Below are 72,089 nucleotides of genomic sequence, written 5' to 3'. Positions count from 1 at the left end.
TTCGCTTAACCAAAGCTAAAATATATACGTCCAAATATTAAAGAAAACCGAAATGTAAAGCAAAAACAAAATTATTATACTTTTTCTATTACTGGATGAAACATCCTTTGGTAGTAGAAATACATCCGTGGGCCAAAGCCAAGTTTGAACTGTTTACAAACCAGCAAAAATTTTGTGGGTAAAACTCCGGAAAAATACATGCAAGCGGCAAGCAAATAGTTCCCCCAAGAGGTTCGACCAAACTGTGGGTGGCTTTGCCATTTAAAAATATGACCTTTGGTACATTCTGTAGTAACACACAAACAAGAGCCAATAACTCTACGTTTAATGTCTATGACAGGGCTATTATGGCAAATTTGACAGATTCTGAAGAGAGTCAAGAGACATGATGAGAAAACAATAAATTTATCCTCCAGATGGGGCTCAAGTCTAGATGGAAAAGTCTCCCTACAAATAAAAAGGATTGTTAAAAACCAAATCAAGTCAATAATAATTAACACATACTCGTCTGATTCAAATTCCTCGCTTTCTGGGCTAACAATAGTTTCACTACTAGGTTCGTATGTGACATCACTAGGGTGGTCCTCGCTTTTAGCTGATTCAGTTTCATGACTCAAATTAATTGCCTTTGGTGTTGGCTCTTCCACCGAATCTTCATACTCAGATTCAGAATCTGTGTCATAAGACGTTGTTCCACTTGCAACAATTGGGGAAGAAAACATCAATGGAGCAGCGAAAGGCTCTTTAATTCCTAGATCTATAATGCAATTTTATAAATAGTTTTAAAATTTACATACACTGTATTTTTTACTCTTACCAACAGTCGCACAAGAGTTCCTTTAGATTTTATTTTACTTAGTGAAACAGAGGTTTGTACACTCTTGGATGAAATACTTCTCTAAAATAATTAAGCTTTTTTAATCCTTAACTTTTGAATAGGAGTAAAAAAAATTATCTAACTCTAGATGCATAAGAATGAAATGTCAAAGCTTGGGCTGAATCCACAGGCTTGCAAGAACTGGTGTCCCTAGCTTCGTGAGAACGGGTGTCCCCAGCTTCGTGAGAACAGGTGTCCCCAGCTTCGTGAGAACGGGTGTTCCCAGCTTTGTGAGAGCTGATGTCCCCAGCTTCGTGAGAACAGGTGTCCCCAGCTTCGTGAGAAGAGGTGTCTGAAACTGATGTTGCTAATGGCGGAAGGGCAGAAACAGTAGCAACGCTTGTTTCTCCAGAATCGACACTGGGCCCACTTAATCTTAATCTTTTAGGTTGAGTTGAATCAAATACATTAGGTGCTACTCCAGATTTAAGATGTTGTTTTACACCGTTGCTATCGCAGTTATAACAATTATCAGAGAAATGATTGGAGCATACAGCTAAACTAGAGGTCGGTATCCAGTCTTCCGATCGTCCAAGAATTCTTATCCATTTGATTCTAAGTTTAGGATCCTTCGGGAAGTAATGGAATTTAATGTCTTTCCCTTTTGTATTTTGGCGAGTATTATCACAGTTGAAAGCTGCACATTTACAACCTCCAGGCATCTTTCTTAACCTAAAATAAACATTATTATATTTTTATCAAAGATAATTTACGATTATTTCAAATATTCTTACCGAAATATTTCCAAAAACAATCAAAACTACACCTTAGTACTGACCAGGTGTTTAGAGATTTTAGAGAATACTGATAGTCCTCACGAAATGGCTGGGTTTATTATTATAAGATATATTTAACCACTCACGAAATTGTTAGTATATTTATAAAATAAAAGCGAATAAAAATGCTTGAAAATCTCCTACAATATATTAAATAATACAAACAACGAACTAGGAACGACCGAGGCTTAGCGAGCTCAAGAATCGATTGATTTTTTCCCGGAAGCTTCGCGCGATTACGTGCAAAAAGAGATAAATCATTGGATGTTGGATTAAAGGGTGCTCCTCGCTTTGATTGGTCGGGGACCTTATTTCAGACCACGCGTCGGATGCGCGGCAAATACAGTTGAGAGGCCATCGGAAGCGCCAAGGCCCGATTTTCTCGAAGTTAAAAATTAATTTAAATTTAATTTCAAACCATTTTTTAAGGTGAGTATGATTTTTGTACAAGTTTTAGGTATGCGAATCGATAAAAAATAGGCTGGTTCGGCTTTGCATTATCCCTTTAAAATTATAAACCAAAAAGCAAACGGTCGTTATAATACCCTCTGTAGATATTTCTTTCATTAAAATTTGCTTTGTATTATATTCAACTGATCGGAGGCCGTGAATTTCACTTCTAATATGACCTGAAGTAACAAATAAGTGTGACACTTATCGGAGTAATACGCGATGCTTACAACGTATGACCTGATGTAACAAATAAGTGTAGTAATACGCGATCCTTACAACGTATGACCGAAAGTAACAAATAAGTGGAGTGATACGCGATGCTTACAACGTATGACCTGAAGAAACAAATAAGTGTGACACTTATCGAAGGCCGTTCTAATATGACCGCAAGTAACAAATAAGTGGAGTAATACGCGATGCTTACAACGTATGACCTGAAGTAACAAATAAGTGTGACACTTATCGGAGGCCGTTCTAATATGACCGAAAGTAACCAATAACTGGAGTAATACGCGATGCTTACAACGAATGACCTGAAGTAACAAATAAGTGTGACACTTATCACAGGCCGTTCTAAAATGACCGAAAGTAACAAATAAGTGGAGAAATACGCGATGCTTACAACGTACGGACTGAAGTAACAAATAAGTGTGACACTTATCGGAGGCCGTTCTAATATGACCGAAAGTAACAAATAGATGGAGTAATACGCGTTGCTTACAACGTATGACCTGAAGTAACAAATAAGTGTGACACTTATCGGAGGCCATTCTGATATGACCGAAAGTAAACAATTAGTGTGACACTTATTGGAGTAATACACGATGCTTACAACGTATGACCAAAAGTAACAAATAAGTGTTACACTTATGGGAGTAATACGCGATGCTTACAGCGTATGACCTGAAGTAACAAATAAGTGTGACACTTATCGGAGTAATACGCGATGCTTACAACGTATTACCTGAAGTAACAAATAAGTGTTTTTGATAACGTACATCATCCCTTTTGCCGAATGGAAATTCGTAAGTTCAAAGTCAAGCTCTGAAGTATTCTTTGTGTTATGAGTATAATTGTGATTCTATACAATATGACCTGTTTGAAGCTTCCAATTCTTAATTTTATCTTGTAAAGTATCATTAACACTATATAGAAGTTTCGTTGGTTCTCTTCTTTAGGCTTAACGAATTTAACACTTCGATTTGTCAGTCATTTCGGAACCTCTTTCAACGCGATCTAGGAGGATTTATACTCGATACAAGAGCAGGCCTTAGACTTCGCCTTTCCCCTCCCCCCTTCTCTCCTTTAAAGGCATAATCCAATGGTTAAATAACCTACTCTCTATCGAAATGTAGATGGAAATTAAGTACAAAAATTTTATTTACCTAATTTTATTGATTAAAACCAAGTTTTAATTTAATAAAATCATCGTGTAGAACTTGCCAAAAGCATACGAAATTGTTCTTCGCGGCTTGGGCGTGGGGATTACACAGCCTGGGCTTCTGGCATTCAGAAGGTCGCGGGCATTAATTTAAAAACATTCTATAGTAAAAACAAAACGTTGATACTATATTAGAGTGTTGTGAAATAAATTTAAAATAAACCAATTTAGCACTGTTAAACTTGATATCATAGGTCGGGGGGGGGGGCTCTGGGCTTCAAAGATCGCCAATGCCGTAGGTAAGGCTGGGGCTTGCAAGCGCAGTCGCTCTCTTTTGTATATTATAGAATGCCGATCTCTGCTTGATTGAGAGCCGGGCAACGAAATAATATTATCGCCTTCTTGGCGAACTTGTTTCTTACCCAAATGTCCAGGGTGATTCAGCACGGCATTGTAATGAATTTTTTCTTGCAATTGAATGGTCCGATAAAACCATGATTTTTTGCACAGGGTGAATGTATATAACATTCCATATACCATTCGATTTGAAATTGAAAGGTTTATAACATTAACCAATTAAAAAAAGAGCTTTACCGAGCCATTGTGGAGCAATAGTCGAATAATAGGCGGTTTTATTAATTGCGCAGTAGTTTTAAAATGTTTTTCAATAGATGGCGCTGTTGCACTATAACACGCCATACCATTCGACAGTAAATGGCTTGATGTACAACTCTGATTTTAATCATAAAAATTATATCACCAACCGCTGAAGATTAATTCTGAGAAACACGAAAACAGACAAAATAGCGGCCATTTTTACACACTATAAACTCATCCTATCGCGGAAAACCTTTTCCCTCAAAATTAGGACTTAATTGGCTACGCACTTCCGCTGAAAGTTACTTATCGCAAATTATGTCCGAGACAAATGCTATTTTGACAGTACTAATTTTACATTTTTTTCCAAAATCAAATAGGAATAAAATTATTTATAAAGCCAATTATCTAATCCATAAACCTAAAGATAAAATACCGTAATATTTGTATAAAATTTAATTTTTCAATCAAATAGTAATTAAATTATTTATAAAAACAATTATCTGTTCGATAAGCGAAGTGGCAAATTTTTGCGATAAAAAAAAACACATTATATGCTTAACGATTATTTTTCCAAATTTAATTGTATTGAATTTTTTTTAAACAAGCATTTGTTCTTTAAACAAACGGTAAATATTGGGATAAAAACCGCGTAATATCTTTAAAAATTATTTTTTTTCAATTAAATTCTAATGAAATTAGTTTCTAAAACAATTATCTTTTCTCCAAACGAAACGGTTAATATTTCATTAAAAAAAACGAATAATATCTTTAACGATTATCTTTTGTAATCAAATTGTAATGAAATTATTTATAAAAAAATAACCATTCCATTAGCATTACGATAAAAATACGGTTGAAACTAAAATATTTGGCGATTAACTACAAATATCCGCAAATTTAACGGATAACGGTCGAAAAATGCCGAGCACTACCTTTGATAAGATAGTGATTATGGGTAGCATAGCATGATTTGTGAAGAGCTTTTAATCGTTTTCCAACTCTGCTGAGCTTTGAAATAAAAAACCAACCACGTGTAATTTATATTAAAAAACTAAAAACAAATTATACGCGCGTAGTGTAAGTAAGCACATTTATCAACAGTACTTTAATGGTGGATCTCCAGTCCTGTTCTGGCTGTACTACCTTACAACGGTATGGCTCGTACACTACTGATCCCCAAATAACAATAATTTCAGTGTACTCACTCTTTAAGATTTTGAATAATTAAGACGCCTTTACATAGAGGATTAAGTTTGAATGCCCAAAACGTTTATTGTTATGAAAAATTATTCAAATATTTACCACACTACATTACTGTAATTAAAATTCCCAAAATTATTCACATAATGCTAGATGGATACACCTAAATGAAAATAAAATTATTAAAGTATTTTTTAACTCTGTAAAAAATCAGCTGGGTAAAAAAACTTATGGAAGAGATAAAACAAAATTAACTTTAAACTAAATTTCACTTTCCACAAAATTATTTCTGGTACTACTAAATACGTTATTTTTAACCTAGAATATATGATCGGGTTCAACGGGCTAATTTTCCCTACGAAGCAAAGGCTTAACGGTTAAATGTTAATTACTATTCAACTGTAAGTAAATTAATTACGATACTGATATTTTTTACTTAAAAAAAAGTACCCCCGCCTTTTTTTAACACACAGGCCCGGTCTGAATTAAAGACCCCCCCCCCCTATCTATATATTTTAATTTTGAAATATACGATTTTAAACAATTTTCTTGACTTTAGTTAAAATTTTAAAATTATGACACTAATATGTTAATTTAAACATTTTCTTAGGAAATATAAAATTTTCTGCCCTCGCAATTTAATCAAAGAATGATACTCTTCGATTAGAGCTTTTACCAAATTCGTCAACTACTAAATTAGGGTTTTCTTTTAAACAATTCGACAAATCCCGATTAATGGACAACGTAGCCAGATTTGAAAGTCTAAATTATCCCATAGTTGTTCGAAGACGTGTTTCTATTCTTTTCAGGGAACTGAAACTTCTTTCTGAGATGGTGTTTGCGACAGGAATTCATTGAACAACCTTGTAGTACTTAACAAGGTCAGGGAAGCCATCTTCCATGGGCATTAAATAGTGGAAGCGGTCACTTACGCTGTTAAATTTTTTGTGGATAATTAGATTTCTCGCAATATTAATTTGACTTTTTAAGGAATCAAGGTCGAAATGAAACCTATCGTATGTGTTACAATGTGTTAGGATATCGATTTCGTTTAGGAAGTTCTCAGAGTTAGGTTCAGACGCCATGATACCATTATATAGACCCGAGTTTTCTAATAGCCGGATTTTCATTTCAGAAATAAATTTGTCTATTAATTCAAAATAGGTGGACCTCATCTGGTCTATTAGGGTTTTTGCTTCAGTTTCCCTGGTCCCCGTTGTAATTGTTACCACACTATGTTTTAATCTCCTGTTAGGGATAATTTTACGTTTACGTAAAGCTAATCGATTCCGCGATTTTAGTAGCTTCTTCCCAAATAGAATCAAAGCGTTCAGAGTTACTACAATCTTCTAAGGTCTTGACAGTAGCTTGGCAAATGGCAACGGCTTCCGTAAAAATAACTTTGGAACTTTGTAAATATTCCGACAGGGAATTTGTTACACCTAATACTTCGTCTAATGCAACGACTTATATTAAGTTGTTAAAGTTATGCAATTGGGATATATACCCACGACACTCAGCAGCCTCGTCGGGTTTTCCGTTTTCAATCAGATTCTCTAAAGTTAAAACTGCGGAATCGAGTCTATTTCTAAAATAGTGAATCCCTTTTTTTTTGCTCCACCATCGAGTGTCGCAACTTTGTGGCATATTCAGTATGTCGTACCCTAGATCTTTTTGAGAGTTTTCAAAATATTCACTTCTAATAACCAAATTGCTTTGAAAGTTGTAAATGGCTTGAACCAAACCAAGTAATTCCCTAACTGTCGATATTTTGGAGCAACAGTCAACTAAAACGAAATTTAAGCGGTGGGCGTAGTAATGAACGTACGGACAATGGCCACCTACTGCTTCTTCTACTTTAACCCTTACTCCTTTTACGTGTCCACTCATTACACTAGCTCCATCATAAGTCTGTGCAACACAATTCTCCAGTTTGAAACCACCCTTTTTTAAAAGATTTATAATTGCCAAGCTGATACTCTGTGAACCCTATAAATCGTTCTACGACACCTATTTCTGCTTTAGTATATCGAATACAAAGACTTAACTGCTCTACTCCCGCGTTGTCTCGTGTCTCGTCAGCTATTACAGAGTAGAATCTACCGGATTCGTTGGCCTCTTGGACAATAATTTTTCTCACTAAACTTGCACAAATGCCAATTATTTCGTTTTGTATGGTGCTGTGCAAATATTTGGCATTATTCGAAAGGTATGGATGATAGTGAGGCGGAAAATAAGCAAAGCCTCTGCGATAAAGTAATTGACCTTTTTAAAAACAAATTGAATGCTGAAATAACAGTTAAACCAAATCAGGTGTATAGAAAAGGTCAATTCAATCAAGGAAAGAATAGACATATAATTTTTAAAGCCGAACGTATGAGGATAAAATGAAAACTTTAAAAAAATAGTATAAATCTAAAAGGCACAAACATCTACATGAAGCACGATTTTACGCCTATGCAATCGGAGGCCAGGTATAACCTTAGATTGTTTGCGAAAAGCAAAGCACCGGAAAAATTTAAATTTGTAGCCACCAACCAAATTCAATTCGGAAATGAATATTTTAAATACAATTTTGAAACTGCGAAAGTGGTTAAAATGTAATAGTTTCTTTTGTAAATATAAACGTTTTTTCTTCTGGTAAACTCCCTATTTTTAATGTTAAAGATTTTATCCCACAATATCAGAAGTGCTAACTGCAACTTACCAACATTAATCTCACATATATCAGCTAAAGTAGATAATACTATCAATGTCCTTGCATTGGTAGAAACGTGGTTTTATGACAATCAATTTATGTATGTTGACGGGTACAATTTTTTCGGTCAAGGGCGTTCTGGAGGTACGGGTTTTTACGTCGATAAGAAAATTTCGGAAGTAGAAATTATAGATAAATTAATTAGCAAAGAAGAGGAATTTAGCTCATATGGTATAAAAATAAATGACATCTTTTTTTGGCTTTAGTCCCATTCGACCGAAATCCCATTCGACCACAGGCGGTTTTTGAGGTGTCCCATTCGACCGAATTCCGCCGAAACGTGCGGTTTTTATGTGTCGCATTCGACCGAACGCTTTTATGTGTCCCATTCGACCGAACGCTGCTATATAAATTGGCTTTTGCTATGTTTTCAATTTTGTTACTGAAGTCGTTTGCAATGGAGCGGACAGCTAATAAAGGAGGGTATTTATACATCAATAATAATGATTTATTCCGTCTTAATAAAAAGAATGATACAAATTGCTATTTTTCTTTATAGTACATACCTTATAAATAAAATACCAAATCACCCCGTCAATTGGGCTACATTTTAAAATTCTTTCGGTCGAATGGGAATAAACGCTTTTTTGTGTTATATATCGGCCACCCGGCCCAATTGGGAACTTTTTTCAGCATTTAGAAAATTGTCTTATTAATATGGGATCATTGAACTCTATTAAAATTATTCTGGGCGATATAAATATAGACTTTATGTGCCAAAACTCAGACACTGATAACCTGAACGATGTTTTAAACGTATATAACCTAATAAACTCTGTCTGTGGTCCAACTCGTATCTCAAACAAATCCCTAGATGTATGCTTCACTAACATAGAGACAAAAACAGAAATATTTTCCGATTGGGATATTACGGACCACTACCCGATAAGTATTCACCTTGAAAATACGATACCAAATTCAGATAAAATTAAAATTATAAATATGTCGAAAGTAAATGTACAGCGGTTTAAAAATCTCTGTTCAAATTTTAACTGGGCTAGACTTTACGAATTTGATGATATTAATCTGGCTTTTGACTTTTTTATTGAAAAACTTACAAATTGTTATAATAATTGTTTCCCCTTTACTAATGTGTTTAATAAAAACTCCCACTACTGGATCACTACAGACATAAAAAAATGTATAAAAGAAAAACATAAACTACAAAAATTGTCGAAAAAAACCCGTCGGAAGAAACTTTGGCTAACTTCAAAAAATACCGTAATAGTCTAAATAATAAAATAAGAAATGCTAGAAATTTATACTTTAAAAACCTACTCTCCCATAGTATAGATCCTAAAAAAAGATGGAACATAATAAATAATATCTTGGGTAGGAAAAAACAGAATTCAACTCGTACATCAACAGACCCAAATGTATTTAATACTTTTTTTAATTCTTTTGCCAATCAGGGTAATTTAAGCTCGGAAAGTGAGGACTCTTATAAATGGGTCAAAAGAATCCCTAATACAATGGGGCTAGTTGACACTAATGAGAATGAAATCCTACAAATCATTGGGAATTTATCGAGCGACGCGGCGCCAGGTATCGACGGTTTTTCTCCCCGTATATTAAAACAAATCGCTATACACGTCGTATCCCCGCTCACCTTTTTGATTAACCTAACTTTTATTTCGGGCTATTATCCAGAAGCTCTGAAAACGGCGATTATAATACCAGTACTGAAAGGGGGTAACATAGACGACCCTGGCAACTATAGACCAATCTCACTGCTGTCCGTTTTTTCGAAAATATTTGAAAAATGTTACTATATTCGCTTAAACAGCTTCTGTACAAAATATAAGATTGTTACGAACAAACAATACGGTTTTCGAGAGAATACGGGAGTTGAGTTTGCGGTTGTCAGGGTCCAAAAAGAATCCTCGATTTTATGGAGCGCGGGTTCTTTGTGGCTGCGATTTTTTTTTGACCTGAGGAAGGCGTTTGACTTTGTGTCGCATGAACGCCTCCTGTATAAACTTTCGCTTATGGGAATTAGGGGAATGAGCCTTCAATGGCTTAAGTCATATCTTAGCGGGAGGAAAACAAAAACCAAAATTGACACAAAATTTTCAGATACTGCTATGGTTCAGTCGGGGGTCCCTCAAGGGTCGATTTTGTCGCCGCTTCTTTTTTTTACTATTTATAAATGACCTCGTGAATTTAGACGAACAAGACTTATTAACTTTATACGCGGATGATACAGTACAGCTGGAGGGAGATAAAGACTTAAATATATTAACTATTAAAGCTAATGCTAAATTAAGGTACATAAATGGATGGCTCAAAGAAAATGAGCTTCAATTAAATAAAGAAAAAACTGTCTATATGATAATAACATCTAGGAATAAAAAATACGATGACTGAATAGAATTATATATAGAGGGAACAAAGCTAAAGAGAGTTACAGAATATAAATATTTGGGTCTGTGGTTGGACGAGAAATTAACTTTCACTAAACATGTTAATGTCATGGCGAAAAAAATATCGTATTATATATACCTAATAGCGCGCAATAAAGGATGTTTTAACACGAGAGTCATGCTAAACTTATACTATAGCTTTATATATTCTTCTCTGTCATATTGTATAATTATCTGGGGAAACACTTCCCAGCAAAACATCCAAAGACTATTTAAACTACAAAAACGAATTATAAGAATTATAGATCATAAGCCATACCTAGAACCAACGCAGCCTATATTTAAAAAATTAGATATACTCCCGGTCTCTCAGATATTTATTTACTGCTGTCTAAACTTTATTTACAAATCTGTTAACGGTACATTAGCGCTCAATGAATTTCCCTATAAAAAAAAAACCGGAATACGATATGAGAAATAAAAACCTATTAGATATTCCAAAGTCGCGTCTTAACTTGAGATTAAATTCTATTTTTTGTAAGGGAGCTAATCTTTATAATGCTTTAAAATCAAATGGGGTTAAGAGTTACGCGGCCTTTAAAAAAATAAGTAAAGAATATGCTAAAACCGCCAAAAGGCTTGTTATTTTATAAAACGAATGACTCCTTTGTATATATGTATATATATTATTTTTTTTCATTTGTTTTCTATTTTTTTTTATTTACCATTGTATTTTCTGTTTTTTTTTAGTTTTATTTACTTATTTATTTAATTGTTTATTTATCTCTATTCTTTTCTATGCTTACTATTTTTAATATTGACCTAATTTTGTTTTGATTAGAGTTCAGCCTAAAAATAATATTATTTAAATGTATGAAAACATAGCGAGGACTTAAAAGTCAGGAAATGACTTCGCCCTTAAAACCAAACTGTAGAGAACGCCTCCTTTGTTTCGATTAATAAATTAATTATTTTTATAATTATTATTATTATCGCACTTGGCTTTTAAATTATGACATTTTCTTTTTAAAAGATCTAATATTGCAATAAAGTTTTCCCATTTCAAATTATAGTCGGCGGATGTGTAAGTGTTCCCCTGAAGTGCTAAATCTTGTTGGGCACATAAAATAATCACTTCCACGTCTGTAGATAGGACCTCTCTGTTTCTAATAACGTCTAGTCTATGCACGCTTATAAAAAAGGGTTTGATTGTGTACCCTTAAGGGTTTAAAAAAAAATCTTCAAATCAAAACCCTTTAAAACCCTTTAACGGCATTTTTTAAACCTTTTTAAAACCTCTAAGGAGTAGTAAATAAACCCTAATGGTGCAGGAACTTTCCGATTTAGGAGTTATATTTTAAACCTTTTTATAGCCTTTTCCAGACCTTATACAAACCATACTGAGACCAATTTTAATCCTTTTTTATACTTTAGGATGTGATAAAAGCTTCCATATTGAGATCTTATTCAAACCCTATTTACACCCTTTTCGAACCATATTTATACTATTGTAGGTAAAAAAATCGTCCCTAATAGGTTTAAAATTTAACCCTTAAGATGTAAAAACTATCATTTTAAGGGTTTAATTTTGATCGAATTTAAACCCCTTTTACACCTTTGTAGTACGAATTTCAGTCCTTATGCGTCGAAAATACCATACTTTAAAGGTTTTAATATATCTTTTATTATTTTTGTGTTGATCGGTTGATTTACATTTTAAAATTCTACTGAAACATTTTTTTTACATTTTCTACTCTTTTGCCAATTTTGGTAAATTCCAATTCTAGAAAACAATTTTCCACGAAAGATAACGTCTTAAAAACATTTTTAGAGTATTTTACGTTAAACAACCAAAATAAAGAGAAAAATGTTGTAAAAGCGGTGATTGGATCTTCCACAGTGCAAATATGAGTTTTGTCCAGATACAACTTGAATTCGTCACTTTCAAATATGCTATTTTTATTATACTGAATTATTGGCTCTGCATCATCTTCAAGGCTTGATGTTGAACAAAATATTTTCTTATATGTTTCTCGAAATAGTGTTGGGATCAAAAGAACTGTTCCCAGTAAGCGTAGCTCTGGAGGATTACAAAGCAACAAGATATTTTTTAGTTAGACAGATAATTTTTAGTTAAATTCCTATATATAACTATTTCGAACATACTATTTTTTTTCTCTGGGTCGTTTTCCAATCTCATTTTTTGAAGAATTTCGCTTCTGAGCGTCTGAGTGGTTTTCACTACAACAACTTTCCAGACAGTGTCGGCTTTCAAAGTCAACATTGAAATAAATTTTTCACTTAAATGAACTTTAGTCAAAGATTTGAATTCCAAAAGAATCTGAAAATTGAATTTTTAAATATTAAAAACTAGCTAGTTGTTTTATCATTTATCTCAGATTTCTTCGAAGATACCAGTTAAATGATGTTATCATAAGTAACATAACACCATAAATATGACAGTGTTTGTTGAAGTGCAAAATTTCTCATGAAACTGATTTTCAACACTAAAAAGTCAGTAAGCTCTTTAAGTATATTTGTTTGTTTCTTTCCTCTTTTCCAATTGGTCAGTTAAATACAAATTTTTATTTATTTTTTGGTAAAACTGTAAACTTGGAACCAAACGCAATTAGATCTAAAATATGTTTATTAGCATATGTAACATAATTAGTAATTATTAGCACACTTATGAGTAATTATTAATTACTCATAAGTGTGCCAGAAATAACTTTTTCTCAAGGAGACCTTGTTGCAAGGATATGACGTAATTTACGTCACTTTCCAATCGATGACGTAATTGACGTCATCAAAACTAGTTCTTGCGGGGAGGGAAGGAAGTTAAAACCAGTTTTACGCGACGTTAGTCCGTATTTTCTTTGGTGGCTGTGAAACAAGGTCTCATTTAAATTTTTAATTTAGAGGTGTTGAACAGAGGCACACTTATGAGTAATTATGTTACATATGTTATTAGTAATAAAAGATTTTAAGTTCAAATTAAATAATTTATCATTATGTCGCCAAAGAAAGACCTACTTTTCAATTTTAATTAACAGTCTAGGCCTTGGCCTAAAATTAAAACCAGCTTCCTTGATTATAACATTTGCGTAAATAAAATTCATGAAGTCAATACTGAGTTGTGCTCTATCGAAGTTTTTTAAATAATTGGGAAAATCAATACTATATAAAGGTTACCTAATTGTAATACTTATGGTTGTTTTGCTTCTTATGGTATTATTATCAACTATTTATTAAAATTTACCTGTTGTGGATCACGTAATGCAGGATACTCCTCAAGAACTGTTCCCAAATTTTCAGATCTAATTAAGTTGGTCCTATCAATTAGAGTTTTTTCCATTCTTGACTTAATTATCCTCCAGTCAGGATCGTTTTTTTTTAATTCTTCCTTAATTTTTTTCTTATGATGTTCTATTGAAATATCATCTTCAAAATTGTCGGCTTCGTCCTAATAACAAAATTAGTCATATTTTTAATGTCATGATCGTAAATATATAAAAAAGCTATATGCAAGACCAATTTTCTTTAAGATTACAGCTTTTGAAATTAACTTATATGTAGAAAGAAATATAATTAATATTTTTTCAATTTTTGTAACTGCGTTAAATCTGACACTTTGGTTAGAATATAAAACCGGTAAATAAAAAGCTTAAGTGATTACTGGAATTTCGAAGCGCATAACAGTAGTTTCTGTTTCCAGCTGCTCTGTGGGAAGCTTTTTCCAGGTCCCTTTTCCAAATTGTATTTTCTTTTTCTTAACGGTCAGATCATTAGGTAACTTCTGCCTAAAGTTTTTGAATTGGCCCCTAAGTTTACTTCTCCAACCTTCCTAAAAATTTATTTAGATTGGTATTTTGTTAATACTTCAAATGGTCATTTAATAGATTAAACCTACGTATCCGTATCCTGCGCCTGGTTCATCACCCAAATGTGGATATTCTCGTACAATTTTTTTAGCAATAACAACCCATGAAGGTGGATACCTTAAAGTTAAAGGAAATTAATTTAGAGTAAAATAATACTCATAACTTTCTAAAAATGCATTCAACAAGGCGAAATATATAAAATATAATAAGTTAAAAAGATCAACTTAAGATTTGTTATTTAAAAACATGGTCTTTCAACAATTAAATAACACTATGCAATTAGTATTAATGAGCAGTAGAAAATTAAAATAAAAAGAATCCAAGCCAAGCTGAAATAAATGTTTTATTATAATCATTTACTTACAAGGAGTATTGGTGCATCAGATTGTTAGCAATAACCTGGAGAACCTCTTTGTTTAATAATTCTCTTTTGTCATCAGATAAAGCTAAATATTTATCACGATTACTTGCTTCCTCAGGAAGTTTTGGAACTTGATATTCATAACCAAAACTAAATTTGCACGGATTGGGAATGCTTTCTTTTTCATTATTAATAATCCTATTAAAAAAAACAATAAATTTTAAGTAATCAATCATTTGAATCTCTAAAAAAGAACAAATTTGGCTGGCTCTCTATTAATTCAAACTCATTCATTCTCTTACATTTGGTGACTATTGGTATAAAACTATGTTAGACAGGTTAATATCAAAAATTATTTAAAATATGATTATATATTAAATATAAATTTAATAGTGAATAGTAGCTTAAGTGAGTGAACTTGTAAATTATTATTAAATTTAACAATATTTTATCATACGGGCAAAAGATTTTAAAATATAAAAAAAAAATTTTTAGTTCTAGACTAAAAATAATTCATCAAAGTGTAAAGATTTTCAAAAAATGACAAAAATAGGAAAAAAATATTTCGCTACAAAAATTAATTGACGCCACCCAATTTACCACTGGGTACCAATTTTTTTTTAATTTTATGACAGAAAGTGACATTGTAATTAGTTTTTGAAACAAAATATTAATTATAGTAATTGCAAGTTTTTGGTAGGAAAATGTCTATTAAGTTCATTTTAATTTTAAATTATAGTATTGAATTAATTTTCTCTATCATTATTTTTAATTTGATTTTACAATACGATAAACGACCTAATATAATACATACGATTTGAATAATTAACAACATACAAGTACCAAAAATAACCAATAGTAAAATAAATTGGGTTGAAAATTTTCAATCAGATACATCATTGCTTTTTAGTATAAAGTTAATGGAATCGGTAATACTTGATTTTTAGAAAGCATTATTTTTAAATGAGTGCGAAATAAGTCTATTGAGAACCTGAGGGTCCTTTAACGCCAAAAATAGAAATAGCGCAATTTAATATAGTAGTAAAGGGCATTTATCGAAGTGGCTCATTTTAAAAATTCGAAGTGAAATTTGAACAAAATTTTTAGATTTGTGTTATCTTCAGGTTTGGTTTCATCTTGACATGGTTCATTTGATTTGTTAGTCTCAGGAGTGTCGGAATTGTTTTCAGAAGTAGTACTGCTTATATCAAACAAATCTTTAGAACTTGAATCTGAGTAGCTATTTGTTCTGCGTTTTTTGGCTGTTTCACCCTGAAATTAAAATTGGAAAACTTTATATAGATTAATCTCATATTTACATTCTATAAATTTTTATAAAAAAATGAATAATCATGTTATATTATATTATATTAAAATAAATATTTTTCTCACCGCCAATTTAACATTAATAATCGTTTTGTCTTTAATCACTGACAAATCGTCTATCTCAACATCAGTGTTAAATAATTCATCTGGTATCTTAAATGGAAAGTTTTGGAGTACATGAAAAATATCATAAACAAATTAATAAACTAAAATAAAATGATGAAATAATTACCAAATAATGAACTTACTAAGTATAATAAATCAGGTCCTTTAAATCCATTTAAAGACTTGTCAATTTCTAATTTAGTCTTTAATCCGTCCAGTGTAGGCTCGTTTAAAACGATTTTTCTTTTCCTCTCCCCAAATGATAACAAACACGTAACCGGGTTTAACGTACTTGACCCGGACATGTTTGCTAGTTTCAATACATGCAGATTTAATATTTTAGACCCAAAATACCACAACACTAACACGAGTAAAGAGTTTCAAATACTTTAGGCAAAAAATCCCACAACACTATAACACGAGTAAAAAGTTTCGTGCGCAGTGGCCGCGTCTTCCGTGAATTTCGTCGACTCGTCGTTGGGTTTTTTCCATTCGCAATACAAAAAAGCTATATCACCCCCCCCCCCCCCCGCTCTTAGTAGCTCTTCTTTCCGATGCTTGCCTGCTACGCACTGTACCGTTCTATTCATCTCGGGGGCCGTCTCTCACCAATTATCGTCTTATCTCTAGCTAGTTCTTTAGCGTCAACTGCACTACTGTATGGAAATAACTTGTCGGGAAATATACAACAAACTATATGGAGTTTTAAACATGATTTATGGTTAAAAAAAATTAGTAACTAGTTTAAATGTACAAATTTAGATTTATTTAAATTTACGCGCAGTTCTCCACACTTACCGCATTTCATTATATTGTGCAATATGGATCTTCCTGGAACAAAACTATACCGCTGTCCTAAATGCGTTGCGTATACTAGAACGTTTGCACGTCTTTTGACTCACATGCGATACAAGCACGAAAATGATGCCAACTTTAATGTAATTTGTGGATTTGAAGGATGTGGGACGGTCATTTAAAAAAGTGGAATCATTTAGAAAACACGTCAACTTGAAACATGAAAACGCGTTTTTAGTTGGAGAGCGACCGAATGTTGCAGATCCAAATATTGATATGCCAAATCAAATGGAGGTAGATGATGCTCTAAATGACGGGTTGGTACCACCAGAAGTTGAAATATTGGAAAATCCAGATGACCTTGACCAATTAGCCGAAAATGAAAATCAAATTAAAACTATTGATATTCAAAATTTTATATTGAAGATGCTATTGAAATATCGCGAAAAACATCGACTCCCAGTTACCGTTATCGAAAATCTATGTAACGACCTCTTGGACTTTTCAATTCAGATTTTAAACGTCCTTTTCGAAAAGGCAAAGACCGTGTTTAAAAATAAAAACGTTGATCTAAACGTATCGGATTTAGAGTGTGTGATTCACGATGTTCAGGACGCTTTCGAAAGTGTAGGTTCAAGTTATAAAATAAAAATGCTGTGCAAAAACAAGTTGGCTATGGTAGAACCGGTTCAGTTCACTTTCACTGAGACCCAATATCAAGGAGCTAACTCACATTTTCATTATGTGCCAGTTCCAAAAGTTTTGGAAAAAATTTATGCGACATCAGACGAACACCTGAAACACGAGGAATTTAATCAAAACTCAAACGTTATATCCCATTTTTTACAGTCGGAAATATCTCATATGGTGAATAGCCAAAAACGATTATCGCCGTGGACCTTACAGCTTCAGATTTATATGGACGAGTTCGAGCTTTGCAATCCCTTGGGGTCAAAAAGGGGACAAAACAAAATATTAGGCTGCTATTTTTCAATCCTAAACAGAAAATCTAAACACAAATCGAAATATAGCGATATACATCTCGTGTTTTTAGCGAAATCCAAAGATATTGATAAATACGGATTACAGGAAGTGATGGAGCCTTTAATTTACGACTTAAATTTAATGCAAGAAAATGGAGTGTTTTTAAAATGCCTAAATTTAAATGTTAAAGTGTTTGCTTCAATATTCTCGGGGGATAATTTAGGTTTACACAAACTAGCTGGCCTAATAGCGAGTTTCAGTAGCGGTCGTATTTGCAGATTTTGCATGATTGACTACACAGAAATCGCGACAAAAACAAATGAAAAAGACGTTACTCTACGTACACTTCCCAGGCATAAATACCATTTGAGAAATATAGCTTTAGACGATAGAGATTGCTCAACGTATGGTGTTAAAAATGAAAGCCCACTTATGAAAATTCGAGGCTTCGATTTAACTAAACAGTTAACTCCAGACCCAATGCATGATTTAAAAGAAGGAGTTATTCCTTCAGTAATTAAAGAGGTGATTAAAAGCTGGATTTCTTCAAAGAAACTTACAGTTGAAATTTTCAACGAAAAAATTCAAAGCTTTAAATTTGGTAAAACTGAAGTAAATAGGCCTCAAACTCAGACTCGACCAGCTGTTGTAGGAGATAATAAATTTAAAGGATCGGCCAGTGAAATGTATTGTCTCTTTAGGTTTCTGCCATTAATTTTTTATGATTACGTCCCGGCAAATGACGACGGAACATGGAAGGTTTACCTTAAATTGCGAGAAATATGTGACTATATATACGCCCCCTCATTACCCAAAGTCGTCATTCCCCAACTTGTTTCCAAAATTGAAGGTTTTTTAATTCATTCGAGTAAAATATTTGGTCCAAAAAAATTAACGCCCAAATATCATTACTTAATTCATTATGCTAGAAGCATATCCTTGTACGGTCCACTTAGTCACGTATCTTGTATGAGATTTGAAAGTAAACACTACTATTTTAAAACTTTATCTCTCGCTTCACACAACTTTATCAACATTACTAAAACTTTAAGTGAAAGACACCAATTCTATCAATGTTACAATACATTATCAGAAAATTCTGAAGGAATTCAGGAAACATCATCTAGTCAATTAGTTGAAAAGATTAGCTTTCCAATAAGCTTTCAAACCCTTTTAAGTGAATTCCCCGATCGAATTTGCCTTGTTAAACGCGTGATTTACGAAAATGTAATGTATAGGAGTGGATGCTATTAATTACGAGAATAACAAAGTAACCAAATTTTTTAAAATTCAGTATATTATTTCTATAAACGGAGATGTATTTCTTGGTGGTTTGGTTAGAAATGTTCTTCTGTTTAACAATAAATTACACGCGTACGAATTAAAAATGAACGAATCGGACGAGTGGGCCATTCTGAGAGCCGGTACTGAAAAATACTACGAATTGCACGATGATTATATAATAAACCAAAAAGTTTACGTGGTTGTTAAATGTATTTTTTTTAATATGTAGTATAATAAAAATTACAAAAAAAAATATTTTTCCTTCTATGAAAGTTAAAGCTTTTCTATAGATAAAAAATAAATTGTGCCTTGGGTATTAGCTTATATAAATTTTTGATAAAATTATATAATTGCTTTAGAATATTATAAGTTTTTAAATGTATAAAGAATTTTAAGTATGTTACTGAAATTAATTTTAAATAGCTATTATTCATTGAAAACTTATATTAACTGATGATATTTAATTACTAAATTTAATTACCAAATTATTTAATTCTTTGATTCTAGTTTAGAATGATTTCTTGTAAAATATATTATTTCCGGGTAAGAATTTGCTTTGAGAAACGCTCAGCCGTGACTCATTGTGTTCGAAACCGAGAGTATTGCGCATTTGCGCTGATAAGTTGGGGTGAAACGCGTAGCTTCTCCTTATAGTAAATAGTACAATACAGTTAGCGAGGAAAGGCCATAAACAGAGGGAAATAGTTGTTCGATGTACACTCTTTTTCGCGGTCTTTTCAACCCCTCTTTTTAGATACCCACTAGTAGGCCAATACTTGGAAAAACCGGGGGGTCTAGGCTTGGGTCTTTGGTCCCATGTTATGGAGAATTCGTGTTAAGGGGGTAAACTCAATATTAACGCCCCCAGCAAAATCCCCCTAAATAAGTGTACCAAGAACTATAACAGCAATTGGAAGAACCTTTCGTGGTGAAATTCCTTCTCAATAGAATTTACCCTCCTGTCTCCCCTTCCCGACTTCCAGTAGATTCACGAAATGAAAGGGGCCGGGGGAAGGAGTTAGAAAATTGTCCCCGTGGTCTAAAGTCCACTGAGAAGTTCGGAAAGAAAACCTTCGGGTGACAGGTGGGGAGATACGGAAAATAGAGAAGAATGTTTTTTTTTGTTTTGGGATAATTTTCTGCGCAATCTCCGAATGCGCACCCCCCCCCCCCTCGAAAGTGGTCAACTTATATATTTACAAGATAATTTTTCGATCATCGTATTTATGCATTTTTAAAAAAATATTAATGAAGGTGGGGCTGCCCATAACGTATAGTCATTTGCAAATTCAAACAAACAAACGAGCATCTCTTCAAAACAATGCGGTTCTTTACCAGCTTTTAATTATGCTTTGTATAAAATAAAACAACGACGCAACCCTCGGAAGATTAAATCCGATTTAATCGTGATATTTGTGATTAAATTCGATTATATTGATTAAATCACGTCTAGTCGTGATTAGAATGTTTAAATCTGATTTCATAATGATTAAATGATTAGATCTTGATTAAAATGATTCAATCTGATTAGAATGAATGAATCCCGATTAGAAACGGTTAGAACGATAATTCTATTAGACAAATAATTAAATTATTAATTCTCGTTTAAATCGTGGTTACATTGATTAAATCGTGATTAGATTTTTTAATCTTGATAACCATGATTTAATCATTTTACTTCAATTAAAACGCACCCAAAATAGAATTGACTTGCGGAAGAGCTAAATGTTTTGAATGTTATGTTATTATTATGGAAGATAATTTTTGTTTAGTCAGCATTGACAAAACTAATATAAGTTTTAAAAAAATATATAATTATAAAAAGCATGTATGTTGAAATAAATAATTAAGTAAAATAAAATAAAATTAAATAAAATCCTTATTAACCGTATTAACACAATCATAAATGACTTAAACAAAATCAAGAAATAAAGATATTAGGCCACTCTACTTGCGATATCGCAAATTTAATGCTTTTATGCGTCTAAAACCATGGTAACTTCTATTCTCGAGTAGTGACACCTGTTATCTAAAATCATATTAATTTTAAAATAGTCGGACAAAAAAATATTATTCAAATTTAACCTCGTCTGATTTATTACAAATTAATTATAATTAATTTAATGATATTTCATAATTTAATTATATTCTAATTTTTTCGTAGATGGAGCGAAATAATTTTAAACTTCAAGGGTTTAAAAACGCAAAAAAATATTACCTTTTTCTAGAGATGGTATTAAATCGGACACTAAAGGGTTTTCAAAGTAGCATCAAGGGTTTGCGTTAAATATGTAAACCTTTTTGAAACCATTCAGTATGTCTACAATCAACTGTAAGGGTTTAAAATAACGGCTTAAACCATTTTAAAACCATTTTCAATCCATATCAAACCCCTAAGAAACCCTTTTTTCTAACCGTGTGGTGATCGTTAACCTGATAAACTATTGATCCACGGGATTTGGATTCCATGTAGTCTAAGTACATTTTGTAGGCTAGTTGGTGAGAAGATTTGTTGGAAGTGAAGTGTTCTTCGAATTGTCTCCCCATGTTTTTCCAATCCGAAAATCCCTTTAGAATTGCAGTGTTTCTACTGCCTAAAAAATGACGGCAACAAAAACAATACACTGCATCCTTTGTAACTGAATATTCAATCATTTGATATTTGTCATACCAAGAAGAATTGCAACCTCGATTTTTACCGCCAATTAATCTTTTAGGAAAAGGATTTAGTTTAGGCTGAACTGGAAGGCAATCTTTGCGCCGACGATTTCAAAAAACGTTCCATTGCACCTTTCTGACTACTAACGAAACTATCTTCCCTTTTCCGTTTTTCTCGTTTTTGGGACCCAGATAAAAATTTTCTGGTACTCATATTTCAAAATGCTACTATTATTTACTAAAAGCGAAATAACCTTAAAAAGGTTTATGAAAATAAAGCTTAGTTAAAGCTATGCAGTCTTCAAACAGACTTTTTAATAATACCAGCTATATCAAAGCCCTGAAAAAAGCTGATTGCATATTTTTTTTAGAATAGCTAATTAGCCTTGAAAATGGCTTTTTGAATAATTTAGCTAAGAAAGCTAATTAGCCTTGAAAAAGGCTTTTTGAATAATTTAGCTAGAATAGCTAATTAGCCTTGAAAAAGGCTTTTTGAATAATTTAGCTAGAATAGCTAATTAGCCTTGAAAAGGCTTTTTGAATAATTTCGCTAGAATAGCTAATTAGCCTTGAAAAGGCTGTTTAAAAATTAGCTTAAAACAGCTAAATAGCCTGCTGCCTTTAAAAAGGCTGTTTGGCAAAGTTAGTCTCTGAAGAGACTTTGGAAAAATGAGACTGGGAGAGAATCGAAATTGAGAACTACCTGTTTGTTCAGGAGCAGAAAACGAAATGAAGAAACGCGCGTTTTCTGGGACAAGTCCGACCACCGAAGGTCTAGGTCCTTTCTCTACGATCAGTGGTCACTGATATCACGTGATTTTGGGGACAAAGTGTAAAAAAGAAAAAACCCTAATCCCCAGGACGCTCTCTATTCAAAGTAGTGACTGGTACGACGCTTTACTCTTCGACTTCAGCTCCGCGGGGATTTCCCTTCGTTTAAGCGTTGCAAAGGTTTAAGTCGTATTAAAGAAATCCAGTTTCTCACTTTATGCCCCCTTTTGTAGAATTCCTAGAAACTAAGCTTATGTTTATTGTGTTGGTTGGAGCTAAGTTATCACTGAGGCGAACAGGTGGTTTTTTTTTGCTGCTTTCCTTGATGACCAATTTTTAAAAATAAATTAAATTTTAAAATCACATTTGGAGGCCCCAGAGGCAATTTTTTTAAACATTTAGAGGCCCCTAAAATAGGCCTAAAATTTTTGAACTGCTGGCGGGGCACAGAAAAAATACTTAATTACCTGTAGCCTTTTTAGACGTTCCTTTTTAAAATCGTTGCCCGATTTAAGATTTCGATTTAACATATTTATTTCTACGCGCTGGTTCACGAAGCAATGCGAAGAGGCAAGCACGTAGATATAGAAAGTCTAAGGGGGGGGGGACGAGTTATTACACAACCAGATGAAATTGCGAGAGTAGCGAGAGCGAAATTTTTCGTTAGCAATAAGTTCAATAACGCATATTTAAAGTACTGGCTAGACTTTGGGACGAGTGACAATGGCATTTCCGCATGTGTATCAAACGAAGTTTTTTAATACATTTGCGAGAAAATTATAATATTAATGATCCTAAATAAAGAACAGAGAACCACTGTTGTACAATAAACTTTAAAACTTAATTAAAAAGCTATGCTACGGCCGTTTCGGCGCTAAAACTGGCGACGTCGTCAGGCAAAACTAATGGCCGAGAGTTATTGAGAGAAACAGAGTAAACACGGTTCGAGTGTAGGCACAAGAATAACAACAATACATTTTATACCAAAGCAATATTCCCCTGGTTAAGTAACTGTACATAGTGCATAGCAATCTCCTGCGCGGGGACATCAATGTTGTTAATAAGTCGATTAGCAATTTTTAATTTCACAATTTCTATAGACTCTCTAATGTTCAATTTTATTGGGTTGTTTTCTTTGGAGATTAGTTTTGCATTATTGGTGTCTATGGTGTGTGAAACCCCCCGAACATGTTCAACAATGGCTTTGGGCCTTTTTAGTCTAAGATCCGCATTGTGTTCCTTTAATCTGGCTGATAGGCAACGTTTCGTTTGGCCTACGTAGCCCATTGAGCAACTGCATGATAGTAAATAGATTCCACTCTGGTCAGCCTTATCTACTGTGTCTTTTCTAGTTGGCAAATAATTTCCAATCTTGTTAAGGGGTTTGAAAATCGGTTTAACGTGATTATTTTTACACAGGTGGCCTATTTTTTCTGTGAGTTTGCTATAGGGTAATATTCTGAAGTTGTCCTTCTTATCAAACGGTTTGAGCTTGGTGTGGTTCAAGGTTTCGGCTTTATTTTGTACAAAATAAATGATCTTATTGACGAAATTTAAATCAAAACCCCTATTAAGTGCTACCATTCTAATGAAATTAATTTCGTGGTTATATTCCAATTTTTCGCTACAAATGTTAAACGCTCTTTCAACGTATGAGAGAAACGCAGATTTTTTCTGAGAGAAGGGATGTGTTTATTTGTAGTGTGGTGGTGCTACTATTGCAAAAGGTTTTCTAAAGACGGTCGTGGTAAACGATGTGTCGTTCTTCTGAATTAGGGTATCTAAGAATGGAATTTTACCCCCTAACTCCACTTCTACTGTGAATTTTATATTAAGGTTTTGTGAGTTTAAGTAGTCGAGGAATATAGTGTAAATCGCTTACACTATGTTTCCATTTAGCTAGAACCCGATTTCTTTAGATCTTGTATAAGTTCTTCAGAATTTTTTACAGTATATTTATGTTTATTTACTAAATATCCGAAGCATTTGACGATGCATTTTGCGATGCGTTCCGATGAACAGTTGATGTTCGGGACAATCGGTTTAAACTTTAGTACTTCTTTGTGTATTTTTGGCGATAGGTAGAATCTGGGGGCTATAAACTTGGAGGGTATTAGCGCTTCCTGTTCCTTATTGTTTAGGTGTAGGCAACTTTTCACCGTACTCTTAACTTTGTTGTGAAAACTATTTATAGGGTTGCTCTTTAGCTTGCTATACGTATCGTCATTTAGAGTTTCGTCAACCGCTTTTTCATATTCACCTTTATCCAAAATGACTGTACACCCTCCTTTGTCTGCTTTACAGATTATAATTGACTTATCAGAGACTTGAGAGCTGCAAATTCACCTGGTGTTAAGTTTGGGCTATTTTGGTTCGATCTGTGTTTTTCCAGCTCTCAAGTCTCTGAAAAATGATAAGTCAATTATAATATGTAAAGCAGACAAAGGGGGTTGTACAATCATTTTGGATAAAGGTGAATAGGAAAAAGCGGTTGACGAAACTCTAAATGACGATACGTATAGCAATCTAAAGAGCAACCACAATGCGGATCTTAGACTAAAAAGGCCCAAAGCCATTGTTGAACATGTTCGGGGGGTTTCACACACTATAGACACCAATAATGCAAAACTAATCTCCAAAGAAAACAACCCAATAAAATTGAACATTAGAGAGTCTATAAAAATTGTGAAATTAAAAATTGCTAATCGACTTATTAACAACTGTAACCCTTCAGGTTCACCTTCTCCTCAGACATACCTATTTTTTTTATTTCCTTTTGTTACTAGTGGTATTTACTTACGCTGCATAATTGCTGATATATAAAAATCCCCGCCTTCTAGAAAATTACTGGTTTTGACCATCTTGTTAAAATATTTATGTTAAAAGCCCCCTTTTTTTATAGTAATGGTTAATTAATCAATACGCTCGATACATCAAAAGAACGGAAATCGTCACCCCCAACCGATAAAAATTATCCTAAATTGACTAAATTAATTTACAATTAACATTAAACTTAAAATTAAATAACTTCGGAACGATCTGTTGGAATTAAGTGAAATTTATACGGATCATAGCAAATGATCTACCCTCGCCCTTAAACATAAATTTAAGTCGATCATTTAAATAGTATAGGTCAAATAAATTATAAACTAAATCCCCGCCTTCCACAAGGCTAATATTTAATCCGTCGCCAAGGTGGTGCTAATTAAAAGCTTTCCTCTTCGTGGCTCAGTATTTCCCAACGTACGTAGACTTGCTGGCGCGGACGCAAAAAAGACCTTCAACAATCACGAGGTGCGCCCGGGCAAGGTCTACTTTAACTTCTCAATACCCTCAGCGGACCGCGACTCCATGGAGATATTTCCGAGTGGCTATTCTCCGTTCAGGCTTCCAGGTAACCCTAAAGAGACCAGAGAAGCGAGTTTGGCCTACTCCAAGATAGAAACCGATACCCCCGCTTATATCCGTTGTCAAGGGCCGAATTTCAACCCCGGATGTTTTCTTCAAAAACAAAAGTAATGGAAAGACCTCTGAAACCCCCGCAACCACGTGAAACCAACCAGCCAATGACCACTGGAAAAAGGGAAGTCACCAATTATTTTTATTTGAACTCCGCCCCATATCCGTTAAACAAAACCGAGGAACAAGACCGAAAAAAGACATTGCGAACCGGAATGAAAAAGGAACAAGACGAATAAGCTACCCGGAAGTCCAGCGGGACCCATGATGTACCGCCGCTAGAAGTCCGGAAAGAAAGGGACCCAGATCACCCTCGCCTCACCGGACCAGGCCCTCGCAATTCCATGGCGATAAACCAAATTGCCCATTAAAACCAATCAGCTGATTCCATCCAAAGCCATCCGACATCAAAGATCCTTTCCAACGCCTAGCCGGAAACTCCAGAATCAAAACCCTTAACGTATCTACATCCCCGCCAACGCCCCCGTCTTGAAGTTCGACGTAGAAATCCGGACGTCCTTGCCGTAATCCGGTCCATGTCTTGCCGTAATCCGTGTCCCGTGCCGTAATCGAATCGAACTGTCAAATCCCACGCCCGCGAAACCAAAACCACGTGTGTGAGCATCTTGCGCAATCCGGACCCCAATCGTACCGTAACGAAGTGCTACAACGTCCCACAGAAAAGCAAACTGACGAGCCGAAAATAACCAGTGATGAGTACAATTTTCCGTTCCTTCCCTCCCCCCGTAGATACCTAGGGTCAGAATCTGTAGTAGCCAGTAAGACTGGAAGAATTCCCAAAATACAAAGAAGCAAAAAGGGTTTTTCCCTCGCCATGGTCCGAAGAGGATAAAATCAGGCCCGAGTTTGAGAGCTCATTTTATCCGTAGATTATCCCTTAGGAGGTCCCACTATTTTCACGGTCGTTCCGAATTGTTTTCTGTCCCATATATATGTATAAATCTTTTTTCGTAGTGTGGTGTATTTCATTTTGTTATATAAGTCTTAATTGTAGTGAAGTTAATTGTAGCATTTTTAATTGTAGTTTTATTTAAGAATAGTGTATTTAGTATTTGCATTTCCCTCGCCTAAACAAACCGATGGCTTTCGCCCGAGAAATTGGGACTGATCCCATAAATAATTGTGAGTAATCTAAATATTTAATGTTAAAAATTGTGGTCAGAGCATTTGAATGTCCCGCGCTAATGACAGGAAATCAGAATTAGATTTCCATTTCCCTTTCATTTATTATTTTGTGTTCCGTAGAGTGTATAATATTAACCCACGCCCTAATTTACTGTATTGCATTTTAATTCCCGCGCTATAATATCCTTACAGTCTGATATTTGTTCATTGTATGTATATATATTTTAATACGTAAATAAAGATTTTTGGAATTTAATCGCAGGCAAAGTGTTACCAGACTGAAATCCGAACCTCCCTCTTTTTTCCCCCTTCCCTTATTTTATAATCATTCTCTCGCTCCGATATCTTTCACCCCACCAAAGGCCACGACTTGCAATTACCATCATCTTCCCTTAGCCTTGGAGAAAGTATCGTTGAGATCGTTAATTGGTTAAACAACGAAAACGAGAAGAAGAGGTTATACAACATTGAAGGCCCCGCCCAGGAGATTGCTATGCACTATGTACAGTTACTTAACCAGGGGAATATTGCTTTGGTATAAAATGTATTGTTGTTATTCTTGTGCCTACACTCGAACCGTGTTTACATTGTTTCTCTCAATAACTCTCGGCCAAAAATTGTATCTAGATTAGTTTTGCCTGACGACGTCGCCAGTTTTAGCGCCGAAACGGCCGTAGCATAGCTTTTTAATAAAGTTTTAAAGTTTATTGTACAACAGTGGTTCTCTGTTCTTTATTTAGTTATAACATGTACAAGTTAGTCCTAAAACATATTTAGTTAATGATCCTATTAATATATTTAATGTATTAATATATTTTACTGTGCTGCGTTGCGGATATTTCAATTCATTTTTACGTCTTACTGTTTATTTCTTAATATTGCGCTCGTTTCGTAAGAAAGGAATCGAGTCCTAAGGGGGGTGTTTGAACCCCCTAAACCCCCCCCCCTTATATACGTCCTTGCGAAGAGGGTTCGGCCAAAGATAATATAACTACGTACCCTAGATTCGAAATCTCGGCGTTTCTCGATAGCCTGTTTTCTCGTGAGGCCTTTACTGAGTTCGCGCCGGAAGTCGGAAAAATCAGGCTCCATAGCAGCTGGGTGAGAAATAAGGAATTTCAATAGATAACCCAAAATTATATTACTCACCTTTAGTTTTCTTTCGTTTAGAAACATTTTTAGAGCTACAGGCATGATCCATTATTGTTTTAAAACAATATAACGCACAAATATCTGGTATCTAAAACTTAACGTTTTAACTATATGTCGGTAGCCCTGCCAGCTCCATTGAGGCAGTTTTTTCCGACTTCTGCCGGGAACTCAGTTAGCCTGCGTTACGTGCAAGGAGCTTGATTTCCAAACTAGGGTACGTAGTTATATTATCTTTTGTTCGGCCAAGGATAATATAGATAAAATATATATTATCTTTGGTTCGGCTCGAGTTTCGGCGGGGAAAGCACTCGCTTGCACCTTTTTCGGATAAAGCAGGACACACGAAGAAGAAAAAGTGACTGAACGACACTACAGCAATATTCAAAATCCCATTGGACTACAGTCAGGGACGACATTTCTGGATTTTTCAGGCGGGGCCAGAACTTGATTTAATTACAACTTACAAGAAATTACGTCTTTTATTTTCTTAAACAAAACACTACTTCGACTACAGTCTGCAGCCCTAGGTACTACCTAAAATGCCGCAGTTTTGGTTACAGTTCCTCAGTCCTACTACAAACGAAACAATACGGCGAAAACTTTCCAGCTTAAAATGTAAAAAAATCGATGTTTAGACTATCGCGTGTTAAGTCACTGAAGTTGCATAGTGTAAATGGATATCGCCGAACTACTTAAGAAGGAAATAAATAATAGCATTCAAGCCAAAACATTAAACAAGACCTTTCTAATGTAGTTATATGAAATTTTTTCGTGACCTTTTTGGCTCACAAAAATGGCGGGGGGCAATTCCCCCTGCCCCATTCTAATGACGTCCCTGACTACAGTTCATGCTTAATATGCCGCCGTCATGTATTTTGTTGTAGCAAATATTGTTACGACGTTGTACTAACGAATACTAGTTGTTATTTAGGGCTCGTGTGAACTACATTTAGTAAACTAGCATTGAAACGGTTAAACCGTTTTTAGCAGCTAGTTTATAATGTACTATCGAATCGAAAGCGAGGGGCCGACACTATCAAATTTCGTACACGCCAGTGATTTGAAAATTTCCAAATTTCAAATTTCTGATTAAATTTTAGGAAATCTTTTCAAATTTCTCAAATGTTTTGGCAAATTTTCAAATTTTTATCGATTCCGACAAATTCCTCAAATTTAATAAATCTTATGAAATTTGATGGTTTTCCGCAAATTTTTATGAAATCTTGCAAAAATTTGTAAATTTGAATTGAAATTTTAGCAAATCTTGAGAAAATTCATAAATTTCTACGGGAAATTTAAGAAATATTCAAAATTTACAAATTTACAAAAATCGCAGCGAAATTCTCTTCGCCCTCGCTAAGATATCCGAGCTCGGCTTTATAGGGTGGGACAATGGGGTCGTCCCTCGGATCTACCATTTTGATCTACCTAGTGTTCGTTCACATACTATACATGTATATTTGTAAAACAAATGGGATTTCTACCATCAACTTCGAGCGCTCAACTTAGTCTAGCATAGTTTTTGTATAAATCGTAGTTCTACTTCACCCACCTATACATCGACCTTGAATTTTGGCCCTTTTGTTTTTTGTCTCAGTTGTTCGCTCGTTTTTACACACAATCCTAAGGATTTGTTTGTATTACCCTCCCGTACAGTGTAGCCGATGCCGCCGTGTCACGCATATCTCTTCAACGGTTATGGCTAGAAGAGTCAATGATATCTCGTTCGAATGTACATACATCGCCATTGATCAATTCATAAAGTTTTAAAATCGGAGCCCTAGAAGTTGGGCATTTGCCCAATTTACTATTTTCGGTGGTTTCGCTTTATGTGGTGCCGTTCAGAGTGCGCCGCGCTTGCAGCGTATGACCAGAAGTAACAATTAAGTATGACACTGATCGACCTAGTTTTCGGCGTATGACCAGAAGTAATAAGTGTGACACTCAACGTAATAAATAAGTGTGATCAGAAGTAACAAATAAGTAAGAAACTGATCGAAGGAATCTTCGATGTTTTCAAAGTATGACTAGAAGTAACAAATAAGTGTAAATACAATTATGTGTGACCGTGGATATATATTGCTTGTGATACCGGCGTTGCAGGTTGCTGTGAATAGCTCAAACAAACTTAACACATTAGAAGGATTGTGTGTATTCTGGCCGTCGTACGTCTTGTTGTTTCTCACTCGGTCCAGAATTAAAGATATTTCGTAGAATTTACAAATTTAAAAGTACTGTTACACTCTTGTCTATCGAAAAAAATACTACCTGAATATTACGGTAAACTCCGAGCGGTAAAATCCCGGACATGTTGGTAATCTCGAAATGTTGATATACTACCCTTTAGTCATAATAAACCGAGTAATATACACTTTTAGATTGATTAGTTAAGTAAATTCAATAAAATTGGCCTCTTAACACACCTTTGGAAATTCAAATGCTTAGATATCCCTTAAAGAAATTACTCTGGCTTCGTTGCATTAAAATTATAGAAATTTCAAATTTAAATATCTAACTGCAGTAAGTTTCCTAATTACAATCAAAATTTGCGTTTCTCATAAGCTTTGGTCACACGTTGGAATCGATTTCGAAACGGTTTTGGACTACTTTGGAAGGGCGGTGTTACGTCACGAAAACGATTTCTCAAAGTGTTTAGTGTGAACACGACTTGAGTCGCGTTAACACTAGAGACTTTGACGAAAATGGTTTGAAGCCCCTTGAATCGATATGAGATAATGAGAGAAATGTGAACCGAGCTCGAAAGAGCTATAGATTTTCGAAGACAGTCAAATTAATCAAATATTAAAATGGCGATCATGATCAAATCTCGTGAAAATTTTAAAATGACAATTACGATCAAATCTCATGAAAATTTTAAAATCCCTATCAAATCTCATGAAAATTTCCAAATCCTTATCAAATCTCGTTAAAATTTCCAAATCCCTATCAAATCTCATTGAAATTTGCAAATCACATATAAAATTTGGAAATTCTGCAAATTTTGTAAATTTATGAAATTTCGGTCCAAAGCCATCCGACATCAAAGATCCTTTCCAACGCCTAGCCGGAAACTCCAGAATCAAAACCCTTAACGTATCTACATCCCCGCCAACGCCCCCGTCTTGAAGTTCGACGTAGAAATCCGGACGTCCTTGCCGTAATCCGGTCCATGTCTTGCCGTAATCCGTGTCCCGTGCCGTAATCGAATCGAACTGTCAAATCCCACGCCCGCGAAACCAAAACCACGTGTGTGAGCATCTTGCGCAATCCGGACCCCAATCGTACCGTAACGAAGTGCTACAACGTCCCACAGAAAAGCAAACTGACGAGCCGAAAATAACCAGTGATGAGTACAATTTTCCGTTCCTTCCCTCCCCCCGTAGATACCTAGGGTCAGAATCTGTAGTAGCCAGTAAGACTGGAAGAATTCCCAAAATACAAAGAAGCAAAAAGGGTTTTTCCCTCGCCATGGTCCGAAGAGGATAAAATCAGGCCCGAGTTTGAGAGCTCATTTTATCCGTAGATTATCCCTTAGGAGGTCCCACTATTTTCACGGTCGTTCCGAATTGTTTTCTGTCCCATATATATGTATAAATCTTTTTTCGTAGTGTGGTGTATTTCATTTTGTTATATAAGTCTTAATTGTAGTGAAGTTAATTGTAGCATTTTTAATTGTAGTTTTATTTAAGAATAGTGTATTTAGTATTTGCATTTCCCTCGCCTAAACAAACCGATGGCTTTCGCCCGAGAAATTGGGACTGATCCCATAAATAATTGTGAGTAATCTAAATATTTAATGTTAAAAATTGTGGTCAGAGCATTTGAATGTCCCGCGCTAATGACAGGAAATCAGAATTAGATTTCCATTTCCCTTTCATTTATTATTTTGTGTTCCGTAGAGTGTATAATATTAACCCACGCCCTAATTTACTGTATTGCATTTTAATTCCCGCGCTATAATATCCTTACAGTCTGATATTTGTTCATTGTATGTATATATATTTTAATACGTAAATAAAGATTTTTGGAATTTAATCGCAGGCAAAGTGTTACCAGACTGAAATCCGAACCTCCCTCTTTTTTCCCCCTTCCCTTATTTTATAATCATTCTCTCGCTCCGATATCTTTCACCCCACCAAAGGCCACGACTTGCAATTACCATCATCTTCCCTTAGCCTTGGAGAAAGTATCGTTGAGATCGTTAATTGGTTAAACAACGAAAACGAGAAGAAGAGGTTATACAACATTGAAGGCCCCGCCCAGGAGATTGCTATGCACTATGTACAGTTACTTAACCAGGGGAATATTGCTTTGGTATAAAATGTATTGTTGTTATTCTTGTGCCTACACTCGAACCGTGTTTACATTGTTTCTCTCAATAACTCTCGGCCAAAAATTGTATCTAGATTAGTTTTGCCTGACGACGTCGCCAGTTTTAGCGCCGAAACGGCCGTAGCATAGCTTTTTAATAAAGTTTTAAAGTTTATTGTACAACAGTGGTTCTCTGTTCTTTATTTAGTTATAACATGTACAAGTTAGTCCTAAAACATATTTAGTTAATGATCCTATTAATATATTTAATGTATTAATATATTTTACTGTGCTGCGTTGCGGATATTTCAATTCATTTTTACGTCTTACTGTTTATTTCTTAATATTGCGCTCGTTTCGTAAGAAAGGAATCGAGTCCTAAGGGGGGTGTTTGAACCCCCTAAACCCCCCCCCCCTTATATACGTCCTTGCGAAGAGGGTTCGGCCAAAGATAATATAACTACGTACCCTAGATTCGAAATCTCGGCGTTTCTCGATAGCCTGTTTTCTCGTGAGGCCTTTACTGAGTTCGCGCCGGAAGTCGGAAAAATCAGGCTCCATAGCAGCTGGGTGAGAAATAAGGAATTTCAATAGATAACCCAAAATTATATTACTCACCTTTAGTTTTCTTTCGTTTAGAAACATTTTTAGAGCTACAGGCATGATCCATTATTGTTTTAAAACAATATAACGCACAAATATCTGGTATCTAAAACTTAACGTTTTAACTATATGTCGGTAGCCCTGCCAGCTCCATTGAGGCAGTTTTTTCCGACTTCTGCCGGGAACTCAGTTAGCCTGCGTTACGTGCAAGGAGCTTGATTTCCAAACTAGGGTACGTAGTTATATTATCTTTTGTTCGGCCAAGGATAATATAGATAAAATATATATTATCTTTGGTTCGGCTCGAGTTTCGGCGGGGAAAGCACTCGCTTGCACCTTTTTCGGATAAAGCAGGACACACGAAGAAGAAAAAGTGACTGAACGACACTACAGCAATATTCAAAATCCCATTGGACTACAGTCAGGGACGACATTTCTGGATTTTTCAGGCGGGGCCAGAACTTGATTTAATTACAACTTACAAGAAATTACGTCTTTTATTTTCTTAAACAAAACACTACTTCGACTACAGTCTGCAGCCCTAGGTACTACCTAAAATGCCGCAGTTTTGGTTACAGTTCCTCAGTCCTACTACAAACGAAACAATACGGCGAAAACTTTCCAGCTTAAAATGTAAAAAAATCGATGTTTAGACTATCGCGTGTTAAGTCACTGAAGTTGCATAGTGTAAATGGATATCGCCGAACTACTTAAGAAGGAAATAAATAATAGCATTCAAGCCAAAACATTAAACAAGACCTTTCTAATGTAGTTATATGAAATTTTTTCGTGACCTTTTTGGCTCACAAAAATGGCGGGGGGCAATTCCCCCTGCCCCATTCTAATGACGTCCCTGACTACAGTTCATGCTTAATATGCCGCCGTCATGTATTTTGTTGTAGCAAATATTGTTACGACGTTGTACTAACGAATACTAGTTGTTATTTAGGGCTCGTGTGAACTACATTTAGTAAACTAGCATTGAAACGGTTAAACCGTTTTTAGCAGCTAGTTTATAATGTACTATCGAATCGAAAGCGAGGGGCCGACACTATCAAATTTCGTACACGCCAGTGATTTGAAAATTTCCAAATTTCAAATTTCTGATTAAATTTTAGGAAATCTTTTCAAATTTCTCAAATGTTTTGGCAAATTTTCAAATTTTTATCGATTCCGACAAATTCCTCAAATTTAATAAATCTTATGAAATTTGATGGTTTTCCGCAAATTTTTATGAAATCTTGCAAAAATTTGTAAATTTGAATTGAAATTTTAGCAAATCTTGAGAAAATTCATAAATTTCTACGGGAAATTTAAGAAATATTCAAAATTTACAAATTTACAAAAATCGCAGCGAAATTCTCTTCGCCCTCGCTAAGATATCCGAGCTCGGCTTTATAGGGTGGGACAATGGGGTCGTCCCTCGGATCTACCATTTTGATCTACCTAGTGTTCGTTCACATACTATACATGTATATTTGTAAAACAAATGGGATTTCTACCATCAACTTCGAGCGCTCAACTTAGTCTAGCATAGTTTTTGTATAAATCGTAGTTCTACTTCACCCACCTATACATCGACCTTGAATTTTGGCCCTTTTGTTTTTTGTCTCAGTTGTTCGCTCGTTTTTACACACAATCCTAAGGATTTGTTTGTATTACCCTCCCGTACAGTGTAGCCGATGCCGCCGTGTCACGCATATCTCTTCAACGGTTATGGCTAGAAGAGTCAATGATATCTCGTTCGAATGTACATACATCGCCATTGATCAATTCATAAAGTTTTAAAATCGGAGCCCTAGAAGTTGGGCATTTGCCCAATTTACTATTTTCGGTGGTTTCGCTTTATGTGGTGCCGTTCAGAGTGCGCCGCGCTTGCAGCGTATGACCAGAAGTAACAATTAAGTATGACACTGATCGACCTAGTTTTCGGCGTATGACCAGAAGTAATAAGTGTGACACTCAACGTAATAAATAAGTGTGATCAGAAGTAACAAATAAGTAAGAAACTGATCGAAGGAATCTTCGATGTTTTCAAAGTATGACTAGAAGTAACAAATAAGTGTAAATACAATTATGTGTGACCGTGGATATATATTGCTTGTGATACCGGCGTTGCAGGTTGCTGTGAATAGCTCAAACAAACTTAACACATTAGAAGGATTGTGTGTATTCTGACCGTCGTACGTCTTGTTGTTTCTCACTCGGTCCAGAATTAAAGATATTTCGTAGAATTTACAAATTTAAAAGTACTGTTACACTCTTGTCTATCGAAAAAAATACTACCTGAATATTACGGTAAACTCCGAGCGGTAAAATCCCGGACATGTTGGTAATCTCGAAATGTTGATATACTACCCTTTAGTCATAATAAACCGAGTAATATACACTTTTAGATTGATTAGTTAAGTAAATTCAATAAAATTGGCCTCTTAACACACCTTTGGAAATTCAAATGCTTAGATATCCCTTAAAGAAATTACTCTGGCTTCGTTGCATTAAAATTATAGAAATTTCAAATTTAAATATCTAACTGCAGTAAGTTTCCTAATTACAATCAAAATTTGCGTTTCTCATAAGCTTTGGTCACACGTTGGAATCGATTTCGAAACGGTTTTGGACTACTTTGGAAGGGCGGTGTTACGTCACGAAAACGATTTCTCAAAGTGTTTAGTGTGAACACGACTTGAGTCGCGTTAACACTAGAGACTTTGACGAAAATGGTTTGAAGCCCCTTGAATCGATATGAGATAATGAGAGAAATGTGAACCGAGCTCGAAAGAGCTATAGATTTTCGAAGACAGTCAAATTAATCAAATATTAAAATGGCGATCATGATCAAATCTCGTGAAAATTTTAAAATGACAATTACGATCAAATCTCATGAAAATTTTAAAATCCCTATCAAATCTCATGAAAATTTCCAAATCCTTATCAAATCTCGTTAAAATTTCCAAATCCCTATCAAATCTCATTGAAATTTGCAAATCACATATAAAATTTGGAAATTCTGCAAATTTTGTAAATTTATGAAATTTCGGTCAAATCTTCAAATCTGGACGAAAAGATTTGAAGATTTTCAAATTTCGTACGCATTGTAGACGAGTGTCGGACCCCTCGCTACAGAGTCCCAAAAAAACGTATCCTAGCTCGAAACAACTAATTTCGCGACAATGTCCGTCATTCTCTATTTTCACAAACAGTTTATTAAAATATAAAATAAGTGTCCGAAAACGCCAGGAGTAGTGGCTCACTCCTGTAATCCCAGGCGTCCGGGAGGCAGATTTTGTGGAAGGCCGTGTGAGGACGACCACTAATCCCCCAACGGGTGGTTGTCATACTTCCGCCACGGGTGTCCCAACCCTATCCCCAACTATACCCCCGTTGGCGTGGCCGTAACATATCTTGCACCTGATTAATCAAATGGACGAGCGGACTGTATTGTCCCACCCGTTACAATTAAAAAAAAAAGTGTCCGAAAACGCCTGGTAGATAGAAATCTCTAGTGAATCTAGAATATCACCAAATAACAATTTTTTTTATCATGTTACCGACAACTATACTTTTTTACTTGTATTTTACATTCTTATCTTTTTATCGATTTTCTCTTGTTCTAGTTTAGAATCTCATTTTGGGGCCATTTTAGGAATTTTTGGGCACCTACAATGTTAAGGCTTGCGGATTTTTTTCCCAGATTTTTTGCGCCCTTTCAGCTTTCAGGTCGGGCCATGGCCCACCCTGGCCCTATCGTGCGCACGCCTATGATTTTAATAGACCATTAAATAGTATGAATTTTAGAATTTATGATGTAATTGAAATAAGGTAAATTTAATTTTTAATGCTTCAGAAATAGTCAACTTAAGAAATGAAAGTAATCAATAATTAGTAAACTTAAGAAATTAAAGTGCTGAATAATTAGTAAAATTAAGAAATTTTACTGTTCAACAAATAATAAAATTTGGGATTTTTAATGTTCCGTAACCATTGAAATTTATTAAAAGTGTTCCATTAATGGTAAACTTAAGAAATTATAATTCTGAATAAATTATTAACTTAAGATATTAAAATGTTGATTAAAAAGTAAACTTAAGATATTAAAATGTTCATTAAAAGTAATCTTAAGATATTATAAAGCTGAATTAACAGTTAACTAAAGAAATTATATTGCTCAATAAAAAGTAATTTTAAGATATTATAATGTTCAATAAATAGTAATTTTAAGATATTATAATACTCAATAAATAGTAATTTAAAGATAGTATAATGCTCAATAAACAGTACTTTAAAGATATTATAATGCTCAATAAATAGTAAATATAAGATATTATAATGCTCAATAAATAGTTATTTTAAGATTTTATAATGCCCCATCAATATTAATTTTAAATATAAAACTTAAGCATTTATTATGTTCCGTAAACTTTGAAATTTATTGGTAGTGTTCTTCAAATAGTGAACTTATTTTATAACCTTGCTGAAAAAGTTATCTAAATTTATAACATTCCTTAAATAGTAAACCTAATTTTTAACATTCCCTAAATAGTAAACGAACTTTATAGCATTCCTTAAATAGTAAACGTAATTTATAAAATTCCTTGAAAAGTATACTCAATTTATATTATTACTTAAATAATGAACTTTATTAATAATATTCCTTAAATATTGAACTTTATTTATAAATAGTTTATTCAATTTATAATATTCCTTAAAAAGTTTATTCAATTTATAACATTCCATAAAAAGTCATTTTATTCAAAAATTAAATAAATACCAAACTTTATTTAAAATATTATATAAAAAGTAAACTTTATTTAAAATATTATATAAAAAGTAAACTTTATTTAAAATATTATATAAAAAGTAAACATTATTTAAAATATTATATAAAAAGTAAACTTTATTTAAAATATTATATAAAAAGTAAACTTTATTTAAAATATTATATAAAAAGTAAACTTTATTTAAAACTAGCTGGGAAGCCCGTCCTTTGGCCGGGCCCCATCTAGAACTAAAATCCCGTTGAGACTGAGTCATGGCATAAACAAAACTCTATCCCCCCCCCCCCCCCCAGCGCAGCAACTAAATTGACTGAGGCAAAAAAATATTGGTTGTATAGGTGTATGTAGGTTGCAGGATTAACGGCAACTTTCCAGGGGCAAAAATACATATTTCGACTCGCTTTGTAACATTATTGAATTACTTAACTTAACCCAAATTGGAAATCGATGAAAATAGCGCGCCTCGCTGCCTTTGAGCCATAAGAATAGCTGTGAGAAATTTGGAGGTCCTAGGTTGAACGGCTCGGACGTCTATAGAGAAACAGATGCAAGACAGACAGACAGACAGACAGAAGACACTTAGGAATATAGTATAGATATTTAATAAATGATAAACTTAATTTTTAACATTCCATAAATGGTAAACTTAATTTTTAACATTCCATAAATGGTTAACTTAATTTTCAACTTTCCATAAATGGTAATCTTAATTTTTAACATTCCATAAATGGTTAACTTTATTTTTAACATTCCATAAATGGTAAACTTAATTTTTAACTTTCCATAAATGGTAAACTGAATTTTTAACATTCCATAAATTGGTAAAATTAATTTGTGATGTTCCATTCATTTTAACTCAATTTCTTATATTTCCATAAATATTAAACTAAAAGAGTTTCTTTAATTGGAAAATGTATTCATATATCGTTTGCTATATTATGTTTCAAAACATTGGAAATGCCTAAAAAAAATTACCTGCCCTTTTCTTAAAAAAAATAGTTTTCTCCGGATTTTAATGTGAGTAAAAAAAGATACCCATTTCAATATCTAAATCATAAAACGTAATTTTTTTATTTTTAACTCGTCTGCCGAATTATCAACCTGCGAAAATTGTTTGAAAGACGTCTTTTGGATTATGGCCATAGTGTAGCTGTAGAGCCGTATTCATCAATCCGGTTATTTTTCTCGGTAAAATATAAAGTGTCAGGCTTTAACCGCAGTTTCCACGCGTGACTAACAAAAAAGGAGTGGAAATTTTGTACAATTGCCCATTTGAGAGTAATTTTCGTTACATCGTTTTCACTTAACCATTTATTAACTACCTATAGGGTTTTATTAAAAAAAATTCTAAGAAATATACCAATTTCAGTAGAAAAATAAGGTTCTCTGAAATTATTAATCACGTGTTTAAATAATGCTGTCTCATAGCGTTTTCCTTTGGCCTGGTCCGAGTGATCGCGGACTGCTCGTAATTTCTTTTCGTTTTCCATTGGGTAGAAAAAACCTTCTCCATTGGCGGAATCACTCGCTCGCGGACCACTCAAAACTGGTCTGTCTCGAGCTACAGATCAACTCTATTTTGCTCTCTCAACGATTTCGCGTCGGTCCGAGTAAGAGTCATGACGTCATCGTAAAATTCCGAGCGGTCTCCGAGCGGTCTCCGAGCGATCCCAATGGAAAACGCTATCAGATCTGATTTGGAATCGACGGTTCGTCGTGTCAAGACCTCATCGTTCAAATTAAAATCTATAATGCGTTTTATTTTAATTGGAGCTTCGATAATTTGCCTACTTCAATTTTCCATCGGTGACGCTGCTGATTTGTCGTGCGATGGTTTCGTGAACGTTGAGGATTTTCACAATTACGCCAAACAGAATGTCGAACCTCGGGCTATGCAATATTTCGATGGCACCGCTCTGCTTGGATTCACTAACGAAGAAAATATTAAAGGCTTCAGCAGGTACGTGGAGTTTATTTTACGCAACTCAATCAACCAATTTTAACTGTAGGGGTTAAGGACTGTGACCCTTCTAATAATAGATTAAGCGTGGCACTTCAACCGATAATTCGAGCGACGAACACTTTGTTCGTTAGTCTTGAGGTGAAGGGTCAATCACATCTTTCTGTAGCCCACAAAAATAATATATGCTAATCATCTATCTCAAATACCCATCTTAAATTTTTCTACCCATACACTCGCCTAAAACGTTATTTTGGCATCGTTTTTTAACCTCCAATTTAATTTGAAGCTTCCATTACCACAGTCTCATCTGCTCGTGCATGTAAATCACAAAAAAATACATCTGATCTTCCATTGTTTTGTGAAATATTGTTTTTCATTCAAGAGTATGACCTAGATTGAAAATTCATTTACTAACACGCGCTACTACTTGGTTTAAACTTAAATTGCAGCCACCACCACTACCTTCTGTCAAACCTGTTGGCAGTAATGTGATATTCTTTTATCCTTCATATATATGTAAACCCATTCTTCATTTAACGGTGTATAAAGTAATTTAAAAACTGAGCCTAGAAAAAGTGGCGTCGTTTTTTTTTTAATCTTCATAGGACACTAGGCCTAATCTAAGCTTTTCCGATGATTACACCTACATGTATGCACAGTATTTCGAAAAGCCTATTTCATGGCAAAACGTACATGGTGTTCTGATTCGAAAAACAGTAACGTTTTAAGGTTAAGGAACGGTCTAGGAACGCAAAAATAATCCCCCCCCCCTCCCTTTGCCACCAGGTTAGATTCACAAAAGGAACAGCGGATTTCGATAGCCTTTAGTGACGTTAAGACGTTGGGAAAAATATATTAGTCCGTTACTATAAAACCTGTCTTAAGTTATTTTTAGGATTTTAAATTTGGTCAAACTAGAAAGTAGATTTTTCAAAACAAGTATTTTGATATTCAAGCATCAAAAGAACTAATTTATTCTCCGTTTAACTTATCTGGAAATTAAACGCATTGCGTTAACAAGTGAATCACCAAGTAAGCGATGATTGGTTTCACACCTGACAATTATTTTTTCTGAAAACTCTTATTTGATAAGATAATTGATAATTCTATAAAACAGTTGACTAAAAACGTCTTATTTTTCTTTATAGGCTTCGTATTAAGCCACGTTATCTAAGAGATGTTTCGAACAGGACTTTGGCCACTTCCGTTTTAGGACAAAGTGTCTCCGTTCCTATTGGCATATCTCCTCACGCGGCGCAGTGTGGAGCTCACCCGGAAGGCGAGAAAGCGACCGCCCGAGGTATCCAAAATATTGGGCGGAAACTTTAAGACCATAACCGATAATTTATAGGAATTTGGTTGACCCAGAAAATGTTTAAAAGGGGTCATAAACCATTGGCATTGAATTTTTTTGCCGTGGGGGCTGCCTTCTTTTTACGAAACTTTCGTGGTCGAGATGATTAGTTTGTTGAAAGTTGATGCTTTGAGAACTATTTCGTAATTTTCCTAAGCTGTGGCAGTTAGTTGGAATATTTACGGTAATTGTTAGTGTAGGGAGTGGCTGGCCTGCGTGGAATGAAGGCCTTACCACCATCCTCCTACGCAAATTAACTCGGTCAGCTGAATTTATGGCAATAAAAGTCACTAACTGATTTTATTATTATTATTGTTTATTATTATTATTGTTTATTATTATTATTGTTTATTATTATTATTGTTTATTATTATTATTATTGTTATTATTATTATTGTTTATTATTATTCTTAAGATATGGAAAGAATTGCCATTATACGCCATATAAAACATGATCTTTCTCAGATCGTACCCGACAACAATGAGCTCGTTTTAGGCCTAATGACCTTGTCCGAAACTTGCAACAAACATCAGCACGATATATTTTGTCATTTGTTATTATATATAATCGTCTTTTCTCCTAGAAGCCTGACCTCGGTTCGATTTAGATATGAATACCTAAAAACTAAACCAAGATAATAAAGAACTAAATTTTTTTATTACTTAAAGCTAAGCAATTGCTAATTAAAGATCGAATAATTTAGTTTGTTGTAGTATTAGAGCCCTATTTTGTTTGTAAAAGCTAATTTTATTTACGAACGATTATCATCGTGCCCCCCGGTAGCAAAGATATATCAACTAAAAAGCGTTTAGAAGGTTTAAGCCTAAGTTAGTGCCAGTGGCGCCGATCCCATGGGGGCGGCGGGGCCGAAGCCCCCATTGGGGAAAATCAATGGTGGCTTTGCCCCCATTGGTAAAACCGCCGAAGTTAAAGGCCGTTTACTTTTAAGCATCCGTAGCAAGAAAGTGTTGCCAGCAGCCTCATTCCAAGTTTATTAGTGAGCTTCGGCCCCCATTGCGAAAAAGCAATCGGCGCCACTGGTTAGTGCCAAGGGTATTAGCCTAGCTGACCGAAAAAAGATGGAGAAAACCTATCAAAAGTCAAAATTAAGGCCAGAGATTCCAACAGTAGACCGGTTTCGCCCTTTTGGGGCTCATCAGAACAGTATAGGAACTCTGGATATCCTCGGAAATCTGCCGATATCAGTAAAACTAATAAACATTCAGAGTGACATATATGTGAGAAAACCTTTTAAACGAGGTATTATTATTGCTTTAGTCCCATTCGACCGAAATCCCATTCGACCGAAGGCGGTTTTTGAGGTGTCCCATTCGACCGAATTCCGCCGAAACGTGCGGTTTTTATGTGTCCCATTCGACCGAACGCTGCTATATAAATTGGCTTTTGCTATGTTTTCAATTTAGTTACTGAAGTCGTTTGCAATGGAGCGGATAGCTAATAAAGGAGGGTATTTATACATCAATAATAGTTATTTATTCCGTCTTAATAAAAAGAAAGATACAACCAAAACTGAAATAGTAAACTTAACCTATCCTAACCTAACCTAACCTAAACATGGATCTTCGATAGTACATACCTTATAAATAAAATACCAAATCACCCCGCCAATTGGGCTACATTTTAAAATTCTTTCGGTCGAATGGGATTTCGGTCGAATGGGAATAAACGATTATTATTAGTTTAAAAGGAATAATTTAATTTAAAGGTATCAGAGCGCCACCTTTGAAAAATAATAATTTTTAATAGGCCATTATCTATTGAATGATGTCTGAAACGTAATTTTTAACGGCTTGTTTCCGAGATAAAGTTTTTGGTGTTAGGTGGACGGTGGCCATAAGATGACGTCATAATTTAAATTGCGCAACTTTCTTGCTCATGAGCCGCCAGATTCGTGATCTGCGCCCTCAACAATTTTCGAATTAATGAAAAATCTTTTGTCCTCGACGTAAAGAAAATAACAAAAAATTTAGTGTAAATATCCCGCAAAATGAATCCTGAAAGCTAAATTTTCTTGTATGTTAAACCTAGGAGCAACAAACACAAGGAGAATGCAGCTAGCCTTTTAACACGCTAACGAAGGGTTGTGTACGAATTTCATTGGACGAGCATCACGAGCCTTTACGATGAAAGTTTTACGGGCGGGGGGGGGGGCGATTTCCGAATTTTCCCCTTCCGACGGCAGCAGGCGCTAAAGCGTCTAGCCAATGAAAACTGTACACAAGAAAATCCACGGCTTTTGACGGGTTGCGTTCGCCTTGTGTGGGGTGTTGTGTTTGCCTTGTGTGGGGTGTTGTGTTTGCCTTGTGTGGGGTGTTGTGTTTGCCTTGTGTGGGGTGTTGTGTTTGCCTTGTGTGGGGTGTTGTGTTTGTTGCTCCTAGATTAAACCGACGTGGTCTTTGCCCGAAAAATGGCTGGTTTTCAATGAAGCGAAAATGCAGCGATCATTTACGCAAAAAAAAGTAGTGTGTTTTTAAAATTAAAATCATCCTCAAAGAAAATATTTTAGTCTTAAAAATAAATTCCTAAACCATTTGACTAGTTTGACTTGGGTATGGATTGTAGTTGACTTTTCAATCTAGCCAGGCGAAGAAAGAAATTGATCCACCAAAACATTTGATCGAAAGTTAGCTCTTTGGTTTCGTAAAACGGAGGCTAAAGTGCTTATTTCATTGTGCATAATTGTACTTTAGCCGCGAGAGATTCCGGAGCCATTATGGTACTGAGTACCTACTCAACGATATCAATGGAAAAAGTCGCCGAAGCTGCGCCTGGAGGAATTCGCTGGTTCCAACTGCATTTATTTCCCAACCGAGACCTCACTGTAGACATGGTCAGACGAGCCGAAAGGAACGGATACAAGGCTCTGGTCCTTACCATCGATTTCCCTTTGCAAGGAATTCGCTATTTCCGGGACAGAGATCGTTACAGTTTTCCGGACGGATTTAGGTACATATTTTTACATACCTAAAATTTTAGGATTTAAATACTCTTTTTTTATTGAGATATTGGCTTCATACCTTTTATCATATAGCACCAATTTTTAGGAATAGATAGAATTTGAATTATTTTTAATTAGGATCAGAATTTACGAAATGGATGATCTAGTGTGAAAAGTTATTACAGATAAAAAATTATATCCATTATTTAAGGAAAAGTCCAGTTTGGGTAAAACTTGAGTCAATTTGAAAGATCGTGTTTAAATATACTCAAAAATATCAGTCATAAAATTGTATCTTTTTTAATGACGAGAAATAAATTTTTAAACGAGTGAAATTTACCCGCCAATCGAGCTGCCATTTTCTTTTGCCTTCCCTCCACAGACCGCACGCGGAGCAAGCGCGTGCGGGGAACAGAGCGCTGTAATAGCGCTAACAGCGCGTGATTAAAGTCCTAAAACGTCACCGCGAAACAAAATGGCAGATCACTTTGCGGGTAAATTTGGCTCGTTTAAAAATTAATTTATCGTCCTAAAAAAAGATACAATTTTACGACTGATATTTTGAGTTTATTTAAACATGATCTTTCAAATAGACCCAAGTTTTACCAAACCTGGACCTTTTCTTTAAACAATGATGTATGAACATAAATTATATTTTCTCCCTGAGTATTACAGATTTTTTTAGATCACTTACCAAAATGTTTCGTAAATTATTTAAAGCTAAAATAATTGCCACGACTTCTTATTACTAGATTTTCACATCCCTGACATGTTCAGAATCAATTCTTTTCTGGTTTATCTTTCTCTCCGGAACTGTCTCAATCCTGCTTACCACCTTAACTCTAATGATATATTATTTTACGAAACCATCTTAATCAACTTGGTCTGTTTTTCTCATTTGTTAGTGAGCTAAGTTTTCTTAAAAGGACTAAAAATACTTTACCTAATTTTTTCGTTTTTGCCAACTTGATAATCAGAAGCCAGGGATAACGGGCGCTATAGACGCGTTATGGATTGGTCGTTGCGTTTGTTAGCCAAACCTTTTTATATCTACCATGTACTCTTTAAGAATTAAAAACAATCGACTAGAATTTATTTAGATATATTATAAAACTATTAGGCCTAGATAATAGGCGCTATATTAAAAAGATATATATTTAAATAATATTAAAGCTTTTTAACGTTAATATTGCACATGTTGATGACTTGTTAAATAAGACCCCCTCCGTAAAGCCCAGATTGTTGCCCCATTAATCATTTTTACGTTTTCAGTATCCTTGAGTTTAAATACATAACAGCTGTGGTCTATAATTATATCAAGTCTTCCCTTTTCCTTGATTTGCCTCTACAACGTACTTCAGTTTTAATTTTTAGCAAAAAAAAACGATTTTAGCAATCGTATATCTGGTTAAAAATCTACTTTAGTGGCCCCTTTTATTGATCCAGTTTACGAAATTTCACAACCATCCAAAATTAATTAGCCATAACTGATATATTAAGGTAGCAGTTGGCTTTCAAAGGTTAAAAAAAATCTTTCAGGCTAGTCGAGCGTTAGTTATAAGCCACTCCATCGTTGAGTTGCATTTAAATTGGTTGTCCTTCCATATAAATTAGACCCTTTACCTTACTTCCAAGCCTTAACTTAATTTTAAAATTATTTTTTTTAGCTACGCTAATTTTGATATCTACTTGAATGGAATACACCCGCATATAAAACTGGCCCGCGTCGTTGGTCCGGATGAAAATAGCAACTGGGCCGACATCACGTGGCTCAAATCAGTCACTGCTCTTCCCATTGTCTTGAAAGGAATTCTAACAGGTAAGTGTTTTAGTTGTTTTTATTATCCAAAATGTCATCCATGAGAAGTTTCTTACCACAAGTTAATTTGTTTTTGATACTGAAAATTACGATGGTAATTTCAATAAAACCAGGGCCATGTTCATAACCCTTAAAGTAATCTGGTTTGAGGCACAAAGTGCATTGCTTTACCCACAAATCCTCTAAATACGGACCTGATGAAATTTCTTTAATGTTGAAACGCATTGATGTAATGGCAAATTTGCCGGTAAATTTACGGCAAAACTAACTCTTGGCTAAGGGCCCAGTGATATTAACCTAAATCCACGATCACGCAAGACATAAAAAATAGTTTCAATTGGTTTGATTACCAGTTTTGAACAACGAATTTTCGAGAAACTAGCCATTAATTTATTAGTCAGTGCATGAAGTTTCAATCAGTCTGATTAAAGCTTTATAATAATTTCAAGTTCTTATTACAGATTAGGGTAGGATAACCATTTTATATACATAAGAAATCACCATCGTCTGCGATGGTTAAATGCAAAGATCTCAATATTTAATTTTTTACATTTTGGGAAATCATCTATAAACGCCTCAGAAGACCAGTAGTATAGTCAATAAGAAATATTAATTAAAAGGATTACAAAACAACAAAGCAGGCCTAGTCTACTGTGATATAAAATAACGGTTTATTTGGTTATTTCAAGCTTGAGTAAGGGACACTGCAAATGGATGAGCCACATAGCAAAATTTCGGATATATTTTTATTTGGCTTTCATTTAAAAAATTAAAACTACCCTTATATTGAAAGCCACAGATATCATAATGTATTTTGCCTTTCATAAAAGTTTGTTTTGTCTCTACTACAGACCTTTACAAAGACCAATAAATTTTTAATTTTTATTTAAGCTTTTGCGTTTGTTTCTTTTGACATAAGAGACATCCATTCACCAAATTAAACTAGAAACTTGAAATTAATTGTCTTAGCTGAAATCAGTGAATCGATAGTCGTTTTAAAGTAAATAGGTATCGAAATAAAATTTATGTGAATCCCAAATGGATTAACTTAACAAATAATTTTTTTAATCACTGTGTTTGGCTATAGAATAGTTTGTGCACATTTTTATAAAATTGTTTACTCGTGGTTACATCTATTTACCCTTATCTGGTCAGTAAAAACCGTAATAATATTAATCGGCAAGGCTAAAACCTTCGAACGTAGTCCAAGTAACGTAAAACGACCAAAATGATGTGGTTAAGTGGAGGCAAGCCCTTCGTGCCACGCGAGATAACATCTACCTAACCTTACAACTACCCATAAACTCAACAAGCTTTCATGGATAGTGAGGAATATTTTTTTAAATTAATATTTTTTGCTGCTTGTCAATGTTAGGTTTTATAATTGCAATAGTAAGCTTTTTATATATTTACGTATTTATAAACCAAATATTTAAGATGCAATAATTCTACAAAATGACATTTATCTTGGTCACTCCCTGTATGAGCTACATTTAATGTTAAGGCTTCAACATTAAAGCCACGTTAAGAAGAGAAAGTACCTCAATCAACGTGCGTGGAATATGTAGATAAAATAAAAATGTTTGTTTTTGAATTATGCGTCTGGTTTTCATTTCTTATATTTTATTTATTCTAGTTTTCAAGTGATTTAATTGTATCTTTTTTTTTTTCAAAAAGCTGAGGATGCCAAATTAGCTATTCGTTATGGAGCGTCTGCTATTTTGGTTTCGAACCACGGTGGAAGGCAATTGGATGGTGCGCCAGCCACGGTAAACTACTATTTATGTTATAAATTTGTGGGAGGTGCATAATTTTTTGAGAAGGAGATTGCATTAGGCTACTATCTCCGATTCTATTGAATTTATGTAGACCGTAATATAAAGAAACACTACCTATTAACAGCCGTCAATACAATAAATATGTAGAATTTCCCCTTTAACTAAAAATTTCCAACATTTTGGAAATTTAGTATTTGAGCGAGAATAAATTTGGACCCTTAAAATCTTGTATATTTTACATGATTAATCACGGATAATAAATTAAATTTGACAAAAATAGAGGTCGGTGGAACGAATAAATTAACCGGCAAAATTTCGATTAAACATAAAAAAAAATTTTCTGTTTTTTTATGAACATTTTATACGAATAAACAACGATTTAACATGCAGAAATAATCGTTTTTTTCGTATATTTTTTTGGATAATTTGTGGTTATGAATAAAAATAAATAATTGGATAATTTCTTATTCAAACGCCGATCTCTAACAAAAAACATTCGGTTAACATGGTAAAATGAAAGTTCAATATTTCTATTCCATCAATTAATTTTAAAAGATATATAAGTGCTATGTAGTACAAAGGGGCTGTTTACAAATTACATAACGAATTAAATCACCGTTTGAGAGATCCCCTCGTAAAGAAAAGTAACATTTAGCAGGACTCTCACCGCCTAAAGCACCTAACCAAAAAATTAAACCCTTTGAAATACAAAAGCACCAGGAGCCTTATAATTATACCTGTATTGCTTTAGTGTACACAACTTATCATACTATGACAAAGAAGAAAAATACTTTAATTTCTAGTGTACTTTTAAATAATTGATAATTTGGTTAGAAGTATAGAATGACGGTATTCGATGTAACATTTCAGTGACACTGACTCTCATGTTACCTTTTAATTTTATTCTCACACAATTTGTGAACGGTCCCTTATTAAATTTTTAGAAATGCTAGATTATTTAACTAGGACTTACTTAAAATACCCAAAATCAGAAAACCAATTATTGGGTCAAAATTAAATCGGTAGTATAAATTTTGCACAGGTGTTAATTCCTATTTCGTAAAAAAGGTTCGGATAAGTAAAGGTTACTTTGACCTTGGTTGTAAGGATTTACTGTTACAGAGGCGGCAGTTGCCTCAGTTGTGAGTCATTGACCGTTGTGCCTCATTTAATTGCTGCGGGAATTCCCTTTCTAGATTGACGTCTTGCCAGAAATTATAAAAGCAGTTCGAGATCGAATCGAAGTGTACCTGGACAGTGGTGTTCGTACTGGTGCCGACATGTTCAAAGCGCTCGCTTTAGGGGCCAAAGCGGTTTTCTACGGAAGACCCAATGCCTGGGGGCTTTCGTATCAAGTAAGTTTGGAATTTAAATAAAGTGGTTGACGTTTTAACACACCAAGTCGGGGATGTATAGTTTATATTGCGGGGGTGAACTATTTTCTGCCGTAACAATTACGGCTGTAATTAGGGTAGGATGCGCTATTTTGCACCAAACTGAAACCTCGATTTAACCCTATCAATTTAGAACAAGGGTTCGTGATTTGATGATTATTTAGAAAACACACCAGAACTATTTACCACCGAAATATGATTTTAGGTAGCCCAATTGATTACTTAAATACTTTTATTATTTAAAAAAATAAATGTGCTATTATCACAACGGCGTTTAAATTTCAGATATTGATTTCATTTCCAAGTCTGAATATCGAATTCAATTAAGTTTCTGTATTTCTATAGCTAAAGCTAGTTGGCTCTAGAAGTACTTCTTTTCTGCTTTGCAATAAATGTTGAAATGCCACAAAGTAAAAAGCTATAGTTCACTCATAACGAAAATAAGGTTAACCATATGTGCAAATTCAATCAAACAGGTTTTTGGCAACACATGATTTAAATTAGACATTTTTAATGGACAAAAACTTATAACTAAAATATCTTGCATTTTAATAAGGAAAGTCGGTATTTCAAAATGTATTGAGACTTAAACAAATTCAAATTCTTAATTTCTCGAAATTTTAAATATGGAACTTTTTTTGACATCAATTTTTGAAAATTAAAATTAAATATAGTTTTAAGTTACACACAACACTGTTAAAATGAATTTAATTAATATATTTACGTGTTAACAGGGTTCAAAAGGAGCAAAATGCATTATTGACATTTTTAGAAGAGAATTGGATACCACTATGGCCTTAGCAGGTAACGGAAATTTCACATGTTTTGTAATAAAATGTATTGTACTGTTTGTCTTTTTACCTTGGACAAAACCAATAAACTAGCAGAAAAACAATTATAACACTGTTTTAGACTTTATAGCTCAAGCGATGTTAAATATTTTATATTTAATTCGATCAATAATCTATTTTATTTCCTAGGGTTTAAAAATGTAAATGCAATTACTGGAGATGCTATTGGAAAAGGATGCCAGAATCTCTACCGACCATGGTCAAAATATCTTTAGTTTTTAAAGGACTTCTAGAGATTTTTAAGGTTTTAATAAATATTATAACCAAATAGATTGTTTGAAGCTTTTTAATCTAATTATGTCTAATTAAATTCATTTTCGGGATGTAACATTATTAACAACTGAAATTTGAAAGGAAAAATGGCATATATTATTATACACCATTAGTCCATTACACAGATTAGGAAAATGGTTTTGATTTTTACTTTGATGAACAATAGTTTAAGCATTATCAAGAAAGGATAGATAACTTCTTTTCTTTCAATTGTCCACGATTCATTTGAGTCCCAGTTAAGTTATAGCTAGCTGCATTTACTAATATGTCATCTGCTAGGGATATTCACTTTAGTAAACATGTGTACAATAGGCGATACTATAAAGTAATTTTGGCCTTGCTCAAAGTGTTAAAATGGGAAAAAGAACCATGTGATATCACTATTCTACGGCCGAACGCGCGGTTGAAGTTGGCCATGAGAAGTGATACTGTAGCCAAAGCGGACTGTCTGCTACACAATAGCCTATGCTACATTTCAGGTATTTATTATTCTGTAATAATTTTAATAACTATATTTGCTTGAATAATCGTTTTATTTATTTATTGATTGAACTTTGTTTTAAAGGTGTTGAACCATGGAGCTAGAACTAGCCCAGAAATTAAAAAAGGTAAGAATTAAAATATAAAGAAACTAAGCCTTGACCTTTTTCTGGTTTAACTATAATATTTATTATAAACTCTAGGACTGCTTTGAAACATAAAGCGAAGGCGGTTAACAAGAAGTTTACTTTACCAAATGGAAACTGGACTAAACAGCTAAAGATAGTTCCTGTTACTTTTAATGAATCCAACATTACCAAACATCATTGCAACTCACAAGCCAAAAAACATTTAACTCTCGGGTATCGCATGTTTAAGGCAAATAAAGTTGGTCGATTATTTTTAAATCCTGGATCCAAATCAGTGGAAACTACTTCGACCAAAGAAATTTCATCAGAAACATGCATTTATATTAAAAGCTTAGCTGAATCTTCATTTACAATATCAACTAAGTATGAAGTTGCGATAAAAATTAACAAAACAAAGTGGGGAAGTTGAAATGGCTTGGTGTGCCTGTAAAACTGGGGTTTGTGGTGTTTGCAAGCATATTGGCGCTGTTCTTTGGTATATTTTGGATTGTTTAAGAGAGGAGAGGTCTTTTATTCCTGACGACCTTGCTTGTACCGAAAAAGCCAGAAGTTGGGGTGTCTCAAATGGAAATAGTAAACTCAACAAGAAAGCCTTTACTGATCTAGATTTTATTAAGCATGCCCCTGGCAAGTGCAGCAACACTCTCAAGTTGAGGCAAAAAAATCAACAAAATTATTCCTCTTTGGATAACGTGGGAATGCCAGAAGATAATAACGAAATGAAAAATAGGATCAAGCGGATAACTGAAAGATTAAATTCTGGTAAACGGCGCCCATTCTTTTGTCTCATTCAGGAAGAGAACAATTTTTCACCTGTAAAAATCATAATATCTAGACCTGAAAATATTTCGGATCTCTGCACCAGCTCAGTACCACTAACTGATGAGTTTTCAGTCATTAGAATCAGTCTTCCAATAGCAGTTTTAGAAATAACAGATGACATCAAAGAGCTTATTACCTCCACAATGATCCGAACGCCTGATGTCTTGAAGCTTACGTTAGATGCAGCGATCAATCTGGAAGTTGAAACAAGGGACCAGTCAAACTGCCTTCTTTGGAAGAGTGAAAGAAAATTCAGGATAACAGCGTCCAAGTTTGGTGCAGTATGCAAGCGTCAAAAAGAAGAAAATGAAGCTTTTTTAAAAACAATTTTTAATGGAGCAGATCTATCCGGTATGAAATACGTTCAAGAAGGTTTAAAAAACGAAGAGATCGCTACTCGAAAGTATGAAAATATTCACATATGGGCTAAAACCTTTTCTGTTGGGTTGTGTGTAAATCCAACGTAACCTATGCTAGGTGCATCTCCTGACAGATTAGTTTATCAGGAAAATACTGGTTATGGGATTTTGGAAATAAAAACCCTTGCTAAATGTAAAGAAAAGGGGATGAGCATCAATGAAGCTTTAGCAAAAAAAGAATCTACTTATAGATTTTTAAAAAAAGATGAAAATGGGGAGATTTATTTAGACCAAAACCATGCATTTTACTACCAAGTTCAAGGTCAGCTTGGCTTAACAGGTCTTAGGTGGTGCGACTTTCTAGTTGATATAGGGGATGAAAATCCATTTTGCCATCGTATTAACTTTAACGAAATTTTTTTGGTAAAATGATTACTATTTTGCTCACGTTCTACGTTATTCACAGCCTACCGTACCTTGGAAAGCAGATGTGATATTTAAAAGTTAACATTTGTGATATGAAAATATTAAGAGAATTTGTGATATGAAAAATATTAGAGCGTTTGTGATACAAAATTATTCATTAAATATATTACAAAATTTTAATAGTTCCTAACGCTTAATAAGCAACATGTTCTTGAAATATTTTTTTTCATATTTACAAACTTTTTTCAATAAACAATTTTTAAGAATTATCTGGCTATTTTTTACACTTTTCTCGGTCTAATAGAGGTTCTTTGCAGAAGTTTACTAAGTGCATATTTTCCATACATTGTTAAGCTGGTTATGCATAGAGTTTGGGAAGATGGTACTTAATATGTTTTACTCTTTCATGCCTCTAATCGCTCTTTCAATATGTATTCTTATACTTGCTATCTCTCTACTGTAAACTTCCTCTTCCAATGAAAGTTGAGCTTTTCCATTGAAAAATGGGGGCATGTTTAGAGAGACTCCTTTCTCTTTTAATTGGTCAGAGATTAGGAAACCCCTATCCGCCATAACAGAATCACCAGGTTCAAGGAGGTCAATTAATCCCGATTCTTGAGTGATCTTGACATCGGACATTCTTCCGGGTACTAAATTGGAGACAAAACTGATGAAGCCATTTGGTGCTATACCTATAAGTCCCTTGGCGGTGTTATGAGTTTTATATGATGACCATGTATCACTTTGAATTTTGAAATCATTGGGTTTTTGGATGAATAACTCCGTCGCGTCTACCAAAACTCTAGTTTTTGAAAACTTTGATATAAATTCCTCTGGCATGAAGCGATCAATTAATTCTCGTGAGGGCCAAATTTGAAACTGGGTTAGTCGCTTTTCTAACAAATCAATCATAGTAGTACAAATATTAGAAACTGTACAATGCGATATACCAAATCGATAGGCCAAATCATCCTCCAAGAGACCTACTCTTAACCCGCACAATACCAGAATTAGTTGCTCTTTAAAGGGTAACGCCATGGGGCGTCCAAATGATTTTCCCTCCTTCCTGTAATGTTTTCTCTTATAGCCCCTTGCGCCCTTGTACAGTTTTAACTCTTTAAAATCAGGCTCTATAACGCCAAACAGATCATTGAAAACATCCATACTCTCGCAGCCTGTGTAAAGTTCAACATTGCCTTTTCTGTTGGGTTGTGTGTAAATCCAACGTAACCTATGCTAGGTGCATCTCCTGACAGATTAGTTTATCAGGAAAATACTGGTTATGGGATTTTGGAAATAAAAACCCTTGCTAAATGTAAAGAAAAGGGGATGAGCATCAATGAAGCTTTAGCAAAAAAAGAATCTACTTATAGATTTTTAAAAAAAGATGAAAATGGGGAGATTTATTTAGACCAAAACCATGCATTTTACTACCAAGTTCAAGGTCAGCTTGGCTTAACAGGTCTTAGGTGGTGCGACTTTCTAGTTGATATAGGGGATGAAAATCCATTTTGCCATCGTATTAACTTTAACGAAATTTTTTTGGTAAAATGATTACTATTTTGCTCACGTTCTACGTTATTCACAGCCTACCGTACCTTGGAAAGCAGATGTGATATTTAAAAGTTAACATTTGTGATATGAAAATATTAAGAGAATTTGTGATATGAAAAATATTAGAGCGTTTGTGATACAAAATTATTCATTAAATATATTACAAAATTTTAATAGTTCCTAACGCTTAATAAGCAACATGTTCTTGAAATATTTTTTTTCATATTTACAAACTTTTTTCAATAAACAATTTTTAAGAATTATCTGGCTATTTTTTACACTTTTCTCGGTCTAATAGAGGTTCTTTGCAGAAGTTTACTAAGTGCATATTTTCCATACATTGTTAAGCTGGTTATGCATAGAGTTTGGGAAGATGGTACTTAATATGTTTTACTCTTTCATGCCTCTAATCGCTCTTTCAATATGTATTCTTATACTTGCTATCTCTCTACTGTAAACTTCCTCTTCCAATGAAAGTTGAGCTTTTCCATTGAAAAATGGGGGCATGTTTAGAGAGACTCCTTTCTCTTTTAATTGGTCAGAGATTAGGAAACCCCTATCCGCCATAACAGAATCACCAGGTTCAAGGAGGTCAATTAATCCCGATTCTTGAGTGATCTTGACATCGGACATTCTTCCGGGTACTAAATTGGAGACAAAACTGATGAAGCCATTTGGTGCTATACCTATAAGTCCCTTGGCGGTGTTATGAGTTTTATATGATGACCATGTATCACTTTGAATTTTGAAATCATTGGGTTTTTGGATGAATAACTCCGTCGCGTCTACCAAAACTCTAGTTTTTGAAAACTTTGATATAAATTCCTCTGGCATGAAGCGATCAATTAATTCTCGTGAGGGCCAAATTTGAAACTGGGTTAGTCGCTTTTCTAACAAATCAATCATAGTAGTACAAATATTAGAAACTGTACAATGCGATATACCAAATCGATAGGCCAAATCATCCTCCAAGAGACCTACTCTTAACCCGCACAATACCAGAATTAGTTGCTCTTTAAAGGGTAACGCCATGGGGCGTCCAAATGATTTTCCCTCCTTCCTGTAATGTTTTCTCTTATAGCCCCTTGCGCCCTTGTACAGTTTTAACTCTTTAAAATCAGGCTCTATAACGCCAAACAGATCATTGAAAACATCCATACTCTCGCAGCCTGTGTAAAGTTCAACATTGCCGGATAATTTTCTACGCTTTTCAAAGAATATCTTTTTACTTCCTGTAACTTCTGTTCTAAATGGTTCATCTTAGTTTCATACTCATTATTAAGAGCTATAACAGTTTTGATTTGTTCTGATAAACTTTCATTAATTTTTTCTAAATTAGTTTTCATTTTCATTCCTTCATCCTTTAAGCCCTCATTTATTACTTTCAGTTGTTTATTTTCCATCTCAAGTTGTTCTATGGTAGTGATATATTCTTGGCTCTCTGACTGGAGATATGTTATAGTTTTAGCCAGTGTTTTATAGTCTTCATAAAGGCAGTAGTTATGATCTGTTTTAAAATAAACCCAAACTCAGTAACCATTAGGTTTATTAGCATTTAGCCTAGCTTGAAATATAACGTTTCCTAACGTAAGCCCAGCGTACGGGAATGTGAGCCTCTTCCTTTAAAGCATTTTTTCGCTGATGAAAAGTCATACCCAAATAGAGAGCCATTCCCACTAAAACATACCAAATAACCGAGGGACCTCCCACCAAAATATTTATTTTTGCAGAGGAAAACTCATTCCCAAAGTTATGGGCCCCAATTTGTGCTACTAAGCACAGGCTACAATGTGTAGCTAGACGCCATAGCTGAACATCCGGGGCTCGGTCCGTGAGTTTTTCCCTAGACGTAATGTAACGCGACCCCGAGTCAGAGTCCTTTCTATTTGAAATTAACCTAATCTAAGCTCGAGGCCCTAAAAGTGTCTCTAAGCGCGGGGCCCTAAGTGGTTGCCTTGTTCGCCTTGCCCTGGTTAGAGTGTCACAAAAATTTAAAAAATATTGAAAATTTAAAGGTTTCATACCAGCACTGCCGCGGATGTCATCATTATCTTTAGGAGAATAACTGTCTAACAAAAGAATATACATTCCACAAACAGACGAAGGGAGTAATAATCACCTGCCTTGTAATTGTACGATGAACTATGTAACTCCAAGCGTATATATATATTTATATATATATATTGATACATATATATAAATATATTGATACATATATATAAATATATTGATACATATAAATATATTGATACATATAAATATATTGATACATATAAATATATTGATACATATAAATATTTTGATACATATAAATAAATTGATACATATAAATAAATTGATACATATAAATATATTGATACATATATATAAATATATTGATACATATATATAAATATATTGATACATATATAAATATATTGATACATATATAAATATATTGATACATATCTATAAATATATTGATACATATATATAAATATATTGATACATATATATATATATATATGTATCAATATATATATATATATATATATATATATATATTTGATACATATATATATATATATTGATACATATATATATATATATTGATACATATATATATATATATTGATACATATATATATATATATTGATACATATATATATATATATATTGATACATATATATATATATATTGATACATATATATATATATATTGATACATATATATATATATATTGATACATATATATAGATATATATATATATATTATATATATATATATATATATATATAAATTAGTAAATAATTTTTTTTATTTCAAATATAAATCATAGTACAAAATTCCAAATGTTGGCGACACCTTTTAAGTATCTTCGCAAATTTCGCTTCTAACTTCAATTCAATTATATATATATATATATATATATATATATATATATATATATAATTGAATTGAAGTTAGAAGCGAAATTTGCGAAGATACTTAAAAGGTGTCGCCAACATTTGGAATTTTGTACTATGATTTATATTTGAAATAAAAAAAATTATTTACTAATTGTTCACTTTCATTATGGCTTCGAAAGGTCCGGCACCAAAACGTCTTCGAACTGTTTATCTATCTGGTAGTCTTAACAACGCGTGCTTATGTTATTGGTAGCCTTGGCGGCGCATGTTGTAAAGTAACCCTTAGCACGGTCACGCCATTCGCGGCAAATACTTTGTTTTGAGATTTCCATTGGTTAACTCTAGTTAAAATTTAGACTTGCAAGAATCAATCCTGACACGGAACACCAGTCCTATGTCCATAGACCAAGTTTATAATGGTGACGGATTTTTTCACTTAAATCCAAAATTTTGTTTTACCGTTTTTACGCCCAAATAACTTTACATATTTCATGTTTTAGAAATGTATCGCGATTTAAGTACAAATCTATTGGCCTTTTTAGTTTGTAACTCTGCCGTATTTATATAGTTATAAAAGCTATAACTGTGCATTTAAACCTAGCTTTATTATAGGCTCCGTGCATAGTTTAAACTTTGGTCAGAGGTATCGCAGCATACCGACTAAGTTTTAAATAGAATGTGTGAAAGCTGTCTCTTTATTCAAAATTATCTTGACATAAAAGCTGAACGTCTCTGCATTATTTTAAGCGTTTGTAACGTGTGGGACAAATTCAGTCCGCTCGTCCACCTGACTAATCAGGGCGAGATGTGTATACGTTGGGACAGGGTTGAGGTCCTGGGTACACCAGTGGCGGAAGTATTCCGACCACCCGTTGGGGGATTGGTGGTCGTGCTCACACACTTTCTGCCTCGCAGACGTTTGGGGTTACAGGAGTACGCCACGACTCCCCTCAAGGCGTCTCAGCTTAAGAAAATTCATATTAATTAGTCGTCTGCTATAGTTTCTACAACAAATAGTTGACCGGTAATAACGTAGATGGCGCTATATTTTCTAAGCCCGAAGCCTTTATAGAAATCTATTAGTGCACGGTCATTTTGGGTAGTTCTAATTTTAAATGGTCCGTTAAGGATTTTTCTAAAAACTATTTAATTTATGCTTTGCTACAGCTGACGCTTGCGGGGCTCTCTATAATACAAAAAGTTCGTTCCCAACTCCTAAAATTCATTTTGAACAAGACTGATAGTTTCTAAATCAAACTTGAACAGCACTGCCACTATAACATTGTAACCTGACAACGCTGCTCATAAAAAAAGCCTAATAAATATTTATATTTCACATTTCCGGTACTAAGTCTATTTGCACACCACGATGGCAGTGCTTCCACTTTGAGGAATTTTATCCCTTTTTAGGGATTTTCCGACCTAAAAGTTATTTTATTTTGGAAGAGAGGGGAAAAGGGAAAATTGAAGGATTTTTTTGAAAATAAACGTTTTTGGGAATTTTTCTAATTTTCCTTAGAAATATTTTGGTCTAGTACTTCAAATACCGCGCCTATAACTTTATTGGAATCCAAGAATGAAATTAACTGGGATTTGGAAGTGTGTCATAGATTTTAAAATACTTTTAAGAAATTTTTTTTCTTTATATAAGGCCTAAAAATTATAAATGTTATTGTTTTAGTACAAAACATTGCGAAAGGGATTAAAAGGGATTTATTAGAACCGACAGAGGGAGAAATGAGATTGTCCATGTGGAAGAACTGCACGATGGAGAATTGCGAGTTCTTTGCTGTGCAGTCTTCGCAGTGTGGATATTGAAAATTTAGTTAATGATTGTGATTATTATTTCAAAACACAGTTTTCATACTAATTAAACTTGTAAGTAATTATAATTAACACATATTATTAGAAAGGCCGGTTATTAATTTTGGCAACTAAATTACATATTCCGGTAGGATTTTACTTAATGGTATCCGCTAAACTACTGGTGCTATTCTAAATATTTAGGCATTAAAAGATACTTTTTGGATAACGTAGAACTTATGACGAAAAAGAAAAATGTTGAAGCAAATTCTTAGCAGGTATATCCGCACTCATAACCGAATAACACATCATTTAGTAAACAAAGTTTTGTAAAAGTACAAATATCGGGTTGACGATACTTGAGGCCCCCAGCGCTCAAGCGAAGCAAGTGCGCGGCGCTGTCAGGCGCCAAAACTTAGTAAATTACGTATAAATTAAAAGGTGGGTGGCAAATTTTTAATACTAGGATTTCCAAACTCTAATTTGACTTGAGACACATGGTTAGATATTTTCTTTGGGCCAATCAGTAGAAGGAAAGTGAGGTCGACACCCCGATCCCGGGGTCGGGGTCAGGTTCGGGATCGGGGTCCGGGATTTAAGGGGTGAAATGAGGGTAAAATCGTCCAAAAGTCAATGTATGTACGGTATTTCTCGCGACGATTTGTTTTCCCGTATATCAACATATTGTGTCCAGGCCAACTTGTTCATTTATCTACGCTTATCTCGAAAGATACTTGAACGTATATCTTATCAAGTGTTATCGTACGGAATAAGTTGAAATGATGTAAAAATTGATAACCTAGGCGACGCGTGCGCAGATTACCCCGGGGGACGCGGTTAATTTGAATTTAAGAGTGTTTTGACGTCATTGAATATTCGTTGTTAAAGTAGAATGGAAATATTTTTTAACTTCATTTTAATATAATTGTAGTGGATTTGAGTGTTTTGACGTCATGGAATATTTGTTGTTAAAGTAGAATGGAAATATTTTTAAACTTCATTTTAATATCATTGTAGTACTTAAATATGCTTAACACTTGAACCTATATCACGACTATTTCAAACGAATATTTTAAGTATGAGAAACGTATCGTTCTCAAATGATACTTGAATATACTATAAAAGGGGTTGTATAGGGTTGTGGGAGGTCATTCCACGGTTAACAGCGGTAGCTATATTCAAGATGCCTAAAGCCCAACATATTTGCCCTACGTGCGCGAAAAGTTTTTCTACCAAGTCCCACTTAAATCGGCATGTTAGAGAAGTACACGGTGATAGACATAAGTTTATCTGTGAAGTATGTGGTAAGAATGTGGCTAGATTGGAACATTTCAAGAGCCATCAACGAACTCATGACTTGAACGCACCCGGCCCTTCCGAACCCATGGACCTGTCTCACACACAATCACCAATGCAACGTTCACCATCACCAACCCGTCCACCATCACCTAGTCTGCTTCAAGACATTCAACTGGAATCTATGCAACCATCTGCATCAGCTTTACCCAACAGCCCAACACCATCACCTGTTCCCGCCTCACCAATACTTGATGAAACACCACCAGCATCTCCAAGTATGGTCCAGGCCTTGAATGATACGTTAGCATCTTTTCGTTATAATGCCGAGGACTATGATATTGATGTGGCTATGTTTATCAGACGTTACCGAGCCGCTTTCCGTAAATTTCTAATGGAAAGACTCGCCAGTAAACGTGGAATTAAATGGTTCTTACTCGTAAGATCTGTTTATATGAGACCTTTGGGGGGTGCGGAACAAAGTGCGGAAGTGAGACCCTATTTCCGGAGCATTATGCAGACCATATTAACGGCCGATGTAATTGAAAGACAGCTGAATGACTGCATTGAAACAATACAGTCAGCAGCGGAAAACTTTGAAGCGACAGGTATGTACTAAAATTTATAAGTTATATTTTGAACTAAAACATTATATTTTTGATAGGATCGGGTTGGGTAATTGACCGTGTTCTGTATGTAGAATTAAATGTAGCATCTTACCAACCGTTGCGAGGGTCATCTTATATGGAACTACCTAAAAAACTCTCTCAACGTCGTGCGATTCTTAATATTAGAAACGAAAATGACGAGAAATGTTTTCTCTGGTCAATTCTCGCTAAACTTCACCCAGTTTCTTGGCTTCATCACCCTAACAGTGTTTCGAAATATACACCTTATGAAAATGAACTTGATACCAGTGATATATCTTTTCCTTTCAAATTAAACGCTACGGAACTTAAAAAATTTGAATTAATGAATAATTTATCAATATCTGTGTTTGGCTTCTCGGGAGATATATTCCCCCTTTACGTAAGCGCTAACAAGTGTAGTAAGGAAAGGGAGGTTGATTTGCTATACATCACCGACGAAACTAAAGATATTGACGATGGGAATATACATTACTGTCTTATACGAGACCTAGGAAAACTGTTACAGCATCTAACAAAACACAGAAGTACAAGTTATTATTGCAGGTAATTTAGTTTCCAATATATTAGTTTGCAATCTACTAATTATTTTCTTTATTAGAATGTGTCTTCACCGATTCTGCGGTAATAACGCTGAACAGCGACGTGATGCGCATATCGAAGAATGTGCCACCCACGGCGTCCAAAAAACAGTTTTCCCTACCAAGAAGAAGACGCTTTATTTTGATAAATATGAGTGGACAGAAAAGGTAAAAATAAAAATTATTTAATTTAACTCTTAATGAAATTAAATTATTAGGTGCAGTATGTATTTTACGCCGATTTTGAAGCAATCCTACCGAGAGTTCAAGGATGTGATCTAGATCCCGATACAAATACCAGCAAAGTAAACATGCATATCAGTTGTGCGTATTCTTGGGTACTTGTAGGACCTAACGGTAAGTTATTTTGCAAAATTTTGTTTAACAGATAAATTATAATAGGATACTAATAGGTGTACCTGTTCGAACTGATTGCTATCGAGGACAAGATGCAACTCGAAGATTTCTAGTGTCTATTTTGGAATTAGAAAAGGAGTTGATAGAACTCATTGAGACAAATGTACCAATGATTATTACCCCGGTGGAGGAGGAACAGTTTCAAGCTGCTACACATTGCTACATTTGTCAGAAGCAGCTTAACCAGGGAAATATGCCCGCGGTTCGCGATCATTGTCATTTCACTGGGAAATACAGGGGACCAGCGCATAACCTCTGTAATCTTCAAAAGAAAGTTCCAGAATGTATCCCTGTTTTCCTTCATAACCTTAGCAGGTAAATTTAGTAAAATAATTAACCAGGAATAATAATAATATCAATAATAAATCTGCATAGATACGATTTACATCTCATATGTCAGGAGATTGGTCATTTTAAGGAACAGACACTCGACTGTATTCCTTCCACCAGCGAAAATTATATTTATCTGAAACTAGGTAAATATATTTTATTGTGAATTTAACCTTAACATTAATTTTATTGTTTTTTAGTGAGATTTCGATTTTTAGACTCTTATCGATTTCATAGCCTCGATGCTATAGTATCTAATCTCGTTTTGGAAGGAGCCAGTAAATTTCAGATTGTTAAGAAATATTTTGAAAGTGAGAAAGTTCAACTGCTTTTGCGGAAGGGAGTCTACCCGTACGAGTATATGGACGATGAAAAGAAATTTGACGAGACGATGCTGCCACCTAGAGAAGCGTTTTTCAGTTCATTGAAAAATCAAAATATTTTAGAATCTGATTATTTACACGCCCAAAATGTTTGGACAGCGTTTAATATTCAAACATTAGGTAAAATTACTATAGTATAAATATTTCAAATCTCTTAAACTCGGTTTTCGTAGGAGAATACACCGACCTCTATGTGAAAAGCGATGCGTTGCTCTTAGCCGACGTTTTTGAAAATTTTAGAACATTATCTATAACTCATTATAAACTAGATCCCGCTCACGCTTACACCGCACCAGGTTTAGCCTGGCAAGCAGCTTTGAAGATGACCGATGTTCGCCTCGATCTCATACTTGATATAGATCAACACTTATTTATTGAAAAGGGTAACGCTTTTGTGATATTTTAAATATTATTGTATTTACATTGAATTTTTAGGGATTCGAGGCGGTGTTTCAATGATCTCAACTCGTTATTCTGAAGCGAATAACAAATATATGGCCGACACATATGATTCGTCTAAAGAGAGTAGTTATATATGCTATTTAGGTAATTTACATTTTTAAAAAAATAAATAATTTTTTTTATTTATTTTTTATTTTAATTATTTTAATTTTAATTATATTAATTAACTTAATTTAACTTAATTGAAGATGCTAATAATTTGTACGGTGCTGTTATGTGTGAACCACTACCGCTAGGCGACTTCCAGTGGGTTCAGGAGGATGATTTGCAAACACTCTGTGAAAATATTCTGAGTATTCCCAATAACGTTGAAAACTGATACATTTTAGAGGTAAATAACAAGTGTTATAATTATTGAATTATATTTTTAAAAAATTGTTTCCTTTGCAGGTGGATCTTGAATATCCTCCAGAGTTGCATGACTTACATAACGATCTCCCAGAAGCGGCGGAATCTAAAGTTATTACACATGATCTGCTATCTCCATACTCCAAAGATCTCTTAGGAAAATTAAATATTAAGGAGAATCAAAGTCTACCAAAACTTCTTCCTAATTTAAATAATAAAGAGAAATACATAGTACATTACCGCAATTTAAAATATTATGTAGAATTAGGTTTGAAAATAACCAAGGTTCATCGAGCTCTAACCTTCACTCAAGGAAAATGGTTAGAAAAATATGTTAGATTCAACACTGAACAGAGGAAATTATCCAAGAGTTCATTTGAAAAGAATTTCTGGAAACTAATGGTTAACTCTGTTTTCGGGTAAATCAATTTAAAAAATTTATTGCTGTTTTTTCCCTTACTTCATTTAATTCTTTAGAAAAACAATGGAAAATTTACGGAAGCATATAAATTTCGAGTTGATTCATAAACCAGAAAGTATGTTAAAAGTTACAAGTTCCCCGCAGTTTGAACACTTTACCATCTTTAATGAAGAGTTAGCCGGCGCTCATAAGAAGAGAGCTAAAATTGTTCTTAACCGGCCTATATTTACCGGATTCACCATTCTAGATTTATCCAAGGAGCTCATGTATCGGTTCCATTATGGATTCATAAAAAATACGTACGGGGACAAAGCATCACTATTATTTACAGACACTGGTAATTTAATTTAATATGCATTTTTTATTTAAATAGTACTAATATATAAAATATTTACAGACAGTTTAACGTACAACATTAAGACGGATGATGTTTATAAAGACTTTGAAGTTCATAAAAACCGCTTTGACTTCTCTGATTATCCACCTTCGCATTTCCTTCATTCTAATCAGAATAAAAAAGCTCTCGGTTATTTTAAAGACGAGACAAATTCGCAGTTAATTCAAAGCTTTGTAGGACTTCGTCCAAAGCTTTATTCTATTAAATTGTACGGGGAGTCTAAGACCGCTGAAGAGAAAGAAAAGGAGTTGCGATTAAGGAAATCTTTAGAGTCAATTTTAAACCATAAAAAGGTTTGTAAGGGCGTTGCCATGAACGTTATTAGAAACGTCATCCGCCACGAAGACTATGAACGTTGTCTTTTTAATCAAGAAACCATGTCAGCCGAGATGATGCGTATAGCTAGTTTCAAGCATGAACTATTTACTTTAAATACTAGAAAACTTTGTTTATCACCAAATGATGATAAGAGATACATTCTACCCTGCGGGGTTCGTACATTAGCGCACGGTCATAAAGATATTGAAAAATTATAATGAATGCTTGTATTTATGTATATATAAAAAAAAACTGCTATTGCTATAAATTGTAAAAAATTATTTTATTGGATACATTTTACACATAAACTCTTTAATCATTTTATCGTTTACATATTTATCTTTCTTAAACCTAGACACAATGTTATACATTTCTATTCCTTTACACCTGTTTATAGCAAAATAGATACAGAATGCTCCACACGTATTACTAGAATTACTCTGTAATTGATTAGAATTAAAAGTTACAGTTTTACTGTTTCGTTCAATAAAGTCATTAAATTTAAAATAATCTGGTGGGTTTCCAAAGGAATCCATGAATTCACTATTTTTATGTTTAGAAAAATATATTAGAACCCAGTGTTCTCCAGGTTCAGCACTCGTATCGGTATTTACAATAAATAGAGAAGGGAATATTTTTACGTATTTAGGTAGCTTGTCAGCCGCGAACACGCCTTGAAATATACTTTTAGTACTTAAATCTTTTTCAAGAATTTTAGTTATCTGTAGCGATTCCATTAATTACTGTAATCGAAAATCACGGTTCGATTTTTATCAATTTCAATCAAATTTTGAAACTCAGCGTAAATTAGAATGGAAATCGTCTCCGGTAACGGTTTTGCAAATTTTAATTCTAATCTCAGGCTACTGTTTTTTACAAGATGCAAGTGATTAGCGTTGTTATTAAGATCCGAGGTTAAATTGTACGCGAATAAACAATTTCCGTTAGGGTAATCTTCCCGACTTATCTGATTCCCTTCATCTACGTTCCACTGATTAGTTTGAATGAAAAGATTGCAATACGCTTGAATATATAGATTTTCCTCAAAGTTTAGAGATAACGCCTTATGAGGGACGCTGCTACCGTCAATGTACAATCCAATGCTTGATAAATCGAAATGTTGAAAGTTGTACGGGGATTTTTTCAAATCTCCTAGAAACGCTTTTTGTTCCACAAACCCGATAACAACTTTCTTAGGTGCTTGTCCGGTAAATAAATGATCTTGCACACTAGCCATAAGACCAGCGGGTATAGAAAATGAGGTGCACTCCGAACGAGTTACAGGATATTTAGCGGTTCCATATTGTAACGCCTTGGCTTGAGCGAGCGATAGTTCCGGAGTAGAAGGAAAGTAAGGGTTTGGCATCGATCCCAGGTTCAGGTTTAGGTTCGGGATCGAGATCCGGGATTTAAGGGGTGAAATGGGGGTAAAATCATCGAAAAGTCAATGTATTTCTGATATTTCTCGCGACAATTTGTTTTTTCGTATATCAACATATTGTGTCCAGGCCAGCTTGTTCATTTATCTCTGCTTATCGCGAAAGACACTTGAACGTATATCTTATCAAGTTTTATCGTACGGAATAAGTTGAAATGATGTAAAAATTGATAACCTAGGCGGCGCGCGCGCGGATTACCCGGGGGACGCGGTTAATTTGAATTTAAGAGTGTTTTGACGTCATGGAATATTCGTTGTTAAAGTAGAATGGAAATATTTTTAAACTTCATTTTAATATCATTGTAGTACGCTTGGCACTTGAACCTATCTCACGAGTATTTCTTAAAACGAATATCTCGATCGCGTTTTATCGTACGAAATAAGTTGAAATTATGTAAGTTGTATGATACTTGATAACCTAGGCAGGAAGATAGCGCGCGCGTGCGCGGATTACCTGGGAGGCGCGGATTGCCCGGGGGCGCGGTTAATTTGAATTTAAAACATGGATTCCCTCTCCGAAATAATTCATGTAACCAAAATTGGACCGCAAGTTTTTTTTCTTTACTAAGTTACGTTTAAAAGAACCTTTTGTAACAATTCCAATATGTAAATATAGGTATAAGGATTGAAAAAATACTTAAAGTAAGTGGTTTTACTGATAAACTCTAAAGGAATTTAACTTTAAAGGGTATCTTAGATTATTGTTTTTAATTTTATTCAAGTTGAAAACGTATTAAGAGTCCTTCAAAGTACTATAAAAGGATTTTATTTACGAACTAAATTCATATTTTCTTCAAACTTTCAATTCGCTTTTTTTACTATTTAAATACGGTAAAATATAATTCTTATACACAAATATAGTCAGAAAGATACTATAAAACACTAAAATTAAAATTAAATTAAATTTGTGTGGATAAGATTTGTAAATATCATTTTGAAACTAATAACTTTCACGCTTTATTTAAGTCAAGCCAATAAAAACAATTACCTATATTTTATATACGGTAAAATATAAATACATTTCCGATATGTAAATAGGTAGAATAACACTATGAAAAATTCCTTTTTCTACTTTTAATACGACAACACACAACTCTGATACGCAAATATATACAGAAAATATAAAAAAAAATTACTCTACGTTCGATACATTAAAATACATTTCCGATACCCAAATATAGATAAAGAAATACTATAAACTATAAAAAGGTAGAAAAATACTACACATTAACCATTATGAATTTAAGCTTACAACATCCTTCACGTATAGAGCATAAAAAAATACTACAACAATCTCTATACTCTACATTCATCACGTTAAAATATATTTCCGAAATGCCAATATAGGTAGTAAAATACTACAAAATCTCTATACTCTACCTTCAATACGTTAAATTACATTCCAATATGTAAATATAGGAGGAAAAATACTACAAAAGCCTCTTTTCTTGGCGTTCAATATGTTAAAATAGATTTCTGAAATGCAAGTGTAGGTAGTAAATACTACAAAATCTCTATACTCTACCTTCAATACGTTAAATTACATTCCAATATGTAAATATAGGATGAAATATACTACAAAAGCCTCTTTTCTTGGCGTTCAATATGTTAAAATAGATTTCTGAAATGCAAATATAGGTAGTAAATACTACAAAAACCTCTTTTCTTGGCGTTCAATATGTTAAAATAGATTTCTGAAATGCAAATATAGGTAGTAATTACTACAAAAGCCTCTTACTCTACGTTCAATACGTTAAATTAATGATATGCCTCCGATCGAATCGTTCATTTTTTCCTATTTATTTAAATATACGTTTTTAAATTAGAATTCCTTCTAGTGTTCAGCAGTCGATTAACTTTTATCTATGAATAAAATAAGCTCGGCTATATTTAAATAGCATTTATTTAGATAACCAATAGTTAAATAAAAATTGTTAAATGTTTAAATAATCGAAAGTGAATAAGCCTATTTTTTAAATAAAACAAACAATTATTTAAATAAATACCACTTTTATTCAAATAAATGCTTGGTTGCGTAAAAACACAATTAAATAAGTTAAAATGATATTCTTTTTACCAACGTTTTTTAAATAAATCGGAAAATTTGTGGATAATGAATAAACAACTCCGAACACTAATTGCTTCATTAAATTATGCATTTGTTCTTTAAACAATACCTGAATTTGAAATTATATCACATAAAAAAAAATAGTTTAAAAATAAAACTATATCAAGGTATTACACTCAAGTAAAAAAAAATAGTTGCACTATGTTTTTATATTTCTTTCTTAATTACAGTGATGCTTAAAAGCAAACCTCAAATCTATAAAACAAAGAGTTTTTTTTAACAAGGGATAAATTTATTTTAATAGATGCTTTGGTGACATCTAACGGCGGCAATGGACAATAATAAACAAAATATTAAAAGTATCATGTGTTATTAAAATTTTAATTACTATATTATATTTATGGTATGTACTTGAACCCATTATGGTATTTGAAATAGCTTAATATATGAAGAAAGTAAACATATTTCTTAACACATAGAAAGCGTTATTATTTTTATAATTTATTACTTAATTACAGTGATGCTTAAAAGCAAACATCAAATCTATAAAACAAAGAGTTTTTTTAACTAGGGATAAATTTATTTTAATAGATGCTTTGGTGACATCTAACGGCGGCAATGGACAATAATAAACCAAATACTAAAAGTATCATGTGTTATTAAAATTTTAATTACTATATTATATTTATGGTATGTACTTGAACCCATTATGGTATTTGAAATAGCTTAATATATGAAGAAAGTAAACATATTTCTTAACACATAGAAAGCGTTATTATTTTTATAATTTATTAATTAACTATTAATATGGTTACATTATTTGCATAGGGTTCTTAGTTAAAAGATTCGACTACCTTTAAAGCTCACCAATATATAAATGTAATATTTAGATGCATAATCGTATCGGTATTTATATTATCAATAAACACAAAAATACAAAACCTGATACATTAAATTATGCAGAGTCCTTCAAAGTACTTTAAAAGGATTTTATTTACGAACTAAATCCATATTTTTTTTTTCAAACTTAGAAGTTAGTTTGTATGAAATACTTTCTAATACCTGAAAAATGGACTTTAGAGTGGATAATTAAGTATTTTTTCAATCCTTATACCTATATTTACATATTGGAATTGTTACAAAAGGTTCTTTTAAACGTAACTTAGTACATTAATTTATTTTGGAAGTTCAAAACGTATTAAGAGCCCTTCAGAGTACTATAAAAGGATTTCATTTACAAACTAAATTAATATTTTCTTCAAACTTTCAATTCGTTATAATTTGAATTTAAATGAAAACATCATGGATTATAGGTGCGTAATCTACTATTAGACCGAATGGATTAAAAAATTCTTAAAGTAAGTGGTTTTACTGATAAACTCTAAAGGAATTTAACTTTTAAGGGTATCTTAGATTATTGTTTTTAATTTTATTCAAGTTGAAAACGTATAAAGAGTCCTTCAAAGTACTTTAAAAGAATTTTATTTACGAACTAAATCCATATTTTAGAAGTTAGTTTGTATGAAATACTTACTAATACCTGAAAAATGGACTTTAGAGTTGATAAGATTTGTAAATATCATTTGAAACTAATAATTTTCACGCTTTATTTAAGTCAAGCAATTACATTTTTAAAAATGAAAGAAGTTAAACAATATAAAAATTTGTAAATATTGTAAATATTTTTAGGTAATAAAGAAATTATGAAATGTTTTAATTAAAATATCTTTCATTTTCTACTACATTTTTAAAAATGAAAGAAGTTTAACAATATAATTATTCTAATATAATTTCAAATTCAGGTATTATTTAAAGTACAAATGCATAATTTAGTGAAGCAATTCTTATTTAAATACTTTTATTTAATTAATTTGTGTATCTGAAATGTATTTATTGAAAAATAAGTGGGTTTTACTATTTATCACGGTTATTTTTATATATATATATTGGAATTGTTACAAAAGGTTCTTTAAAACGTAACTTAGTACATTAATTTATTTTAGAAGTTCAAAACGTTCAAAACGTAGAAAGAGTCCTTCAAAGAATTTTAAAAGGATTTTTTATTCACTATATAATCCATTTTTTTTTCAAACTTAGAAGTTAGTTTGTATGAAATACTTACTAATACCTGAAAAATGGACTTTAGAGTGGATAATTAAGTATTTTTTCAATCCTTTTACCTATATTTACATATTGGAATTGTTACAAAAGGTTCTTTTAAACGTAACTTAGTACATTAATTTATTTTGGAAGTTCAAAACGTATTAAGAGCCCTTCAGAGTACTATAAAAGGATTTCATTTACAAACTAAATTAATATTTTCTTCAAACTTTCAATTCGTTATAATTTGAATTTAAATGAAAACATCATGGATTATAGGTGCGTAATCTACTATTAGACCGAACGGAGTTAAAAAAATACTTAAAGTAAGTGGTTTTACTGATAAACTCTAAAGGAATTTTGGAATTTTCTAGAATAGCAAAGTAAAACTAAAACGTAAACCAAGTTTAAAACGAAACTGGGAGAAAGGTTGAAGTAACTTTTTTGATTTTTCGTTTTTTAATTTTTGAGTTCCCTATATTATTATAAACTAAATTAAATATAATTTTTGAAAATTTGTGATAAAAGATCTGCTCCTTCGTGTTTTACATATATTTAAAAACTCGAGATTTTAATGAATTGTTTTCAAAGCATGAAAAATATAGCAGATCCTTTGATTTTAATTGTAGTTAGTAGTTACTTAAAAAAAAGTCGCTAGCTGACTTGGAGCTGGTGTAGTAAAATTTTGTAACCAAGTAGATGGACCTTTAAACAATTTTTCAGTCATGTAGTCAAGGAAATGTTCAAATATACGTGTATTTGGTCCGCGCCAGCCCCGTCGGTGCCCCATTTCACATTTCAGACGTCGACGGGGGCTCGGGGCACCATCAGGGCGAGGGCGCGGACGTTGGGGCACGGGCGCCACCCGCGTCTCAACGTCTGACTATCATCTGGCAGTTCCATACTGGGCTATTTGACCATCAAAATGACCAAATACACGTATATTTGAACATTTCCTTGACTACATGACTGAAAAATTGTTTAAAGGTCCATCTACTTGGTTACAAAATTTGTTAAATACTTGGCTTTAAGGCCATCTAAATTAAAGTTAGAAGTAGCTAGACAAAGAGAAATTGTTCTGAAAAATAAAATTAAAGATATAAAAACTAACCAATAGTATTTCGAATACCAAATAATTCGACGTATTTGTTTTTGAAATAACTAAATAGTTTGCAAATTTGTCAAAAAAAAAACTAAAAAAGTAATTGAAATTACTGTTACTTTTACTTGCAATAGTAAAATGCTAAACCAAATGTATAATTTATATTTTATTTTATTTAATAAATTTAAACTATAATACTAAACTTTTTCAAAAAAAACTTTTACAAACAAAATTTAAAAAACACATTTTTAAAATTTAACTACACCAGCTCCAAGTCAGCTAGCGACTTTTCTTTTTTAATTAACTACTAACTACAATTAAAATCAAAGGATCTGCTATATTTTTCATGCTTTGAAAACAAGTCATTAAAATCTCGAGTTTTTAAATATATTTAAAACACGAAGGAGCAGATCGTTTATCACAAATTTTCAAAAATTATATTTAATTTAGTTTATAATAATATAGGGAACTCAAAAATTAAAAAACGAAAATTCAAAAAAGTTACTTCAACCTTTCTCCCAGTTATTAGTTTCGTTTTAAACTTGGTTTACGTTTTAGTTTTACTTTGCTATTCTAGAAAATTCCAAAATTCCTTTAGAGTTTATCAGTAAAACCACTTACTTTAAGTATTTTTTTTACTCCCTTTGGTCTAATAGTAGATTACGCACCTATAATCCATGATGTTTTCATTTAAATTCAAATTATAACGAATTGAAAGTTTGAAGAAAATATTAATTTAGTTTGTAAATGAAATCCTTTTATAGTACTCTGAAGGGCTCTTAATACGTTTTGAACTTCCAAAATAAATTAATGTACTAAGTTACGTTTAAAAGAACCTTTTGTAACAATTCCAATATGTAAATATAGATAAAAGGATTGAAA

At 33.6% G+C, this 72,089-nt stretch overlaps 6 protein-coding genes across 6 annotated transcripts in view; 3 read left to right on the top strand and 3 right to left on the bottom strand.

Annotated features, from left to right (window-relative positions):
• LOC149945280 (uncharacterized) overlaps nt 1-123 on the bottom strand; it is a 7,464-nt gene extending 7,341 nt beyond the window's left edge. Inside the window, exons 1-2 of the mRNA XM_090176483.1 lie at nt 81-123; nt 1-15 (exon numbers count right to left, since the gene is read on the bottom strand). The exon at nt 1-15 is cut by the window's left edge and continues 73 nt beyond it. Of these exons, the coding sequence (XP_090032609.1) occupies nt 1-15; nt 81-104 (39 nt within the window). The 5' untranslated portion in view covers nt 105-123. The remainder of the gene's footprint in view (nt 16-80) is intronic.
• Nucleotides 124-16,902: 16,779 nt separating this feature from the next.
• LOC149945279 (uncharacterized) lies at nt 16,903-18,995 on the top strand. The gene is made up of 3 exons (XM_090176482.1): nt 16,903-17,041; nt 17,115-18,385; nt 18,954-18,995. The coding sequence occupies exons 1-3, from the start codon at nt 16,903-16,905 to the stop codon at nt 18,993-18,995; spliced, it is 1,452 nt and encodes a 483-aa protein (XP_090032608.1).
• A 20,722-nt stretch (nt 18,996-39,717) lies between these two features.
• On the top strand, nt 39,718-50,411 carry LOC149945278 (2-Hydroxyacid oxidase 1-like). The gene is made up of 8 exons (XM_090174863.1): nt 39,718-39,982; nt 41,134-41,285; nt 44,052-44,307; nt 45,967-46,118; nt 47,796-47,887; nt 49,093-49,251; nt 50,025-50,094; nt 50,271-50,411. Exons 1-8 carry the CDS (start codon nt 39,774-39,776, stop codon nt 50,354-50,356), a joined length of 1,176 nt encoding a protein of 391 aa, XP_090030989.1. The 5' UTR covers nt 39,718-39,773; the 3' UTR covers nt 50,357-50,411.
• A 2,635-nt stretch (nt 50,412-53,046) lies between these two features.
• Nucleotides 53,047-53,814, bottom strand: LOC149945277 (uncharacterized). Its single transcript, XM_090176481.1, has one exon. It carries the CDS (start codon nt 53,812-53,814, stop codon nt 53,047-53,049), a length of 768 nt encoding a protein of 255 aa, XP_090032607.1.
• Nucleotides 53,815-54,594: 780 nt separating this feature from the next.
• Nucleotides 54,595-56,292, bottom strand: LOC149945276 (uncharacterized). Its single transcript, XM_090176479.1, has 3 exons — nt 56,229-56,292; nt 55,520-55,711; nt 54,595-55,463 (listed from the first exon to the last, which is right to left on the bottom strand). Exons 1-3 carry the CDS (start codon nt 56,290-56,292, stop codon nt 54,595-54,597), a joined length of 1,125 nt encoding a protein of 374 aa, XP_090032605.1.
• A 6,446-nt stretch (nt 56,293-62,738) lies between these two features.
• On the top strand, nt 62,739-63,474 carry LOC149945275 (uncharacterized). The gene is made up of 4 exons (XM_090175935.1): nt 62,739-62,936; nt 62,989-63,099; nt 63,204-63,346; nt 63,406-63,474. The coding sequence occupies exons 1-3, from the start codon at nt 62,876-62,878 to the stop codon at nt 63,332-63,334; spliced, it is 303 nt and encodes a 100-aa protein (XP_090032061.1). The 5' UTR covers nt 62,739-62,875; the 3' UTR covers nt 63,335-63,346; nt 63,406-63,474.
• The last annotated feature ends 8,615 nt before the right edge of the window (nt 63,475-72,089 follow it).

Source organism: Leiobunum rupestre, chromosome 5 (assembly GCF_980474605.1).
Source record: "Leiobunum rupestre chromosome 5, qqLeiRupe1.1.hap1, whole genome shotgun sequence".
Taxonomy (NCBI): domain Eukaryota; kingdom Metazoa; phylum Arthropoda; class Arachnida; order Opiliones; family Sclerosomatidae; genus Leiobunum; species Leiobunum rupestre.
The sequence above is the reverse complement of the archived record's forward strand: the minus strand, read 5'-3'. Positions and strand labels throughout refer to the sequence as shown.

What these genes read in the sequence shown, in the direction of transcription:
- LOC149945279 (XM_090176482.1), top strand. Translation starts at nt 16,903, where the DNA reads ATGGATCTTCCTGGAACAAAACTATACCGCTGTCCTAAATGCGTTGCG. An exon ending in AATTTGTGGATTTGAAGGAT is followed by an intron (nt 17,042 to 17,114) that starts GTGGGACGGTCA and finishes ACGCGTTTTTAG; the next exon opens with TTGGAGAGCGACCGAATGTT. An exon ending in TTCCTTCAGTAATTAAAGAG is followed by an intron (nt 18,386 to 18,953) that starts GTGATTAAAAGC and finishes ATACATTATCAG; the next exon opens with AAAATTCTGAAGGAATTCAG.
- LOC149945278 (XM_090174863.1), top strand. Translation starts at nt 39,774, where the DNA reads ATGCGTTTTATTTTAATTGGAGCTTCGATAATTTGCCTACTTCAATTT. An exon ending in CGAGAAAGCGACCGCCCGAG is followed by an intron (nt 41,286 to 44,051) that starts GTATCCAAAATA and finishes ATTGTACTTTAG; the next exon opens with CCGCGAGAGATTCCGGAGCC. An exon ending in TGGATGGTGCGCCAGCCACG is followed by an intron (nt 47,888 to 49,092) that starts GTAAACTACTAT and finishes TTCCCTTTCTAG; the next exon opens with ATTGACGTCTTGCCAGAAAT.
- LOC149945277 (XM_090176481.1), bottom strand. Translation starts at nt 53,814, where the DNA reads ATGGATGTTTTCAATGATCTGTTTGGCGTTATAGAGCCTGATTTTAAA.
- LOC149945276 (XM_090176479.1), bottom strand. Translation starts at nt 56,292, where the DNA reads ATGTATATTCTTTTGTTAGACAGTTATTCTCCTAAAGATAATGATGAC. An exon ending in TGACATCCGCGGCAGTGCTG is followed by an intron (nt 55,712 to 56,228) that starts GTATGAAACCTT and finishes ATTTTAAAACAG; the next exon opens with ATCATAACTACTGCCTTTAT. An exon ending in TTTAGAAAAAATTAATGAAA is followed by an intron (nt 55,464 to 55,519) that starts GTTTATCAGAAC and finishes TATGAAACTAAG; the next exon opens with ATGAACCATTTAGAACAGAA.
- LOC149945275 (XM_090175935.1), top strand. Translation starts at nt 62,876, where the DNA reads ATGACCGATGTTCGCCTCGATCTCATACTTGATATAGATCAACACTTA. An exon ending in ACACTTATTTATTGAAAAGG is followed by an intron (nt 62,937 to 62,988) that starts GTAACGCTTTTG and finishes TTGAATTTTTAG; the next exon opens with GGATTCGAGGCGGTGTTTCA. An exon ending in TAGTTATATATGCTATTTAG is followed by an intron (nt 63,100 to 63,203) that starts GTAATTTACATT and finishes ACTTAATTGAAG; the next exon opens with ATGCTAATAATTTGTACGGT.